Raw genomic sequence first — 72,089 nt, forward strand, 5'->3', positions numbered from 1 at the left:
CACGATATATGACTAATTTGTGATCTGGTCCAGTGGAATAATTGTGAACAGATTATCATCAAGCTTACTGACCCCTTCACACCCTCAGGGGTAAATGTCATTAGTGGACTCATATATTTGTCACTAACAGCAAGGTTGGTGACACTGGTGGGCACGCATCACGATAGATGACTAATCATTTGTGATCTGGTCCAGGGAAAATTGTGAACAGACTATCATCAAGCTTACTGACCCCTTCACACCCTCAGGTAAATGTAATTAATGGACTCATATAATTTATCACTAACAGCAAGGTTGGTGACACTGGTGGGCCGCATCACGATAGATGACTAATCTGGTGATCTGGTCCAGGGGAAAATTGTGAACAGATTATCATCAAGCATACTGACCCCTTCACATCCTCAGGGTAAATTGTCATTAGTGGACTCATATATTTATCACTAACAGAAAGGTTGGTGACACTGGTGGGCAGCATCACGATATATGACTAATTTGTGATCTGGTCCAGGGAAAAATTGTGAACAGATTATCATCAAGCTTACTGACCCTTCACACCCCTCAGGGTAAATGTAAATTAATGGACTCATATATTTTAATCACTAACAGCAATGGTTGGTGACACTGGTGGGCAGCATCACGATTAGATGACTAATCTGTGATCTGGTCCAGGGAAAAATTGTGAACAGATTATCATCAAGCTTACTGACCCCTTCACATCCTCAGGGTAAATGTCATTAGTGGACTCATATATTTATCACTAACAGAAAGGTTGGTGACACTGGTGGGCAGCATCACGATATAGAACTAAATTTGTGATACCTGGTTCCAGGGAACATTGTGAAACAGATTATCATCAAGTTACTGACCCCTTCACACCCTCAGGGTAAATGTAATAATGGATCATATATTTATACTAAAGGCAAGGTTGGTGACACTGGTGGGCAGCAATCACGATAGATTGACATTAATCTGTGATCTGGTCCAGGGGAAAATTGTGAACAGATTATCATCAAGCTTACTGACCCCTTCACATCCTCAGGGTAAATGGCAGTAGTGGTCTCAGATATTTCACACTTATTCAATATCTATTTTGACAAAGATATTTTTCATTTATTTTTCTTACAATTCACTTAGAAGATTAATACTACTTGCCTGATACCTGAATTTTGTAGCATAAAAGTTACATTTTTTATCATATGTGTTTAAATCGGAACCTCATAAGTGTCTTATATCGATTGTACAAAGCAAAAATGTGTATATAATGTATGTATATGTTTAAATCACAATCACTATAAATATACATTTTTATTTTTTTCTTTTTTGATCTCGGGAAGAAGGCAAACTTAAACATCAGCGTCGGAAATAAAACACACTTAAACCTGAGGTGGTCATACACGTGCAAAACCTACGAAGTTGTGCTATCCGCCGCGGATAACTGCTAGAAATTAACTTATAATTAATAGATTTTTCCCATGTCGATCATTTAGCTCTCACATACTTTGATTAATCTACTATTTAAATTAAAATAAACCTTAAGTTAAATTAATTTACAATTTATATTGGTTTTTAACACATAAAATTACATATTTAAAATAAATATATAAAACGTACTCATATAACATTGGTTGATGATAATTGATGTCTGTTATAATTTTACATATATAGAATATAAAACAAATTGTTATCAAAATTGATTTTCTGTATATATGCAGACTCACACTTTACATAATAAAATATTTCCTGTTGCAAATATATTCGAATCACTAATTTAAAAACTTTGACCAACAGAGCGTAATATTGAATCGGAGTAAAAAGACTCTCGCGATATTGGTGTCAAAAGTATTCGCTCTCAGCCAAATTGAAAAAAAGTCTCGCTCGCTGCACATGTTTAACTATCGAAACCAACGTTTGCTCGTCTTTAGACACCACACCTACTTCAGTCTTGAAAGCGGGCTTTCTTTACGCTTATTATTCACTTTAATTAATAAATAAAGGTAATCTAATTAAGCTATCACAATCCAACACACTCTATTTCCTGATTCAATTTATTTCTGATTCACTTTAGTCACTTTTCTTTAATTGAATTAGGTACAAAAATAAAGGATGAGTACTGAATCACCATTGAATTGCAGAAACACTTTTGTTAGCATGACAAAAAATGCAGAATATAATATACTTACATTTTTTTAAGTGAATATTATATTAGTTTTACTACTAAATAAAACAAGATGCAAAACGCACACTTATTACAATAATAACCATGTGATTATTTACAACTGAATACATCTGTTCATATAAGAATTTAAAAGTAGAATTAAAGTAAATTTAATAGTTATTTTAATATTATGCAATATTTCACTATATTATTCCAAAATAGTTTACTGTGTGATGTAACGTTGAAAAATTAATAGGTATCGTTTTATCCTTTTAATCCTTGATTAATAATTGATTGAAATTTTTTGACTAAACTGACTTTGTCCATATTAGAGGTTTATGTATTCTTCAACAAGAGCTCTAATATAACTGAATAATTCCGGAGTACATTTTTCATACGATAGAATAATAGTCCTAAAGGACAACAGTGTTACGTCAAGAATTTAAAAAAAAACTAAACGAAAGTATCGATCAAACCCAATGCATAGATGGAATAGAAACCGCACCGGAAATTGAGATTGTATACCGGATGCTTTTGGGAGAGGCAATAACAGGAATAACGATTTGAGACTTCATAGATGGGACACCGAGGACAAATTGTCACCGGAAGTGTAATTTTAATATCCAGGCTGGTAAAACTGAAATAAACCAGTATCTTGAAACTGCGGAACCTATTACGTACCATTTTTGTATTACAATTGATACATTGATATAATCAATATCGTCACTCATGGAATTTCCCTCCTTTCCCTTAAAAGGGAAGTGTGAAAGCAAACAAAAACATGTACTTTTTATGCCCTGTAAATAAAAATAGATAATAACATGTGTATCTCTAGTCGATAATGGCAGCTAAAAGATAAAAAAAGGCAAAGATATGCATATAAAATATCTTATTACAAATTTTGGTAGTTAATTTATGCAAATAGACCGGTGCATATTAGATCGTTTAATATTAATGAAATCAATGCACCACCTATATGAACGTATAAAATCAGATTTAAGCATATTGTGTTTGTTTATTAAATGATTAACTGAATATATCACTGCAAAGCGAGGTCATTAAATAATTTAAATTTGTGTAAATTAGTGTCTCGTCACGTTGCGAACCAAACAGTTTTTTATGACAGTCAAGACACCATCCCGTAAGCTTCAGAATAAACACAATCAGACTTTTATATTTTTAAACAATAATGAAGTTTTCACTTAACTAACCCAAATAGCGGCCACTAATTTATGCATCAAACTTGGAATAGCCGGGAGTGGAACCATTATAATCGCAGGCTGATGATTGATAGCCTCCATTTTGAAACTACGACAGCTGGCCGCATTGATGTTAATGTGGTTTGATCCAATCAAACTTCTGTTTGTCAGTGTACCTATCTTTCAAAATTAAAAATTTCCATGCGTTGCGTAAAAACATTGGTAGGCTCAACTTGGAAAAGTTAATTATCATAAAACAAACATAAATGACAATAGGCTGTAAAAGTACATGTAATACAACACATATTGTATGTATAAATAATAATCACATTCCGTCACTATCTGTCTATTTAATTAAACAAAGCCATAAAATATGATTGTTCCAAAATAAAACTTACATGAGCATAATTGTGTCTAGAGATATTTTAAACCGCAATAAATGTGTACCACACTATCATAAAACGATAAAATCAGGTCAAAGTATTGTTTTAATTTATGTTTCTGAATTAAAAATCAAACTAATTTATTTATCTCTGTATGCAGGTTATCCATGCAACTGCTGTGAGAACAGTGTACTTTCTTTGAAAATAACTTTTTCAGTAAACATACAAAAAAATATGTTTCTTGGCTTTAAATTATTTATGATTACAATGGAAAATATGAGAGCTTTTCATTATAATTAGCGTTATATAAAGTTACCTTCTGATCTTGTTAATCAAAGCCTGATTTTTTTATATGCGTTAAGCTTTAAACATACCATCTACGTACTGAGAGATGTGTAAATTAATCGTAAAAAGATTGTCTTAGTAACTCAAGTAATAGACAACAATATCAAAGTTTATGGCTCGTAATATCTCTGTTACTATTACTCTGTATAAGTAATATTTTATAACTTCAGATCTGTCGACAATTTAATGGCAAGATAAACAATGGAGATATTAAACGGAGCTCATTTCTATATTGGCTATATTGGATAATTGTCCTCTTCATAGTTATACAGAACGTCCCCGATACAATTCCCTCCTCCATTGTTCACATATAAGATACAAAGCCTATTGCATATAAACCACCTATAGATTGTTTCCCACTTTCAATTTATTTAATATAAAATATTTGATTGAAAATTAAACTTACAAATTAATAATGTCACTTTTCTACGATCTGTTTCCAGAATTCACATACGACCCGCTTTTATTAGAAAACTTTGCAATGCACATTTCGTTTTGGTGACAGGCTATGAAAAATTATAGGGTGCAGGGTAGAGGCTGCCTCTTGACGAGATTACAATACAAGGATGGCGAGTACTATATATTGTATGTGACCCTATAGCTTATTATACATTTTCAGCCAAGGCGGAAAAATAATCCCTCACATTAAGACTGGAAACAGCCCTTAACACTAAGAGACTCCATCCAGCTCTTACTGATTTCCTCCATACTAAAGTAGACTATCAATCAACATTTTACTCCATATATCCTCCTATAATTGAAGATATTCATAAATGTGATAATGTTTCCATTTAAATTATTACAAGCATACAAATTACAAATAAATTCCATTTAATGAAGTACTAGATTCAAATTGCTAACAAAACTAAAGTTTAATACATTTACGTTTTTATGTCATAAACCTTCAATTAACACAAAACATGGAAAGATGACCAATAATAGAAAATTACAAACATTAAAATAGTAATTATCTAAGTTAAGTTTCTTATTCTGTTATAACGAACAAATAATATAAAAATTGAAAGTTGCAAACGATATAATCTCTTAACGCAAAGCGAGGATATTATGGTAGGACCAATCTTTGACTAACACTCAACTATTTGATCCACTCGACTCTTACACGTGAGTGAGATGGGCGGAATAACCTAATACGTCTTTACAGTCGTGTTGAACCACCGCAATTAGTCAACAGTTAGTTTGTATTGGGACGCTTTTCTGTCATCAAGGACAGTTAACTATAAAATAAGATCTAAATAATCACATGGGACTTCAATGTGCAGTGTCAATACTGTTGTCATACATAATGTTCTAGACTAAACTCATAGTGTTTACTTGTCATATTCTTTCTACCGTTATGACCAATACCTATTGGAAAACAGCTTGTTTTTCTATGTTTGGACAATTCAACACACGGTATAAAAATTGAGAGCTTAATACTTTTTCAGTGCATAATAATTAGAATTACTTATAGTTTTTTAGTTGATATTCTAGCACTATTATAATATACATTATTCTGTAGAAACGTCAAGATTAAGATTTGGATATAATTCCTTAACTATTCACGCAATTCTAATGCAATGCGGATTTGATAAAGGCAACAGTTTTTTATGAGGTTCTAGTTGACCTGGCAAACGTTGGATTGTTTGCCATATAAATTACTATTAGTATGTGCAAATTGTGGTGTGAATGGAAGAAGCATGGAGCGCTGTAAACGATGAATGGAATAAAGAAATTACAAATCATTAAACATTCCAAAATTTCTCATTTTAATATATCTTATTCTGTATAGATAAAACTTTCATATAGATTATGAGTAATACTAATTACACATCAATCTCTTAAGCAATTGATATTCTACAATATTTTTGTGGCCAATCTTTAACTAACCACAAACAAATGTTGCTTTGCCAACTCGAGAGCATGCCACATATAATTACCCGTGTGAAAAGCAATACCTCTACACGGATGTGTGGACTGTATTTCTGGAACCACAGGACACTTTATATTAAACACAAATAACATCTTAACTTTAGGCCTTCAAATAGTGTTTGGCTATATAATAAAACGAAACTATTTCGTATGTTCAGTTCCAATACGCAGGCGCTTTGATCATAACTGTGATCATTTAAATGTAATTGGATACCACTGAAACACACGGGGTATAAAAAATCCCAGATAGTAGCACGATGGTCTCAGACGTACTGAATATGCATATTAAGTAACATTTGACCTTCAGAGAGTTATGCTATTGTTCAATTTTGAATTATCGCTATATACACGTCAAATACGTTACTGTCCTATCATTAATGCTAGGCAGGAAAGTTTGGACTCTCGCAATATTAAGGACATCTTTCAATTTCTAGGCTAGATAGTGGATGAATAATAAAATATTTACTATAAAGTCGTATTTTATGTTGGCTGAAGTGACTTTTCTTGGAAATAGAATTTCTTTTAGATCTGAGAAGTCAAAAAGTTGTACGATATTCTTTATCTATAAACTGCTATAGCTATTTATGAACTCGAAAGACTAATCATTAGATTATTTTGGCAAACACTGTTGACTAAAGGTTATCTGCCACAACTGTTTACCACCAGTTTTATATCCGCCGGACGTATTGTAGCTCTACAAGGAGTCCAAGGAGACTTCTATAGTTACAAATCTGTTATTGCAAAGTTGACTAGATGGAAAATCTTTACAGGGCCTTTACGGTGCGGTGAAACTTTCTTATCAAGGTATCTGTTTATGTTTTACATATGAGAATTAAGACGCAGTAATCCAACATTTTCCTGTCTTAATCATACCCACTTTTTCCATTAATATTAATTTTAACTTTCTTGAAAAACTAAACTAATTTTTCCCAATGGTTGCACAATGGTCCCAATCAAAGGATTATAACAACAAAGTATTTACCTTTTGAAATCGACGGAAATATAACATTTTAAAAACAAACTTGTAAATAGCTTTTAAAATATTTTAAGACAAATGTAGAACGACAGCTGTAATAAAAATTCGTTAAATTTTATTGTCTAATAATAATTTTTATAGATTATTTTCTGAATTTTCCGTCAGTAACAATAAAAAGTTGACTCTTTTACTTATCTAGTAAGTCTACTGGATTTCAATTATTTCCCTTAAATACTTTTTCCTCTACTACGTATATTTAGTCAATGGTTAAAAATATTTCCTATGGCTATACTATTATTCAAAATAGTGGCAAACATTAGCTAAAAGTGATCAATAACTGTTTACCACAGCTCTCGTAATCCGCCAAACTCCAACCCCTCTCATTGCGACTTAAGGCGCTTAGTCAAAACTTTAATTTGTGTCAAGTTCATAATTTAAAACAGCACAAAATAAATTAAACATAAGTATCTGTATTTTACACGAATATTTAGTGATATTATTTCATTGTTTAAACCAAAACTGTAAACACTCTCTTTGAAAGAAGAGCTCTTGTTATTAAACACTTTTTGAGAATCGCTAAGTTGTTGAATAATTTTTAATTTGTTGCACAAAAGGCCTTTTTACATCCAAAATTTTCACCGTTACGTGCGTACCGAACTTTTACTTTGAAACAGTATAAATAATAATTTACAATTTAAACACAATATCAGCTGAATATAGTTTTTAAGAAAATGGTGTAGAGTTAAAAAGAGGAATATATATATTAATATTACAACTAGTATTCATTTTGGTTGTATAGTTGAATTAATGCTCAAATATAAACATTAAGTAGACTGATTGCACAAATTTCCTTTAATAGACTTCGTATCTGCCGTCTTCAATACAGGATTTATAAACATAATAAAATAATAAAGGCTAACAAACAATAAACATAAATTGAAATATAAATAAAATAAATAATCATAAAGGTTTTAACATGTGATGAACAAACTAAAGCAAATAAACTATCATGAAAGAGAAAGACTTTCAAATTAGTAAATAGAATTTTAGACAAAATTTCAATACTTAATGAATATAATTTATCAAATGATCTTTTGGGAGTTCTAACATTAGGTGGTTCTCGTGCAGCCTAAAGGGCAAAGAGCCTGTGAAAAATCAAACATATTTCATAAAGATAAAAATTATGCCAATGAATAAGTGGAAATGGACGAAAAAACAAATTGAAACATTTGATTCTCAAAACACAAACACACCACTTACACAATACTTGAATAGAATATATTATATTTAAAAATAAATCACGTGACACTATTATGAAAATAAATTATAGAAATTATGATAATGTGCTTCAATTCTTAGTAACATTAAGGTAATGAATTTTACCTTCCAGTGAGTTATATTTGAATGCAAATGAACAGAATGTAATATTCCAAACTGAAAGAGACTCCTCAGGAAGGAAGGCCGTCAAAAGCTCCACCGCAGCCAAATTGAAAGGTTTCCTCAGCCCATTTCAATATCAGAACCGATATTGAATGTCTACTGATATGTTCCTGTATTCAACTAGGTACTGATATTAAATCATTTTTATTTTGTCAGTAGGAAATTCTAGGACATCAAATGATTACTTGAAACATATTTGAGTTATATTACTTTATAATTTTTATAATTTTATTTTTCTAGGTTAGCTGCGTTTCACTGCAACGGTCTGGTACAAATAGATAATGTTATATAATTCTTTTAATTCCTTTTACATTTCAACTTACATAGGAATGTTCTGTATTAAATTTGAACTGATGAAAAGTTTTTGTTTATACGAATAAAATTTTTTGTAAAATTTTAATTCTCGAGAGCGAATATTTCTCGAAATTGAAATAATCGCAGTTGGCTGGCGTCAAAAGCATTTGGTCTCAGCCACATGGGAGTCCCAATTCATTTTATATAAAGAAACCCACATTTTCTCGTATTTTATACGTATTCAAATACCAAAACCACACTTTAGTAAGATAGAGAAACTTTTCACGCTTTTTACTTATTAATTAGACGTCGAGTTTATGATACATTACTAGAATTACAACTCTACTAACAGCGTTGAATTCAGAATGTCACAAAAAGATATATGACCTATATGAACTTATATGTTAGGTTTAACTTAAGTAATCTAACCTAAATTAGTATTCTTATATTATCTAAGTATATATATATATATATATATATATATATATATACCAGTTACACCCTGTATATATATAGATTTATATTGATCGAGAAAGAGGCAAAAACCATCATACAGGTGCAAAACCTACGAAAATTGCGTGCGATGCGAAGCCACGGGTAATTGCGAGTTAATCTTATTATTAATATATTTTTCTCGTTAGACATCTTTTTCGCTCTCAGATACTTTGTTTAATCTGCTATCAACTGAAATAACTCTTGAAATAATTTACAATCTATTGATATTTATATAAGCAGATAAAATTATTTATCATTTCTAAAGAAATACTATAGAACGTAGTCGTAATATATTTGTATCATCACTATTGTCTGAAATTCATATGCAATATATGGAATATAGTCTCAAGACTATTTTTTATCATCATCATTGTCTGTATTAATATACATAATACAGAATATAAGTCCTAAAATATTTGTTATCATCATTATTTTTTATAATATATACAGACACTTTACATTATAAAAATTTCCTGTTGCAAATAAACGAATCAGTAATTTAAAACTTAACCAACAGAGCGTAATATTCTCGGAGTAAAAGACTCTCGCGATATCGGTTCAAAACCATTCGCACTCAGACCCAAATTGAAGTCTCGCCATTCGCTGTTGAGTTAAATGTCTTAACCAACGTTTGCTCGTCTTTAACAACACCTACTTCAGTCTGAAAAGCGGACTTCAAAATCAATCAATCAATTTTTATTTACCGGAAATTCTATAAATGCATGGCAAAAGTCACTTTTTACTTGCTAGAATTTTGTCATACACCCCACAATAGATCTCATTCAGACATACAATATTACTAATTTTACATACATCCATCCAATTGCCAAAGATTCCCAATTCCAGCGACGGGTTCAGTCAAGTCTTTTTTATATTGGTGGTCTCCCAAAATGCCAAAAAATCGTCTACATTATAATAGTGCTTGTGACACTAAAAGCGTTTCAAAACGAGTTTTTAACACCTTGGGCGTTGGAGCGTTTTTATTGAATTTGGTAATTTGTTGACGAAATGAACACCCGCCTCAGTGAAGGCAAGCGTTCATAAACTACCGTTCTGTGTCTACCGTTCGGTAGTTATCTCTGCCTCTAATCCATAACGAGTATTGTCTCGGCCATTCGTCATTACATTTAGACATACAAAACATAGTTGCTTCCAAGATGTAGAACTGGGCAGCGTCACAGTTGTAATTTTGATAAGGCTTCCAGTACTTTTGACATACGACTCTCTAATTCTATACAATTTCAACAGCGATAATGCGGATCGCTTGTTTTTGCAGCTTGAACCACTCTCATAAATTGATTGTTTGCACAATTAAAACACCAACCCGTAAGTGAGATGGGGTTTAAATCAAGCCATAATACGCCAATCATTAGAACCTGAATAGGGCAGTAACTTATTTGGCTAGAGACCTCAAAACATAAATGCTGAGCCAATTTTGAAGCAAAACGTGATCGATGTGATTATTCCAAGTCAACCCTCGATCTAGGTAGTACTTCCCAGGAATTTCGAGCAGTAGACTCTTCCAAGCATTGTTGGTCAGCCAACATAACAGCTGGCTTCGTATGGCCTGTCTACTGAATCGCAAAGCAAAATTTAGAAAATTAGACTTTGCAGAATTTTGGTCTATAAGATTGAGGCTGTTGAAACGTTGACGCAGTTGTTGATCTCAACAAAGTTCCAGAATCCAATTTTGATTGCTAGTGAAACAGAGAGTCGTGTATCAGCATACTGCACAAGTTTTCCGTGCAGAAGTGATGAACCAACGTCATTGACTAGATCAGGAATAGAATTGGACTGAGAATTAGCCCTGTGGGACATACCATAGCTCATTAATTGGTTCAGATATGATATTGTTTGCGATCTGGGACAATTTGGGTTCTGTGCTTAAAAATGACCTGAGCCACTGGAGAGGCACGCTCCTCGAATGCCATGAGTTTCAAGTTTGTCAAGCATTGTAACTGGTCAACGCAGTCGAATGCTTTCGATAAGTCTAGGAAACACACTTAATGTGGGATCCGACGTTTCTAAGCCCCTCTACAACCCTATCGACTAGACCGTACAACTGCGTCTATTGTCGACTTCCCTTCCTGAAGCCATAACTGATCTTCTGATAGCTGTTGTTGTGCTTATTTAAAATTGAAGCATTCTATACCAAGAAAAGTTTTTTCGAATATTTTGCTCAAATACTGGCAAAATTGAGACAGGCCGGTAATTGTAAATTGTGTAAATCTATCTTTCTTAAAAATCGGGCTCATTTTCGCGGTTTTAGGAGTCGAGGGGAAAACTCCTTGTTCAAAAGAGAAATTTACTAATTTGGGTTAAAGGTTTTCACAATATGCTTTGAACATGGTTTTTATATACATCGACATTAAATTTAATAATCATTTGATTTTTTTGGCTGGGAGCTGCTGAATTATTTTTTCAAGCTCTTCTCAACGACAGGTGCCAGTGCCATGGAGGCTACTGGGACACTGTCCTCCGTCTTGGGATTCCTTGTGGCGGTGATGGGCAAGGGCCTTGCTCACAAGCAACAGATCCAAAGAATCTGTTAAGCCTATTCGCAACCTCAACCGCATCTCCACAAGTCTGTCAACCATTTTTTAATTATATTTGATTGTTTGCATGATTTGTTTTTATGTTGATGATGTACCAAGCAGTTTTAGAAATATTTTTTGAAAATATAATTGATTTAGTAAACATCATATGCCTTTGCCGCCTGGATCATTCTGTAAATTAGTTTGTAATTTCGAAAAAAAAACCGTTTGAATCTTCATGTGTAGTTTTTCTGAAATTTCTGAGAAAAACTTTAGTTTTTCCCATTCTAGAAATTAGATTCCTATGTAATCCATTTGTTGTTTACGTTTTGGAACAACTTTGTATGGTTTTGAGAGGACAGTACATGTTAACATGAAAGTTTAGGTATCACAAAACATTTTTAAAATGCTGTTCTACCGAAAATTTGCTATGGAATTTCCAATCTTCTTTAAAGGGATGTTTGAGGAGAGCGATGTTTCCTTGGCCTTTAGTCTCTTATTGTTGTTTATGATTTTGGGACTCATTCGATTTTTACTCCACTAATAATCAGCCTCTTGGCCGTAGTGGTCCCGAGATTGCTGTATTGACCACGGACACTGCGACACTTGGGAGATTAGATATGATATTGTCGATTGTAGACTGTGTAGACTGGTCACACGCGTTGGCGTTTTGACCAACAACTCCAAGTCGAATGATCTTAACAAGTCGACAAATCCGTTTGGTGGAAGGTGATTAGTGTCCATCGCATTGATTTTAAAATCGCCCATTAGGATAACCCTGTTCATGGTTAGTTAAATCCATCAGTAGGGCTTCAAAAATTTGTAAAGAAATTGTTCCTCATTGCCATTGGGAACTGTAGATTTTCCGATGACGGTAATTTGATCTGTTCGAATTGAATTTTATCCCAACTGCTTCAAAGTCTTTTTCTATAGTTTTAACAATGAAAAGGGAGAAAATGAGTATAATTTTGTTTGACAAAAAATGGCGTACTCCTCCTCCTTTGGAAAGTTGTCGGCAATAATGAATTAGCCAATGTGAAATTTGGAATTTGCATAGGTCGATGTTCTTAGTCATTAAAACCGTTTCAGTTACAACAAGTACATCTGTTTTCGTGCACATCAATTGAATTTCGGTCAAGCTTGTTAGTGGCAATTGGCATTTGGTGAAGCAGTCGGATTTGAACCTGATTGAGAAATTTGGAATTCCGTCTGTATTTGTTGGGTAGCGTCAGTCAATTTTGTCGCTACTTTCTTTACGCTATTCCCCCTTTAATTAATAAATAAAGGTAATTTAATTAGGTTTTCACAATCTAAACACTTTTATTTCAGATCCTATTCAGTTATCATTTAATTGATTTAGATAAAAGAAAGAGAAATGAGTACTAAGCACAATTTCATTTAAATAAAATATTTTGTGGACATGCAAAAAATATATCAAATAGGGCTTACTAAAATTTGTTCAGTAACTATTAATATTATTCTTCAATACATAAAACAAGATTCAAAAACATACTTTATTACATTAGTAACCAATATGATTATCGATAACTGAATATAATTGCATATAAAATATTTAATCGTAGCATTAAAAATACATGTAATAATTATTTTAATATTACACAATAATATTTCCTTTTCACCAGGATAATTATTGCATTAAATTACTTTAAAATTTGAAGTCGGATACAGTACTCAATTTCTACATCGTAATACTGGTATTAAAGAATTAATAGTATCCACCTGTCACCCTTTACACAACAACTGGAGGATTCAAACAGGAAATAATTACGGATTAGCCAATATAGGCTTTTCAGAGAGCACACAATGTGTATTTATTACTAAAGACATGTTTTAAATACACAGGAATAACAAACTGGAAGAAACCCAACATCTTGAAAATTCAGTTTTATCCTACGAGAAAATGTTGTGTTACTGTAAATAAACTATTATCCTTACACCAGAACTAAGAGAGCCTAACTAGCTTTATTGTCAATGTAGGATGTTATACATATATGTTATACTATATTCTTAACCACAACATCAGTACCAACAGAACTATGAATCCATTAGTGTGCTCCAAATAATATATACAATAATAATAATAAAACTGAAGTGAACAATACCTGAAAACCTGTTCTGAACGGAAATTTAAAAACTAAGATAGTTATGATTAAAATACCACCAGATTTTTAAAATTTAATCTTCGCATTTGAAGTGGGGATTAGGAAAACACAATCTTTTGACTAATACAACCTTATCAATATAGGTTTATATATTCTTCAACAGAGCTCAAATATCAACTTAATTAATGATTCCAGAGTGTATTTTTCATACCCTAGAATACTAGTCCTAGAATAACCGGAGTTACGGCAAAGATTTCAAAAATAAACGAAATTATCCATTAGACTCAATATATAGATGGGATGGCGACCTCTCCGGAAATTGAGAATTTTACACCGGATGTGGGAGAGACAAACAGGAATAACAATTTTATACTCAGGTAGAGGGGACACCAAGAAGAAGTGTACGATGTCACCGGAAGTTTAATTTTAATATTCAAGCTGCTAAACTTGAATAAATCAATATCGTAAAGTTTTGTATCACAATTGATATATTGATCATAAGGTAATACCGTCAATTGGAATTTTCACTCTTTTCCTTAAACCGGAAGTGGAAAATCAAAACAGGAAACAAGTAGATTTTGACTAATGTAGACATTGTAGACATGTGAACGTGCAATAGTCTTTCTCATGGTACTAGATAAACTGAACTATGACAAAGAAAGTAAGTTTTAAATATCCAGGAATATAGAAACGAGAGTGACCCATACCTAAAAAAAGATGTATATAGTACTGCGTAGTAACTTTGCAATGTAGTAAGAGTGGTTATGGGAGGAAGAAAGTCGGTAATTGTAATATTTAAATGTATTCCACAAATCGGAAGTCGGGTGCAAAATTTTGAAATAGTCAATACAGTATTTGACTAATTTAGATCTGTAGGCTCACATACTTTTATTCTTGACCTTGAAACTACGATGTATTGAATCATGATTGTTTTGACCAGTCATGACTGTGTCATGATGACATGACCAGTCATGTGTTTTTATACATTCAGGAATGCTAAACCGGAAGTAAGCTATATACAGTATAATATATTGCAAGTACCTCAATTCTGAAGGTTAAACCAATTTTTTGGGTAAGACAAATACATTTTTTTACTGCACTTATGTTTAGTTAGATTTGTGGTTACAAATAATGACAGTGGTATATTTGGACACAAGAGGAGATAAGTTTGTAAAACCTGATTGTTAACGAAGACTATTAAGTAAAATAAAGAATAGATACAACATGTGCAGCTAGACGATAATGACCGCTAAAAGATAAAAAAGGTAATGATGGACAATTTTAATAATTAATGAAAATCATAAATTATTCATTTTATATATTTCATCGCTGATTACCTTGTAAACCACCCTTAATCGTTTCTGTCCTTGATTCTCCCAACACTATATTTAAACTCATAGTTATAATTTTCCTAAGATCTGATTCCCCTTTAGCGTTTTTCACCATGACTTCCACTTATTTCCGTTACTACCGACGTTTCTTTGTTCCTAACTCTATCACCTTTCTTATCATAGTGTCCCCTCCCACTGGCTCTGTTCAAAATTTATTTTCTTTCTGCTGATACGTCGCAATTTCCTCTTCTCCTTATAAATCCCCTTTACTCGTCCACAGTTCCCAAGCAACTGGCGTTTTCCTCATTCTCCTTGCGTCGTGTCCTAGTTACATCTGTCACTCTCATCCTGAAATATGCCCTGACCAGAGAAAACAGGGTTTACCTGAGCCACCGTGATGGTCAGCTTTTCACGGTACTTGCTGATCCACGCGTCCTTCAGCTTCCTGCTCTGGAACTGCACGACTAGGGATGGCTCGCGTTTACTGTAGTACGATGGAACTATGTGTTCTGTTTCAATATGGTTGCCAACACCTCCACTTCCAACGCCTTAGCCACGTCCTTCATCAAGCTCATCACGTCTTCTTGGGTCGTTACTGGTGCACCGGCGATCTCGATGATGCTACGCCGAGTGTACTACCCCAGAGTGCGGACCCTCTCCCGCAGCTCGATTACTGTGTTCCTCATCTCACCTTGTTCAGCATTTTCTCATTTTTACTTTTACAAATAGGCTAGTTCTCTACTTGCAGTTTCAATTAATTCATTACTCGGATCCATCTTGTCAGATATAAACTGTAATGAATCGGTCAAGCTCTCCATTTCATCGCGAACACTTTTATGTCTGCAAACACTTCTTTTTTGAAGTCGTACAACATTTTTTTGAGGTATTCTTAGGTTATATTCGTAACTATGATCATATAAGCATCGGACACTGGATGCTTCATTTTTGCAATCCTTGCATTTCTAGTCTCGGGAGGATCTAGATTTTCTACCTTCTTCTTTTGCACACTCAAAATGGAAATCATTTTCACACACATTGCACTTCACACTTTCGGATTTTTCTTCACAGGTTAAGTTGTAGACACCACAAAGAAGGACAGACATTATTATAAAAATATCATCACACACAGACACAATCCGGTTTACTTAATCCGAAGAAAGATCTTATCAGTTCGTCTCAGTGAACTGAAATGATAATATTATTAAAATAATAATAATAATAATGGTTTGAGTATTAATAATATATTATTATGGTAATAAGATCCACACACAGGCGATTAGCCTGGGAGGACGGGGAAATTAGGGCTTAAAACCGTCATGTCGGACTGTCCTTACAAAATACACAAATAATATACCCCAATAATACAGTGCAATGCTATAATGATAACTGATTTATCGAGGTCTAACAAACAGCACTGGTTATCTCTATTCTATTTATTCTGAGAAGTTTATCAGAGGAGAGATTAAGTACGTAACATTGTGTATCTCTACCAGCTGATAAAATAGAAGCCATATGTTTCAAGTGGTTGTTGTTGTAGTCAAACTTTGTCAGTTACAATAATGTCATCCGCGAGTGTGGAATTTTGGAAGCTGGGAAAGAAGATAGTCGGAGCTGGTCTCAATTACAAGTGAGTGCTTTTACAGTAACCATGTTATTTAAAATTGCATTGGAGAATATATTATATATAGTAGATTTTACCCATAATTTTGGTATTGATAATTGTGTCAAATATAGGGCATATTTAGAATAACCTAAAAAGTTTCAATATTATGTTGATAGAATATCATGCGTGATCAAAAAAGTTTGTATAGCATGTTGAACCATAAGCTGCATTTAGTATTTCCAAGTTTTAAAAAATCCATTCTAGCAAAAACATAAATACGTGTACTATTAAACTTTGATAATCATTTCTTCAAATATTGTTGTTAAAAATATTACAAATTTGTTCGTATAAGCAAAATTTCGTTAAGTGAACAAACAAAGAATTAGGAACAGATACTTAAATAATATTTCACATTGAATAAATATTTAGTGAGTCTACTTTTAAGCCCCTGTTGGTCGTTATTTGTATTTTATAAATGTAGGAATATTTCGAACTTACTTTAGGATTATAAGAGTATAACTATACTTTTGTTATGTATAGTGATCATATCCACTATCACTTAAATGACTTAATTAAAATTTAATACTGAAAGGTATTTAAATTTTAAAGCCAACACTCCAAGTAGGGTATGAAATTAAGTTTGCAGTTTTCGTAGTAAATCTAATAAAGAATTTTGCATTATTCAGGCTAAAAATAACTTATGTTCAAAATTTAAAATTTACATGAGTACTTACTTATTGTAGATGATTTTAGTGTTTGATCTTAATATTCGACCCTATTTTTAATTGAAGAATGCCATTAACCCCTATTGTTTCAACACATACGCTTTCAAATTAATGCTTCATTTAAATTAAGATTTTGATCCGCCTAAGTCCTACAGCCGCTTTAATAATATAAATCTTATTAGCAAGTAAAAAATATACAAATACTTTTATCGAACACTTTCTACGAGCTACTAGATAATACAACACAGTTTTAACGATACATATTTACTTGATTCCTTTGAGAGACAAACATTATGTCTTCTAAGAAGTTTATAAATCGTCAAAGCTTTCAAATATTGAAGGTTTTTATTAATATCCTGGTAGGTAGTTGTTATTCTTGGGGTTTGACTATTGAATGTTCAAGGCTTAGTAAGTTCCAAAGGTAAACTACGTTATAATCTTAAGTGTGATACCGACCTTTGAGAAACTTCTGATTGTTACTAGAATTTTATTATTTAAAACCTTTTAATAATCGTAATATCTTCGTCTGTTATAATAGGTTTAGTTCTCAAGAAATAGTTTTACCATTACCCGTTACCCAGAAATTACGTTATTCATGAACAATGAACAATATTTTAATATGAATGGTTTTAGTAATATCTTTTAAATGTTTGTCGTTTAGCGCAATCCCTTGTTGGAGCATCTTCGTGAAATTTGTAGCTAACCTTTAAAATAGGTCCTCTTTGGCTCCATACCATTTAAATTTTATTCAATGATATGACATTATTCGCTAAGCAAATAGTGTGATGATCATTGATGCATCATAGTCCCTCCAAGTATTCTATAGAAAGAAATCGCCCGTCCTAATATGGGCCAAATCCCTGAAGCGAGGAGATCCTTTGCTTAGATTTTATTGATACGCCCTGGAAATTGTGAAGAACTAGTAACATGAAATCTTTTTTGTGGACCATGGAACCATTTTGTTAATACCTTATTATAGAAGGTGTACGTATGTAAGTTAACGCAGAAGTCTTATCCTAGGGTAGGTTATTTGCGAGACCGTTACTTAAGGTTCTATTTTATCAATCAGCGAAAATATAGATAAAAAATAACGATTAAAAATGCAGTCACAGGGGACTCTACCATCCATCAAATGCCTCTCCTGAAATTCCACTCACACCTAGTCCCGTTTTAAATGCTTTAATGTGACCACTTTTTTGTCATATCAAAGGAATGGCCGCTAGGAGCCAGAAGAAAATCTTAAATTAGAGGACAGGTTGAGTAGTAGATCATATTAAAGGCATCTATTAGTAGAATATAACGCCGCAAATCCGACCTTAAAAGGTTGACTCTTTAAAAAAACTACGCTGATTTGAAGTTTGAAACATTTAAAATGTAGATCCTGTAGTAAGGGGTTTAATATTCTTGTCTTTGCTCAAGTTGTGAAAGTTTAACTTAGTAAATGAATACTGGACTTAAGAAATAATTTCTAAGTTTATTAATATTAAGTTTATTGACTCTTCCTTCAAATATTGTTAATTTAAATTAATGTACTTCTTGGGCTATGCTTACGGTAAAATTTTTTTACCGAACTCCTTGTAGACCATTCTTCATTGGATGATGTGAAGATTCAATAACTACCTTAAAAGTGTTTCTGAAGTCCAGTATTCATTTACTACGTCAAACTTTCACTACGTGAGTCAAGACAAGAATATTCAACCATCTAGAACAGGACTATATTGTAAATGTTTCAAACTTTAGATAAGCGTAGTTTACTACACTACATATGCTCTAATTTGTGATTTCCTTCTGACTACTTGCGGGCAATCCCCCTGACATGACGAAAACATTTTAGTTACTGAAAAAGTAGATTTATATGTGCATTAATTATGTACCGAGTTTTATTGTTTTTCCTTTAATCGTTCGGTTATTATCAAGGCCCGTGCTTGATTTATGTTCCAATAACCCTCAAACCAATGTCAATGGTCTCTAAAAGGAGAATGCTTTACAAGGACAAGATTGGAAGTGGTTTTCCGGCTAAGGAAAACCAACTTTTAATTTACTCAATTCTATTACCTTCCAATACTTGTTAAGCTCATTAGATACACCATGCCATGTAGGTTTCCTAAGGTTTCTGCTCATGTGTCTATCAGAAATTTGGAAATTGCTACTGGCCTCCAGAGAGTGAGAATACTAATAAAGTAAATAGCATAAAAAAACTAGCTTTATTCTTATGTAAGATGTTTTAATATATTTGTGTATATAAATATTAAACCTCATGTTTACCATTGTATTCTCAAACTACCAAAGTAATATAAAACGTTAATTAAGATGGATTAATAATTTAGATAGATATTAAAACAACAGAAAAAATTATGCATTTCCAATTGCAGTGCTTGTAAATTAACTGAAAGAATTATTGTACTTAGGTTTATAATAATTTCTAGATATAACTCTTGATTTCGACTTTTCTTCATATATTGAAACTCGAATACTTATTATTTCAGATTACATTGTATAGTTTAATTGATGATGTTAATCTTTAATACTTACTAGTTTTATGCCTCGAGTACGTAGTTATTGTTGGCTATATAGTTTGCCCATTGTAATAAAGATTTTTTAAACGTACAGTACGTGTTCTTCCATCACCTTAAATTTGTTTCAGAGCTCTATGTGCTGACAGAAATATTCCACTTCCAACAAAACCAGTCATTTTTATGAAACCTACAACTGCTTATATTACTCAAGGACAAAATATTCAGGTATTCATTTTTTTTTTTTTTTTCAAAAATTATTATCATCACCAAGGTGTGTTGAATAAAATCTAACAAAATAAGTCTCAATGAAAAAAATTTTTTAAACATTGGGTACATCTGGCGGAGCATTTTTAAGTTCCCAAACGACTATATTACTTGCACGTTACACACTACATTATTCGCATTCATTGGTAGCCAAAAGGGTGGTGGGTACCGGAAGAACGCGTAGTCATAAATGTTAGACATAATCTACGTCAAGCCAGACTGCCTAACCTAACTGTTAGCTCCCATCTACGAGCTAGTCAATTTACATTTGTTACATATAATTAATGAAATATCCGTAATTTTAAAATAACCCATCTTACCAAAGGCTTTTTTCTAATTACCAACTTTAAAGCAGTTTCCTGTGAGAAAAGCATACTTAGAAGGGTAACAGCTGTGAAAGATCTATTTATTGTTAAAATTAATATAATGTATTTATTCTGTCAGGTTATATACATGAATAAATACTCACATATAAACATGAAAATGTCTTCTTCAAATTACAGATATAAAACTTTGAATTTAGGTTATGTGAAATAAAAAAAGAAATTATAATTTTGTGATTTTTTTTAATTTTGTGCCTGTTCTAATTATTTAAAGCCAAATAAAAATACACCGTATGGTTATAACAAGTTTACAGGACACCTACTATTTGTAGATATTTAAACAAATTCCAGTCTTTCTTTTTTCGACAAAACCGTCAACACATTAGCGAGCACGAAAACCTTATAGGTCTGCTTGCACAAGGCGGGAGCAACAAACATTTTGTCAGCTGTTTTGTTGTTACCGGCTTTTGCAAACGAAACTTTTAAGTGGTCATGCTCGTTTAGGCGTTGACGGACGTGGGGTTTCACAGCACCTAATGTCACAGTAACTAAAGAGGTATTTTTGTCATATCACCTAAAATTCAACCGTCTAATAAGGTCGATTCTCATAGCACCTAATGTCATAGTACCTAATCTCACAGCACCCAAAAGGAAGTGGTGGGGCTCGCTGTATTTTAGCATAGTTATCCAACAAAAATGTCTTATACTTCAATCTATTTTAGTGTTGAGTACAAGAAAATCTTGAGCTCAAACGTAAAATCTAAGTAATATTTTAATTCTACTAATTTATTAAATTTAAAAATAAATCTTTTAATAATGAATTCGAACGCCTCCAGAGAATATTTGTTTTTTTCCGAAATTTGACTTCACAAAAAACATCGTATTTCAGCTCGAGGACTGGCGAGAACAATCAAAGACGTAAACTAGATCACTAAAGCACACCGAGTTACTTCTGAATACTTCCGATTCCTGTTATTAAAACCTCAATTGGTAACTTTCTTGTTACACCCTAATATAACAGTCAATATATCTGAGTCTAAATTTAAAACATGCCACACCTTCTTAATATTATCAGTTAGTTCTTTCTAAATTAAAACATGAGAATCTTGTTTCCTTGATTACTTCAAGCATATCTTCATTTATTGCTCATTAGATTATAGATTTTTAAATGTACGTGTATGTGTTTTAAAATATTAAACAAAATACTTCATTTTCAATCCTTTTTACTGTTTAGATACCAAAGGAGCTTGAAGTAAAAGAAGACGTCGAGCTGGGAGTTCTAATTGGAAAAAAGTGCAAGAACGTAAAGCCTTCAGAAGGGCTAGAATATGTTACGGGATACTGCCTTGCTCTAGACCTCACTGCGACCAACTTTCTGGTGAGATTGAAGCTTCTGCTCCTTTTGTATGCTTTATGTGAATGACCGTTGTGTCCATTTAAGATAGTTATAATAGTCATGGACCTCTTGTTTAAACTCACCAATATACACTTCAGAGCTTTTAATTATTATCTTGCACTATTGCCTAGTACTATAACTTGTATTTAATACCATGTAGGCACAATCAAACTAATTTTGGAGTTAAGTAAATACTTACACAAGAGTTATAAATTTTTTATGAATAATTTCAAGCATGACAACGTTTACAATGATTCCAGAACGAAGCGAAAAAGAAAGGTCTGCCCTGGGATCTCTGGAAAGGGTTTGACACCGCGTGCCCTGTGAGCAGCTTCATCCCCAAGCAGAAGATCCCGGACCCCAGTAACGTGCGGTTGTGGTGTCGCCTAAATGGGGAGATGAAGACTGACGCTAACACCTCGGACATGATATTCTCTGTGGGGGAGTTGATCAGCTATATCTCCCAGTACATGACCTTGGAGCCCTACGACCTTATCCTGACAGGATCCTCCCGCGGCAACTGCCAGATACACCCCGGGGATGTCCTGGAGGGTGGACTGGAGGAACTTGTCACTTTCAAGTTTTCTGTCGCGGCCGCTAGCTGAACATCACAAATATTTAAAACCTATATTCTGGAAAAGTTATATGATTTTCGATGTGTTTTGAAACATCTTTAACTTGAATATAAACAAACTAGTTTCATAAATTTATAATCTTATCGTGTTTCTTATTACGACTTGGTGAAGATCTAATTCTGTAGGCCTATTTTTATCTAAAATACAAAAGTAAATTATATAGTTTATAGTCTAAATAAGATGGGTTTTTTCGATAATGTAAGAGGTCTTCAGGACTCCAAAATTAAAAATTTATTTAAAACAATAAATGAACATTTTTCTTAAACATTTATCGAAGCATCTCCCACCAGCATCTTGATAATTAAAGAAATCAAATTTCTTCTTTATGATCACAAAACAATTGTCGTATGAGTTGGCCTAAAGGGTTTGAAGTTGTAAAACAAAACTTTCTAAGATGTTAAAAAATACATCGATATTGAAAATAATAAACATTGTTTCATTAGCAGTCTGCGTGAATGTTTAAAAAGTTACTTTGTAAATTGGTCTTACGTGTAATCATATTGCCAATGAGAAAACACAGAATAAACCAATTAATTGTAGATAAACCGCTCGCAAATAAACCTGCGCAGAAGCACATTTCTGGGCAGCCACGCGCAGGAGGGGCCCCCTCCAGTGGTGGTAGGTGGGACAAACATCTCCTCGTCTCTGTTTCATCAGCTGTGTGGGTCGTGTCTCGTTCGCGCCATAATGTTTACACTGCAGCTACTTACCTATTCTATAATTATATTGCATCTTTTTGTGTAGGCCTATACAAGCGTAAAATATTAATTGAACAGACTAATGTAGCCATAGATGTATCCAAGGAGCGTGCGTTTGGTGTGAGGTTAGCTGTTAAGTGGAAGTGGCCAGGTCAGGGGATAGAGCAAGCGGGCGAGTGCCGAGCAGTGGTGGGGATACTGGGAGAGGGCGTAATAATTTATTAGTAAAGCGTTAAGACGTAAGAGGAAGTACCAAATATGTCCATAGAGGAAGTTATAAAAATTAAATTTCTGGTCATACGTTTATATTTACAAGTGTTGTAGTAGTATAAGATATCACTTCTAATGCTCTACAAACTTTGGTCCTAACTTAACTACAATATGTTTCTCGTGTAAGCATATTTTATATTCACTTGTAGCATAGGTTATACAGACTCAAAATACAATTGACTGAAATAGTATATTAATATTAGAAATGCTATTTTTATGCTTAAAACTCTTAAATACTATTACAATAAGTTTAAAAACAAGTTAAACTTATTTTTTTTATTTTCAAAGACGCACAAAACGCAGTACAATAAATTTAAAGTACGGGACGATGGATGATTGTTTTCACAATGCGTTATGTTACCTTTACAAATGTTTAGAAGTGCCACATTTGAGTTTTTTATCTTGACATTTTGTATATCAAAATACTGTTCTCAATTGTTGATTTTGATCGAAAACGATTCAATTCTATAATCATGATATTGTTTTATATTCTATTATTCTCTCACAATCCTTTTCAAACACCAAAAATATCTTCTGTTTCTTATCACGTGATCTGCAATAAATACTTCAAAATTAAAACCCAATAATGTATTGTATTATTTATATTTATTACTACGTTTTACTTTCTGAAAAATATTACTTACTTTAGATTCGAGATATCGTGACAAAATATGGGGGAAAACAATAATGTACTGAGGGTAAAAATCTGAACTCTTTATAGTGGTATTGACTCTTATATTGAAATACCCTCAATTCAATCTCAGTACTACTTTAATAACCTAAGATACCCCTCACTTCTGTTATAATATTGTGTTGGTTTATTGATATATCAATATGATAATATAAAATAATTAAATCTAAATATAAGGCATTCTTATACGATGATCACGACAGACCCCATAGTGAGCGCTGCTTGTTGAGACTAGAGTAGATCACCGGGCCATAGTCAATTTACAACATCAAAATTTTCGTTCAAAATAAAATTTAAATGATTTTTATAAATCACATCAACTAGGAACTCGTACTAATTTTGCAAAAAAACAATACATGCTGGAGTATATTTTAGTGTTTATAAAAATATTGATGTTTTCTAAAATGATTATTCCTGAGTGTAAAATTTTTTTCTTTTTATTTTTTTCAGGTTAGTGATTTAGCAGTTTATTATAGTATATATGAAGCAAATGCGTTGCGGTTACAAACTTGCGAGAGTCAGGGTTCAACGTAACGCCAATCAGAAATAGCCAAATCTTACTAACAAGTTAGAAGTACAAACATATCTTACACTGTCAGGTGCACAGTTCTAAAATGGCCAAACTTAAATTCAGTTTCAGAAACCGTCTATTCAACCTTATCTCCTGTGGCTATGAAACTCTGATCAAGGAACTCTAATCTAGATTGGATGTGTTCCATGAAACATCCCCCTCTTAGAAGTCTACTTAGCGATTCTCGAAGACTCGTCATTACATCTTTATTATTAGCAGCAAGCTTTAAACGACATTCAATGTTAAGCAAGTCAACGATATATCACGCCATATATAGGTACATTTTTAATTAATAAAGGAACAATTGCATTAAAGTTTAAACGTGTAAGACTTCCTTATTAAGTTTAATTCTCAGTTCTTCTTAACTTTTATTGTCCTATAAGTGAAATTGTCTTTACCATTATTATTTTTAAGCGGAAAAATATAATGTAAGTATGTAGTAACACAATGCATCTGTTTTCTTGCAGCCGAACTAATGAAGTCATATATAGATTGGGATAACGGGAGGAGAGGTTGAAATTTACTGAAACACTCAAAACCGTTATTTGAATGATTTAACAAACAATGAATGGAAATTTTACGTAAAAACTGAGTATGCGTTGATTTTACTACAACAAATAAGTCTTGCGCTGTATTTCTTGCTTTGTTGAGGTAATTTCTTCCTACCACCCAAGTAAACATAAATAGTATTACGAGAATTAAAATTAGTAATTATAATTTTATGATCCTAATAGTTTATCATATGATACAAGAGAGCTGAACAATTGATATTAGTGTTTTTTCAATTGCTGATTTTTCCTCATTTCTGGTAAAAAAAATTATATACATACACACCTATGACAACCCCTATTTTGTAAATAGACAAATAAGTTTAACAACAGTGTTTACATGTTATGTAAATGTCAGACTACAATATCTCTTATATTTGCACTTATAGATGTTACCGGCTCCTTTGCACGCAGTTTAGTAGGCGTTACACGTTTATGACCACTACTGGTTTGAGTGAATTTTATTTCCGACTCCAATGTTGAGTGTGCCTTGTTGCCACGATCAAGAAAATACGTTAAAACTTTATATTTATGGCTATTCTAATTTATTTTGTTAGTTTGTAACGTTATCTTTTATATCTAATATTTTATATTTGATTAAAATGCATAAAAATGCACACCTAAAAGTATGTTAACAATGACACTACGCATTTGTTTCCTTTTAAACTGAAAAACATTGTTAATATTATAGAACATTTAGAGCTGAAATTAATACATTAGTTCAAAAGCACAGTCCAGCGAATTTTCATGTAGCACAGTTCTTGCCAACTGCTTCAAAGGGCGCCTTCGGTATAAAATTCTGACCTTCTTATGTTTTGAGATATTTTGTAAAAGAGATAAGTACTTGCATAATCGCTGAAATCTAAAACCATGTTAAAACATTATCAGTCACTGTAAATGTAATCAAAGTTAATATAATAAGCGACGTTTGCACAAAACAGCTGATAACATTAGAAACGCTATTTTGCTTAATATTTCAGAACTTTAGAGGGGTTATGTTGCTACTTTAAAGACCATTAGGGCTTAGCGCAGAGGGATGTTAGAAATAAGAATATGCTTATATTCATCCCAGGGACCTTAAGAATCTTCTTGTCAAATTTCAGCGCAGTCGTTTGAATAGTTTATGGTTGAATAAAAAAATCAAGTTAGTTTTACAGACACACAATAATTCTAGTAACGTTTCATAAAGAACTAAAATTACTTAAAGATGGTAATTACTGCTTATATTTAAAAATTGAGTGATTTAAATTTGATTAATATTTTATAATTAATTTATTATTATTATTATTGTTTAAAATTTTAAGAGCTTTCAATTGATTCGTAGGCTGAGGTGTCCTCTCAAAAACAACGAACTTAAAAAGACGCAAGGTATACGTACATGTACTTTATTATAAAGTGGTCTAAAATTCAACCTTGAAATTTAACCACAGATAATTTATATTAAAAACAAATAAACACCTTAACTTAGCGCCTTCAAATAGTGTTTGCCTATATAAAAACGTAACTGTCTCGTATGTGCAGTTTCCAATAAGCAGGCGCTTTAAAAACTGTGATCTTCTAAATTTAATTGGTGAACCACCCTGAACACACGGGGTATAATAAATAGATAGTATCCGATTCTCAGCCGTACTGAATATGCATATACGAGTAAAATTTGGTAAAAATAAATAAAGCCGTTTCGGAGGAGTAAGGTAACTAACATTGAGACACGAGAGTTTTATATATGAGATTAGAATAATTATTTGAAATATATGATTTTCTTTCCTACTTAGATAACTTATGTATACATTTTATGTAATGCTTTTTCTGCAAATTAAAACAAGCATGCCTTAATTAATTTATACAGTCACATCAATAATGCAATATTATATATAAATTTAAAATTGGCTCATACTATGTCCACGCTAAACAATATTTCTCAGTTTATCGTTAAAATTATTCAAATAATAACATTCGTGTATTTAAATAACGCTCACACAAAATCTTCTTTCCTTGTATTTTACTCATTGAGTTTCTATACATTTTAGTATTCAGTGACACATTTTGTTTTGTTTATTGTGATTATTTGTTTTATTTTCAACTCAGGTTAAAATGTATGAGAAAATAACAATTAAATATATTTTTATTATTTTGAACACTATAATGACACTTTTAACATACGAAAAAACTGCAAAAAAAACTCATATTAAGTTTTCACGAAACAAGTTTCTTTTATTCGGAGCTATAAATAATAAAATACATAGTTGTGCTTTTTTCAGAAGACGAATATTTATCTGTTTTCTAGAATATTACTTGATTTACCTACAGCTACACTTGCAATCAATTTACTCAAAAGCTTTGCTCACACATGTAACAGTAACTAATAATCACATAAATAGCAAATATGTACCTAAGAACCACTGCCTCATGGAAATATAGCTTCTCATTAATTTTGCGTTCCACAAGGGTAATGTGTATTAAATAAAAGTTATGTTTTCAGACCATATTTATCGATTTTTATTTATTTTTCATATTTAGAACAAATAAAAACTTATGTTTAGAACAAAATTGTCTCGGACGTCAATGCAGTGGCGGCTGCTTGACGTTGTATGTTTCTAGGCTGGGTCGGCGCGGTGGCGTGTTGCTGCGGTTGCCGGACAATTAACTGCAGAGTTCAACTATTATACAAACATTATAATAAACCTGGCAATGAAATTCGGTTGTTACAATCAATACACAAAAATTGAATTTACCTTCCTTGTAGAGAGATAGAGAGGAGTAGAGCAGTATGTGGAAGGAAGCCATTATTCTCTTATTAATATAGTATAAACCACGACAGACTCCTGATGTCAATATAGACATTAATAACGCGTACTGCTGTTGCTTATGATGTATTATTTTAGGCAATAGCAGCTCAATATCAATATACTGTAGAGCGTCTTGGTTAACCGACTCGAAATAGCGTTATCTCACTAACATTATAGTTTAAATCTTGTGACTTTGAAAACATTTTAAATTTAGTATTGCTTTAAATACAAACTTATAAATTTAAAAATGAAAGATTTTAATAGGTTTTTCCAGGTCCAAAGAATTCCTCATGTATCTCAGGTAAATATTTGATATCATCTATGTAAGTTGTCAAGGATATTTAGAACAGCAGTAATAGCTTAAACTTTTACAATAACCTAGCCTTATTTCGGAGTCAAAAATTAAATCGTCCTATATAGACGTTTTTAGTTTTAGGGTTTTTTACAGGTCAAATATCTTATATGTGGGAAGAAATCTAATACAGGACAAGATTTTCCCCTATAATTAACCAACCAATTAAATTTTAAACATTTATTTTTATTTGATGGATAGAGGAGAGAGATTTAGAATATCTAAGTGTAGGAATTTTTCCTGCAAATATTGTAGAAATGTATGTCAAATCTAATAGAAGGTTATTATACGAAACTATATGCCATGCAATAAAGAACGATTGATATTTTACTGTATGTTTTATGATTCTCTGAGATTTATTGTCTCAGACCTCAGCCGTTATACCAGCCGCAGTCGATATTGTGTCTCTGCTGGGCAGTTTACTGTACAGTACTCTTGGATTTGGCCGTCAGAGAGTTATGCTGTTGTTATATTTATAAGTATAGGCTCGAATATACACTACAAATACGTTACTGTCCTATTTCTTAATGCTCAGGCATGAAAGTTTGGACTCTCGCAATATTAAGGACTTCTTTTCAATTCTAGGCTAGATAGTGGATGAATCATAATAAATATTACTATAAAGTCGTATTCTGTTGGCTGAAGTGAATTTTCTTGGAAATAAAATTCTTTCAGATCTGAGACATTCATAAGTTGTACGAGATTCTGTATCGATAAACTGCGAAGCTATTCTTGAACTCGGAAGACTAATCATTAGATTATTTTCCAAACTGTTGACTGTTTAGCTGCCACAATTTTAAGTTCTATATCTCTGAGTCGGACGTATGTAGCTTCTGCAAGGAGTCCAAGGAGACTTATGCAAAGGGATTGACTAGATGGAAAAATCTTTACAGGCCCTTTTCTTATACCTGCTGCGGTGGAACTTTCATCTCCTAGGTTGAACACGTACCTCAAGGTAATCTGTTATGTTGACATTTGAGAGTTAAGACGCAGTAGATCCAAATTTTCCTGTCCTAATCATACTTACTTTTCCTTCAATTTTAATTTTACTCTCTGGAAAAACTAACTGATTTCCAAATGGTTGCACAATGGTCTCAATCAAAGAAATTATAACAACAAAGTATTTTCCTTTTGAAATTTACAGAAATATAACATTTAAACAGCCTTGTAAATAACTTTAAAATATTTTACTGACAGATTATAAAGACAACTGTAAAAAAAATATTTAAATTTTATTTGCCAATAATTTTTAAAGATTATGTTTCTGAATTTTCCGTCAGTAACAATAAGAGTTGACTCTTTTACTTATCTAGTAAGTCTACTAAGATTTAAATTACTTCCCTTAATTTTCCTCTACTACGTATATTTATTCAATGGTAAAAATATATTCCTATGGCTTTAAACTATTATTTAAAATAATAGCAAACATTAGCTAAAAGCGATCAAAGCTGTTTACCACCAGCTCTCGTAATCCGCCAACTCCAACCCCTCTTCCTTGCGACTTAAGGCGCTTAGTTCACTTTAATTTGTGTCAAGTTCATAATGTAAACAGCACAAAATAAATTAAACATAAATATCTGTATTTTACGAATATTTAGTGATATTATTATTGTTAAACCATAACTTAAACATTTCTTTGAAGAAGGAGCTGTTGTACATGGAACACCTTTTTGAGAATCGTAAAGTTGTTGAATAATTTTTAATTTGTTACACAAGGCCTTTTACATCCAAAACTCCACCTTTACGTCTGAACTTTTCATTTGAAACAGTATAAATAATTTTAAAATTTAAACACAATTATAAGCTGAATATAGTCTTCAAAAACATTTGTAGAGTTAAAAAGAGGAATATATATATATATATATATATATATATATATATATATATAAATATTACAACTAATATTCATTTGGGTTTTATAATTGGATTAATGCTCAAATATAAACATTAAGTAGACTTGTTAGCACAAATTAAATGTCCTATAATATTTCGTCATCTACCGTCTTCAAAAAGGATTTATAAACAATAATAAAATAATACAGCAAACAAACAAAATAACATAAATAGAAATTTACATAAATAAACAACATAAATTAATGTATTAACATGTGATGAACAACTAAGGCAAATAGCTATCATTAACAGAGATAGATTTTTAAATTATGTAAATAGAATTTAGAAAAATATTAATACATAATGAATATAATTTATCAAATGATCTTTTATTCAGACAAAAGGGTACTTTTGATTTTAATATTAACTGATGAGCCTGTAAATGTTCTAAATAAATTATGTTTCCATATTAAGGTACTTTTCAAATACCTTTCAGTGAATAACATTGTTAAAAACTTTGTTCATGGCCTAATGAGTGTTAAGAAACCAATTTTTCATTCTGTTTTTTAGAAGAACAACGATGATTATCCAGTGAACCCAACATAATCCATTGCGCAATTATTACATGTTAGGTGATCAGTTACAGTTGGTATATGTATAAAGCTTTGGGTCAGAAAGAGTTGAGTTATACTTTAAAGGAATTAAGAATCTGTCAAAATAACATTGATTAATATTATTGAAACCGCATTTACCATACAACCAAATTCCACGCTTGTAGTAATGTACCAGCACTATAATATAAGAGGGTCACTGTACGATAAGAGGGTTCTAACATTAGGTGGTTCTCTTGCAGCCTAAAGGGCAAAGAGGCTGTGAAAAATCAAACATATTTAATAAAAATAAAAAATATACCAATGAATAAGTGGAAATGGACGAAAAACAAATTGAAACATTTGATTCGTACACAAACACACCACTTACACAATACTTAAATACAATATATTAAATTTAAAAATAAATCCCGTGACACTATTATGAAAATAAATTATAGAAATTATGATAATGTGCTTCAATTCTTAGTAACGTGAATTTTACCTTCCGGTGAGTTATATTTGAATTTAAATGAACAGAATGTAATATTCCAAACTGAAAGAGACTCCTCAGGAAGGAAGGCGTCAAAAGTTCCACCTCAGCCAAATTGAAAGGTTCCTCAGCCCATTTCAATATCAGAACTGACATTGAGTCGTCTACTGATATGTCCTTTATTCAACTACTGAATTAATTCATTTTTATTTTCAGTAGGAAATTCTAGATATCAAATGATACTTGAAACATATTTGAGTTACATTACTTTTTATTTTTATTTTATTTTTCTAGGTTAGCTGCATTTCACTCCAAAGTCTGGTACATATAGATAGTGTTATATAAATCTTTTAATTCCTTTATACATTTCAACTTACATAGGAATATTCTGTATTAAATTTGAACTGATTAAAAAGTATTGTTTAGATCCAACTGTTGAATAAAACTTAATCTTTAATCTTAAAAATATTAAATTCAAGTAGATTTTGAGCTTTTAAATTATATTATGCCTTGATTTTAATTACATTGATAAACATAAAACAAAAACTAATAAATACCAAGGAACTTTATTATTGAAATTATAAAAAAATATTATTGAACAAATCAAATATAAGATAAAACTATAAGTAACAAGAATATTGGCACAGTAATAGTGTTAACTTGTTGAATGCCATCCTTGAAATTTTTAGCTTTCCAAACACTCATTTATAATAGGATATTATACTAGGATATATGTTTGATATATTATTCTTATTAATACACCAACATCGGAATAGCTGGAGTTAAACCATTCTAACGACAGGATGTTGATCGATTGGCTCCATTTCAACTTCAACATCTTGCTTTAACTGTCATCTTGATGCGTTAATGTCAGGTTTACCTCATAGTTTTAACATTGAATTACATTAATTCGATATACACAAAATCCGCTAACACAATAATTGTATCATGAGATAATAACATATTAAGACGCACTACCTGATGAAATTTACCAAGCCAACGGTTATATGTTAAATTATTACCAACATGTGTCTATTTTCTATAATAGAATATGCTGTAAGATTTTGAATCAAATACTTCTTCGATATTGAGATGACCACTGTGAAAAATGCTTTATTGTGAATACCAAAACAATATTTTGGTAATCATCGCTCGTAAACCTTCCAAGAAATTTATTTTAATTTGCATTTAATGGTTAAATTTTTATACATTTATTCCTTAAAATATACCTTAATCTAAAAATCTACCACGTATTCTTGATACAAAAGAAATACATAGAGGTTCCAAATAATGTGTACTATCTGGGAAGTACACCTTAATCATTTTATTACGTGTGATAAATAAATCTACGTAAATTATGAATAGCTATAACTGATTGGAAATGTTAAGTAGAAAAATGTAATTGTCTCAACAAGCTCAATATTTTTCAAGATATCAATATTAGCCAAAATTCTCCATGTGAAATTCTACGAAGTATAATATTTAGCAGCATTTTAAAGAATTGTATTTTTGAGGGTATTCTTACCATCAAAAGGAAGAAACAATATTTATATAAAAAAAGTAAGGAATGGCATATAAGAATAACTTAAAATCCATACAAATAGCAAGAAACTTTGTGTTTGAGTCGCTTAAGCTGCATTTTATTTCTAAATGAGAATGATCTCAATTACATTCCTCTTACTTTATATGTGTAACGAAGTGTTCAGACATATCTCCATTGTAAGTAAATATTATTTTTAAAGAAATGACTCAATTTATCTTTCATACAATTATTATCTATGTGTATACAATATATATATTTCTTCTTTCTATGATGACCCTTATCTATAGAAGGTTAAACTCGTAGTGTTTAACACATTAGTTAGAGAGCGCTATGTTCTCGAAGTGAAAAAATCGCGTGGCTGGCATCAAAAAGATTTGCTCTCAGCCAAATTGGAGTCCCACTTCTATTTTAATACAAAGACCAACATTTTCTCGTATTTTATACGTATTCAATACCAAAACCACCACAGTAACATAGAGAAACTTTTCACGCTTTTACTTATTAACTTAGATGTCGAGTTTATGATACTATTAGATTATTTAAAAAAACTAATTATAGACTGAGTGTTGGCCTTTTTCTGGCGAAAAAATCATATTCCTGTATGTTCAAATAAGGTAACATAGAGATTGAACCGTGCATAAGTCTAAGCTGGAAATATAGATTAACCTATACTTTAAATTTAAAGACTGCTTTGAAACCTACATTAGTTATCTTATATTATCTACATATATATTTTATTGATCGGGAAAGAGGCAAAACCATCATAGAGGTGCAAAACCTACGAAATTGCGTGCGAAGCCACGGGACTGCTAGTTAATTTAAAATTAATATATTTTTCTCAGATCAATCTTTTTCGCTCTCAGATACTTTATTTAATCTGCCATCAACTGAAATAACTCTTGAAACAACTTGAAATAATTTACAATCTATTGATATTTATTTAACAGGTAAATTTATTTCTATTTCTAAAGAAATACTATAGAACGTAGTCGTAAAATATTTGTATCATCATTATTGTCTTTAATTAATATGCATATATAGAATAAAGTCATAGACTATTTGTTATCATCATCATTATCTGTAATTAATATACATATAAAGAATATAGTCATACAATATTTGTTATCATAATTATTTGTTGTAATATATACAGACACTTTACATTTTAAAATATTTCCTGTTGCAAATAAACGAATCTCTAATTTAAAACTCTAACCAAGAGAGTGTAATATTCTCGGAGTAAAAGACTCTCGCGATATCGGTGTCAAAAGCATTCGCTCTCAGCCAAATTGAAGTCTCGCTCGCTGCCGTGTTAATATCTAAACCAACGATTGCTCGTCTTTAACACCACACCTACTTCAGTCTGAAAGCGGACTTTCTTTACGCTTATTCCCTTTAATTAATAATTGAAGGTAATTTAATTAAGCTATCACAATCCAAACACTCTATTTCAGTTTCACTTTATTTACTTATTAATTAATTGATATAGGTACAAAAATAAAGATGAGTACTGAGCACAATTGAAATGTAGAACACATTCTGTTAACATGCTAAAAATACAGAATGTAATATACTTACATTTTTAAGTGAATATTATATTAGTTTTGACAAGATAAAAAACACACACTTATTACATTAATAACCAATGTGATTTTATCTATGACTGAATATAATTCATATAAAATTTGTATCGTTGCATTAAAATGCATGTAATAATTGTTTTAATATTATACAATATACTAATCATAATATTTCCAAAATAGTATATTGTGCGATGTAATGATGAAAAATTATAGGTATAATATTATCTTTTCAATCCTTGATTATACATTGATCGACACATTTATATGTATTCATACATACATACTCCGTGAAGCAATCCTTATTAAAGGTCTGTAATGCTGAACTTTAATCTGGAACCAAGCCTTTTACTTTTAGATTAGCAAAAAGGTTTTAGATTCTCAAAAATTTGTTTCGATGACACAATGGGGGGGGGGTCGAAACATCCCAGATCACCAGAAGGAATGCATTCGAATAATTTCTAACTGTTCGAATGTTAGTTAAATAATAGTCTTGGAAATATAAAAAATAAAACATTTTGAAGACCGGTATTTGGATAGACTTTGTAAAATTGTACATCGGAAAATCACTATGCTAAGCGTTAGTGAATCTATTACATGGGTGCTGGAAAAGTACACCATGGGGGGGGGGCCTTTTTCCTTTCACTAGGATAATTATTGAATTAAATTACTTTGAGATTTGAAGTCGGGTACGGTACTCAATCTCTACATCGTAATACTGGTATTAAGAATTAATACTAGCCACCTGTCACCCTTTACGCAACAACTGGAGGATTCAAACAGGAAATAACTACGGATTAGCCAATATAGGCTTTTCAGAGAGCACACAATGTGTACCTAGTACTAAGGACATGTTTTAAATACACAGGAATACCAAACTGGCAGAAACCCAATATCTTGAAAATTCAGTTTTATCTTGCTAGAAAATGTTGTGTTATTGTAAATAAACTACTATCCTTACATCAGAACTAAGACAGCCTAACTAGCTTTATTGTCAATGTAGGATGTTATACCTATATGTTATACTATATTCTTAACCACAACATCAGTACCAACAGAACTATGAATCCATTAGTGTGCTCCAAATAATATATACAATAATAATAATAAAACTGAAGTGAACAATACCTGAAAACCTGTTCTGAACGGAAATTTAAAAACTAAGATAGTTATGATTAAAATACCACCAGATTTTTAAAATTTAATGATCACATTTGAAGTGGGGGGGAGTGAGGAAAACACAATCTTTTGACTAATACAACCTTATCAATATAGGTTTATATTCTTCAACAGAGCTCAAATATCAACTTAATTAATGATTCCAGAGTGTATTTTTCATACCCTAGAATACTAGTCCTAGAATAACCGGTGTTACGACAAAGATTTAAAAAATAAACGAAATTATCCGTTAGACTCAATGTATACATGGGATGGCGATCTCTCCGGAAATTGAGAATTTTACACCGGATGTGGGAGAGACAAACAGGAATAACAATTTTATACTCAGGTAGAGGGGACACCAAGAGGAAGTGTACGATGTCACCGGAAGTTTAATTTTAATATTGAAGCTGCTAAACTGGAATAAATAAATATCGTAACATTCTGTATCACAATTGATATATTTATTATAAGGCAATACCGTCAATTGGAATTTTCACTTTGTTCCTTAAACCAGAAGTGGAAAATCAAAACAGGAAACAAGTAGTTTTTGACTAATGTAGACATTGTAGACCCACATGTGAACATACAATAGTCTTGCTCATGGTAACTAGATAAACTGAACTATGAAAAAGAAAGTAGTTTCAAATATACAGGAATATTGAAACGAGAATGACCCATACCTAAAAAAGATGTATATATATATATATATATATATATATATATATATATATATATATTAGTAAAATTTTTATAAATGGCAATAGCCTTATTTAAATTTTCAATAAAAATCGAATCACAAAAAGTACTTGCTTCGCCGGGACTCGAACCCGGATCTCCCACTTGATATACATAGTACTGCGTAGAAACTTTGCAATGCAGTAAGAGTGGTTATGGGTGAAAGAAAATCGGTAATTGTAATATTTAAATGTATTCCACAAATCGAAAGTCGGGTGCAAAAATTTGAAATAGTGAATACAGTATTTGATTAATATAGATCTTTAGGCTCACATACTTTTTTATTCTTGACCTTGAAACTAAGATGCATTGAATCATGTGTTTTTAATCATCCATAAATGCTAAACTGGAAGTAACCAATGTATAATATACCGCAAGTACCACAATTCTGGAGGTTAAACCAATTTTTTGGATAAGAAAAATTTAAAATATTTACTGCATTTATGTTTAGTTAGATTTGTGGTTACAAATAATGACAGTGGTACATTTGGACACAACAGGAGACTAGTTTGTAAAACCTGATTGTTAACGAATACTATTGAGCGAATGCTGTAAAATAAAGAATAGATACAACATGTGCAGCTAGACGATAATGACCGCTAAAAGATAAAAAAAGGTAATGATGGACAATTTTAATAATTAATGATAATCATAACTTATTCATTTTATATATTTCATCGCTGATTACCTTGTAACCACCCTTAATCGTTTCTGTCCTTGATTACTCCAACACTCTATTTAAACTCATAATAATAATTTTCCTAAGCTCTGATTCCCCTTTAGCGTTTTTCACCATGACTTCCACTTATTTCCGTTACTACCGACGTTTCTTTGTTCCTACTTTATCATCTTTCTTATCATAGTGTCCCCTCCCACTGGCTCTACAAAATTCATTTTCTTTCTGCTGATACGTCGCAATTTCCTCTTCTCCTTATAAATCTCCTTCTACTCGCCCACAGTTCCCAAGCAACCGGCGTTTTCCTCATTCTCCTTGCATCGTGTCCTAGTTCCATCTGTCACTCTCATCCTGAAAATTTGCCCTAACCAGAGAAACAAGGTTTAACTGAGCCGCTGTGATGGTCTTCTTTTCACAGTACTAGCTGATCCACGCGTCCTTCAGCTTCCTGCTCTGGAACTGCACTACTAGTGATGGCTCGCGTTTACTGTTGTAGGATGGAACTCTGTGGGCTGCTTCAATGTGGTTGTCCAACACCTCCACTTCCAACGCCTCCCCACGTCCTTCATCAAGCTCATCACGTCTTCTTGGGTCGTTACTGGTGCACCGGTGATCTCGATGTTGTTACGCCGACTGTACTGCCCCAGAGTCTGGACCCTCTCCCGCAGCTCGATTACAGAGTTGCTCATCTCTCCGTGTTAAGCATTTTTTTGTTTTCCTTTTTCAAAGAGACTGGTTTTCTACTTGCTGTACATTTCCAATGAATTCATTACTCTGATCCATCTTATCAGATATAAACTGTAATGAATCGGTCAAGCTCCCCATTTCATCGCGGACACAAAATTCTGCAAATACTTCTTTTTTGAAGTCGCACAAAACTTTTTTTGAGGTATTCTTAGGTTATATTCGTATCTATGATCGTAGATGCTTCACTTCTGCAATCCTTGCGTTTCCAGTCTCGGGAGGATCTAGATTTTCTACCTTCTTCTTTTACGCTTTCAAAATTGAATTCTTCTATAATTATAACTGATTTATCGAGGTCTAACAAACAGCACTGGTTATCTCTATTCTATTTATTCATAGAAGTTTAACAGAGGAGAGATTACGTACGTAACATTGTGTATCTCTACCAGCTGATAAAATAGAAGCCATATGTTTCAAGTGGTTGTTGTTGTAGTCAAACTTTGTCAGTTACAATAATGTCATCCGCGAGTGTGGAATTTTGGAAGCTGGGAAAGAAGATAGTCGGAGCTGGTTTCAATTACAAGTGAGTGCTTTTACAGTAACCGTATTATTTATAATTGCAGTGGAGAATACATTATATGTAGTAGATTTTACCCATGATTGTGGTATTGATAACTGTGTCAAATATAGGACATACGTAGAATAACCTAAAACATTTCAAAATTACTTTTATATAATATCATGCATGAATACAAAAGTTTGAGTAGAGTTTTGATTCATAATACGCAGTTAGTATTTCTAATTTTTAAAATGCAGGAACTTTGAAGTTTGATAATAATTGCTTCAATGATTGTTATTAAATACATTACAGATTCATTCGAACAAATAACATTTCGTTACGTAAACAAACAGAGAATTAAGAACAAGTACTTAAATAATATTTCACATTTAATAAATATTTATTAGCTAGTGAGTCTACATTCTTAAACCACTTGTGGTCGTTATTTGTATTCTATAAATGCAGGAATATTTTAAACTTAACGACTATACGAGTATTACTATAGTTTTTTTATAATATGGTTCATGACTATAACCACCACTTAAATGACTTCATCGGAATTTAATATTGAAATGTATTTAATTTTTATAGTTTACGCTCAAAGTAGGCTATACAATTAAGTTTAAATTTTTCATAGTAATTCTGAAAATAAATTTTGGACAATATTCAGCCCCAAAATAAGTTATGTTCCAAATTTAAATTTACATGATTACTTACTTATTCGTAGATGATTTTAGTGTTTAATTATAATATTCGACCCTATTTTTTAACTGAAGTATGTTATTAACACCTATTGCTTTAACACATAACCTTTTAAATCAATGCTTGATTTGAACTTAATATTTTGATCCTACAGCCGGTATTGTAATATAAATCTTAAATAAGCAAAAATAACTTAATTGATTTTATGTAAAAATATCTACGAGCTACTAGAAAACAAAACAAAGTTTTAACGATACATATTTACTTGATTCCTGGGGGAGACAAACAAGGTACTTTGGGATTATACCAACCACACCCAGACATGAATCGTTATTTGACATTTTGCTTCTACTGATTACTAAATTAGCGTAGAACTATCTTTCGTCAATATAAAACAGGAATTGTCTTTTCGCAAACCCCTCCCCATCCTCAGACAGAGGTCAAAGTCGAGCGGTCTAGTAGATAACGTGATTGCAGAGTCTCGCCGCCCGTTCGGCAGGTCTGTCGCTTTGTTGTACTTTCGTGTTTTCCTGTGTGTGTAATAGATTAGTGATAAGTGACACTATGAGAATTATGGATTTACCCAGGAGCAAAGAGGGGGCCATTCGTTTTTTACAAGATCATGACTTATTGCCTAAATCTAAAATATGCGTGGCGGTCGGCAGTTGCGGCTGAAGGCGGAAATCCACTACACTCACTCATTCTTGATATTGCTGTATTCTGGGCGTCACAGGAAAACCATTAACAAATTGATAACCGTTGTAAATTTTAATTTTGTAATTAAAGAGTTTTTTTTTTCGTTGTATAATGTTTGTTTCTATAAATTTATATTTTTGTGTTCTTCATACTGGTGTGGTCGGTATAATCCCTCGTCAAAACTTTCAAAAAGTCAAAGCTGTTATTAATATCCTGGTAGTTAGTTGTTATTCCCGCAGTTTGATTATTGAGTTTTCAAGGCTTAGTAAGTTCCAAAGGTAAACTACGTTATAATCTTAAGTTTGATACCGATCTTAGAGAAACTTCTGATTGTTAGTGGAATTTCATTATTTAAACCTTTTAATAATCGAAACATGTTCGTCTGTTATAATAGGTTTAGTTCTCAAGAAATAGTATTACCATTACCCATTACCTTGTATCACGTTATTCATGACCAATGAACAGTATTTTAATATTAATGGTTTTAGTAATATCTTTTAAGTATTGGTCGTTTAGCGCAATTCTTTGTTGGAGCATCTTCGTGAAATTTGTAGCTACCCTTTAAAATAGGTCCTCTTTGGCTCCATATCATTGAAATGTTATTCAATGATATGACATTATTCACTAAGCCGCCAATAGTGTGATGATTATTTGCATATAGTCTCTCCAAGTATTCTATAGAAAGAAATCGCCCGTCCTAATTTGGGCCAAATCCCTGAAGTGAGGAGATCTTTTGCCTAGATTTTATTGATACGCCCTGGATATTGTGAAGAACTACTGACATGAAATCTTTTTTTGTGGACCATGGAACCATCTTGTTAATACCTTATTATAGAAGGGGTACGTATGTAAGTTGACGCAGAAGTCTAATCCGAGGGTACGTTATTTGCGAGACAGTTACTTAAGGTTCTATTTTATCAATCAGCAAAAATATAGATAAGAAATAACGATTAAAAATGCAGTCACAGGGGACTCTACCATCCATGCCTTTCCTGAAATTCCACTCACACCTAGTCCCGTTTTAAATGCTTTAATGTGACCACTTTTTTGTCATGTCAAAGGAATGGCCGCTAGGAGCCAGAAGAAAATCTTAAATTAGAGGACAGGTTGAGTAGTAGATCATTTTAAAGGCCTTTATTAGTACGAGGGTCAGTCAAATATAAACAAGACTTTTAACTTATACGTTTATTAAAGCTAAACAATACAATGATTACATGTTTACTGCTTTTCTACATAGTCTCCCTCAACTCTCACACACTTTTCCCAGCGTGAGGATATCTTATGGATCCCTTCTTCTTAAAAGATTTGAGGTTGTGTCTTGAACCAATTGCACACAAATTCCTGTACTTCTTCATCGCTTTCAAAACAGTTTCCACCAAGTGCTTGTTTGAGAGGACCAAAGAGGTGAAAGTCACATGGAGACGAATCTGGGCTGTAGGGAGGATGTTCCAATGTTTCCCCAATGAATTTGGCGTAATTTCTCTTGGGTCAAGGCAGCTGTGTGAGGCCTAGCATTGTCATGAAGCAAAAAGACATCTCTGATTGGCTGATTACGCCTTTTGTTCCGAAAGGCTGTGTTTGCTTGCTCAAGAAGTTGACAGTAATAAGCAGCGTTCACAGTACGACGTTCGTGTAAAAAGTCAATAAGAAAAACGCCTTTGCAGTCAAAAAAGATGGTGGCAAGAACTTTCCCAGCAGACAACCGTGTTTTGGCTTTCACAGGGCGAGTTTCGTCTTTCCTTCGCCACTCCATTGACGCCATTTTGGATTCAGGAGTGTAGTGATGGACCCACGTTTCATCACAGGTTATTATGCGATTTAAAAAAACCATTCCCCTCTCTCTCAAGCCGATTCAAAAGCCTTTTGGCAAATGTCTCTCCGGGTTTGTTTTTGATCGAGAGTCAGAAGCCGAGGGACCCATCTTGCACAAATTTTCCGAAAACCCAGAATGCACACTACCATGACTAATTTCCACTTCACTGGCAATTTCATCTATCGTTAAGCGTCGATCATTTTCAAGAAGTTCACGAACAGCACAAATGTTCTCATTAGTCAAACTGGTCCTTGGACGCCTATTGTGACTTTCATTTTCAACTGTTTCACGTCCGCCTTTGAACTTTTTAACCCAATCGTACACTTGAGAACGTGATCCCCAAACTGAGTTGTCAGTCTAACAAAAATTTCACTTGGTTTAACACCTTCGTTTGTCAAGAACTTAATAATAATTCGTTGCGCAACTGCAGGTACAACCTCTTGTTCAGACATGGCTACAATGACAAACAAAACAGCACTGAGAACGCATTGTTGCAGCTTTCCCCCTCCCCCAGGCTGCCCCCTACCACTACTGCAACATGGCTACCTGCTACAACCTGGACGTTGGGTATAGTAATAAAAGTCCTGTTTATATTTGACTGACCCTCTTAGAATATAACGCCGCAAATCCGACCTTAAAAGGTTGACTCTTTAAAAAACTACGCTGATTTGAAGTTTGAAACATTTACAATGTAGATCCTGTAGTAAGAGGTCTAATATTCTTGTCTTTGCTCAAGTTGTGAACGTTTAACTTAGTAAATGAATACTCGACTTAAGAAATAATTTTTAAGTTTATTAATAATTGACTCTTCACTTCAAATATTGTTCATTTAAATTGATTTCCTTCTTGGGCAGTACTTACGGTAAAATGTTTTACCGAACTCCTTGTAGACCATCTTACATTAGATGATGTGAAGATTCAATAACTACCTTGAAACTGTTTCTGAAGTCCAGTATTAATTTACTACGTTAAACTTTCACTACGTGAGTCAAGACAAGAATATTAAACGATCTAGAACCTACATTGTAAATGTTTCAAACTTTAGATAAGCGTAATTTACTACACTGTATATGCTCTAATTTATGATTTCCTTCTGACTCCTTGCGGGCAATCCCCCTGACATGACGGAAACATTTTAGTACCTGCAAAAAGTAGATTTATATGTGCAGTAATTATGTACCGAGTTTTATTGCTTTACCTGTAATCGTTCGGTTATTATGAAGCCCGTGTGTGATTTATGTTCCAGTAACCCTCAAACCAATGTAAATGGTCTGAGAGGAGAAGGCTTTACAAGGACCAGATTGGAAGTGATTTTGCGGCTAAAGACAACCAAAGTTTGATTTACTTAATTCGATTACCTTCCAATACTTGTTAAGCTCATTAGAATACACCTTGCTATTTAGGGTTACTAAGTTTTCTGCTCATGTGTCTGTCAGAAATTTGGAAATTGTTACTGGCCTCCAGAGAGCGAGAATACTAATGAAGTAAATAGCATAATACCTAACTTGCTAATGTATTCTTATGTAAGATTTTTTAATATATTTGTGTGTATAAATATTAAGCCTCATTTTACCACTGTAATCTCAATCAAACAAAGTAATATGAAACTTAAATAATACTTTAGATAGAGATTAAAACAACAGAATGAAACTTGAATGAATTTCCAATTACAATTTTGGGATATCTAAAAATATCTTAAATTACCAAAATTTAAAATCTGGATCCAAAGATAGTGTGAATTAGTGTGAATGAGTGAAATGTAAGTCTGACTGTGTGTGAGTGTGTAGAGTATTTGCTGTTTGAATGTATGACGACTGCTATAAAATGATATATATTGTCTAAAAGCAATAAAGAAATGATTTGATTTGATTTGATTTGACAATGTTTGTAAATGTACTGAAAGAACTATTATACTTAGGTTTATAATAATTTCTAGATATAACTCTCGATTCTGAAATTACTTGATATATTGAATCTCTTGTCCTAAACTCTAATTCTTATTATTTCAGATTAAACTGTATAGTTTGATTGATGATGTTAATCTTTAATACTTACTAGTTTGATGCCTCGAGTACGTAGTTATTGTAGGCTACATAGTTTGCCCTTTGTAATAAAGATTTTTTTAACTTACAGTACATGTTCTTCCATAACCTTACATTTGTTTCAGACTTATATGTGCTGACAGAAACATTCCACTTCCAACAAAACCAGTAATTTTTATGAAACCTACAACTGCTTATATTACTCAAGGACAAAATATTCAGGTATTCATTTTTTCAAAAATTATCATCACCAACGTGTGTTGAATGACATCTAACAAAATAAGTCTCACTTAAGAAAATGTTTTAAACATTGGGTACATCTGGCGGAGCGTTTTTAAGTTCCTAAACGACTATATTACTTGCACGTTACACTTTACAATATTCTCATTCATTAGTAGCCAAAAGGGTGGTGGGTACCGGAAGAACGCGTGGTCATAAATGTTAGACGTAATCTACGTCAAGCCAGACCACCTAACCTAACTGTTAGCTGCCATCTACGAGCTAGTAAATTTACATTTGTTACATATAATTAATGAAACTTCCGTAATTTTAAAATAACCCAACTTACCAAAGGTTTTTTGCTAATTAACAACTTTCAAGCAGTTTCCTGTGAGAAAAGCATACTTAAAAGGGTAACAGCTGTGAAAGATCTGTTTATTGTTAATGAAAATACAATGTATTTATTCTGTCAGATTGTGTAAATGAATAAATTCTCACATATAAACATGAAAATGTGTTCTTCAAATTGCAGATATCGAACTTTGTACTTAAGTTATATGAAATAAAAATACCAACAAATTATAATTTGTGATTTTCTTTAATTGTGTGCCTGTTCAAATTATTTAAAGCCGAATAAAAAAACACCGTATAGTTATAAAATGTTTGCAGGACACCTACTATTTGTAGATTTTTAAAACAAATTCCAACCTTACTTTTTTAGACGAAATCTGTCAACACATTAGCGAGCACGAAAACCTTATAGGTCTGCTTGCACAAGGCGGGAGCAACAAACATTTTGTTAGCTTTTTTGTTGTTACCGGCTTTTGCAAACGCACCTTTTAAGTGGTCATGCTCGTTTAGGCGTTGACGGACGTGGGGGTTTCACAGCACCTAATGTCACATTAACTAAAGACGTATTTGTGTCATATCACCTAAAATTCAACCGTTTAATAAGGTCGATTCTCATAGCACCTAATGTCATAGTACCTAATCTCACAACACCGAAATAAATACCCGACAGTCGCACGGCCTCTACAAAATTGTGCCGGGGTTTTATTGCACCTAATCTCACACCACCTAAAAGGAAGTGGTGGGGCTCTCTGGAGGGGTAGGCTGCCATCGCTGTCAGTGGCCAGTGGGCGACCGTCAGTCGCATGACTAATAAATGACTGTATATCCATTGGGATTTATAGTTGATAATTACAGCTAGTCCTGTATTTTGTTTTAAAAGTGCTTACATTGCTAAGAACTTTATAATAATAGTTCTGTCATAAATCGGACATACATTATTTTACTTCTTTAATTTAAACTTAAAAATTAAGAACAGAAGGACTTCATAAACAAATCTTTGGTTTGCGCTAAAATTTTTAGTAACTCTTCTCAATAGAATATTGCAAAAGTGCAAGATGGTTTAATTTATACAATTTTTACAATGACCCCATGTTTGAGAAATACTCCCTGTAAATATTAAATACAAGAGAAAATGTATCCTATTGACCTAAATGTTTCTCCAATGGCGTGGATATTTTGGTCACCCAGTAGGTTAAATTATGTATAGAAAATGTGATTAAGATCTGATTAAGTATGAATTAAGTCAATATGAATTTTAATACCTTAAAAAATAGTTTGACCTAATATATACTGAAACAATTAATAAAACCAATACTTGTTATAATAGACGATTTTTAATTTAATTTTCATCAAATAACAGTTTGATAGATATGATTGTATACATTTGAATCAGAACAACAATTTTATGATCTAGGTATGAGAGTAATACAACTATTCCTAATAATAATGGACGTACGTCTGAGGGTTTCTCAAGAACGCCTAAACTATTCAATTTTATTATGTATAATTAGTTGAATGAATGAATGAATTGATTGATTTATTTCCCAAATATATGTACAATATTACAATCCAAACTGTACAACTAACTTCTAAAAAATTTGTATTACATTACCGAACGGAGTTTGAAATGAGAACAAAGAATACATATCATAAGAAATAATCATCATAAAATAAACATCATAAAAATAACATCATGTAGAAAACATTGTCCTCGGGAAATGAGCCTGCATGGGCTATGATGCCTGTGCGCAGACTCGAGTTGCTCACGCCTGAAGAAATAACGAACTGGATATACATAAACAAAATTAATATAATATATAATACAAAATAATACACTATTATATACCACATACATACGTGAATATGAATTGAATATATTAAAAGGTAAAAACTGTTTAATTTTAATATGTACCTGTTTTAAAGAATTGAATATTATTAATTTTAAAAACATTCACATATTAGCAACAAGGGTAAATAAGCAGGGTCACTGCAGATTATAATGGGGTAGTAATGATGGGATAGGAGTGGTGGCTGTTCACATGTCAAACTGTCCGCCCGTAGTTCGTAGACAACACTGCCTCGGCCTCCTCAATAGACAATGATAATATCCACTAGTTAACTTTCCTTTTAAAGATAATTGTAGAAATTTCATTGAAAAAACTAAAATTAGGAAACTGTTTACTTATATTAATAAAAAGCACGTGAGCTAGATAGTATGAGTTGGTGTTTGAATAAGATTTAGTTAATTGCAGTGGTAGAATTCCTGTTGATCTAGAATAACGTGTGTTATGGGTGTGTTGAGTTCTTTCAAATAAATCATATACATTTTTATACATGGGTATTAAAAGAAATTTTATAAAAAGTTGTCTTATTGTAAAAATTTTAGTTTCTTGAAATAAAATGGATGTTGAAAATCTATGACATTTTTTAAAAGCTACTTTCAAAATTGATTTCTGAACCGTAAACAAAGGATCAAGATTTGATTTAAAAGCTGCCCCCCAAGAAATTATCCCAAATGCAAAAAGAGAGTTATTATTAATAGTAGTACGATTAATTTCTCATTGTAAGAATGCTCTTATAAAGTGTTTCCTAGAATTCTGGTAGTTTTTTAGGAATCTTTGCATATCTAAACCTAAACGTATGTAAGATGTACAAAAATTGCAAAAGGTAGTTTATGAGACAGAAAAGTTGGTCTTTTATAAGGCTATTCAAGTGAAAAGTTTAAAATTAAATTAAACAGCGGAATGTACTTAAGAGAGGTCCGGTAAAAACTCATTGAACAATTTGCCATAGCAGTTATCACTTGCAAAATTGTAATAATCCTAAAATATGATAAATATATTTAAAATTTAGAATAATATTTAGCTGCACTGTCAGTCTGAAGAAGATACTCTCAGTATGCATCAGCAGTTAATTATATTCTGAATGTAAGTGTTCAGGTTACCTACATAATTTTATTTATTGAAATATTTTGTACTAAGTTTGCAAACCACATTTTAGAAACACTTGTTGAATATTTAACACACACACACACGCACGCACGCACGCACGCACACAACAAACACACTGTTAATGACTGCGTGAGTGAATGTGTAGTTAGGATATATTTTATGATGCATTTGACTATTGCAATACAATGTTACATATTGTCAAACACGCAATAAAGAGATTATGAATTATGAATTATGTACCACCTATGTAAGTTAATACAACATATGAATTTTAAGTTTAGCTCAGTCCAGTTCATTGTTCTTAGCTGAACCCTTCCCAACATGGCTACGTTGTGTATTTTAGCATAGTTATCCAACAAAAATGTCTTATACTTCAATCTATTTTAATGTTGAGTACAAGAAAATTTTTAGCTCAAACGTAAAATCTCAGTAATATTTAAATTCTGCTAATTTATTACATTGAAAAATAAATCTTTTAATAATGTATTCGAACGCATCCGTAGAATATGTGTTTATCCGAAATTTGACTTAACAAAAACATCGTATTTCAGCTCGAGGACTGGCGAGAGAACAATCAAAGACGCAAATTAGATCACTAAAACACACTGAGTTACTATTGAATACTTCCGATTCCTGTTATACAACCTCGATTGGTAACTTTCTTGTTACACAATAATATAACAGCCCATATATCTGAGTCTAAATTTCAAACATGCTACACCTTCTTAATATTATCACTTAGCACTTTCTAAATTAAAACATGAGAATCTTGTTTCCTTGATTACTTCAAGCATACCTTCATTTATTGCTCATTAGATTATAGATTTTTAAATGTAATTTTTAGGTTATAAATTTTTAAATGTATTTTTAAATGTAGATTTTTAGATGTTTTAAAATATTAAACAAAATACTTCATTATCAATCCTTTTCACTGTTTAGATACCTAAGGAGCTTGAAGTAAACGAAGACGTCGAGCTGGGTGTTGTAATTGGGAAAAATTGCAAGAACGTAAAGCCTTCAGAAGGGCTAGAATATGTTACGGGATACTGCCTTGCTCTAGACCTCACTGCGACCAACTTTATGGTGAGATTGAAGCTTCTGCTCCTTTTGGATGCTTTATGTGAATGACCGTTGTTTCCATTAAGGATAGTTATAATAGTCATGGATCTCTTGTCGAAATTCACCAATATACACGTCAGAGCTTTTAATTATTATCTTGCATTATTACCCAGTACTAGAACTTGTATTTAATACCATGTAGGCACAATCAAATTAATTTTGGAGTTAAGTAAATACTTATATCTAAATTTTTTTTTTTTTCAATTTATTATATTTTGTTTTTGAGATTTTGATTCAATAATTCCAAGATATATATATACTTACATAAAACTTAAACAAGAGTTATAAGTTTTTAATGAATAATATCATACAGTAACAAATTTCACAATGATTCCAGAACGAAGCGAGAAAGAAAGGTCTGCCCTGGGACCTCTGTAAAGGGTTTGACACCGCATGCCCTGTGGGCAGCTTCATCCCCAAGCAGAAGATCCCGGACCCCAGTAACGTGCGGTTGTGGTGTCGCCTAAATGGGGAGATGAAGACTGACGCCAACACCTCGGACATGATATTCTCTGTGGGGGAGTTGATCAGCTATATCTCCCAGTACATGACCTTGGAGCCCTACGACCTTATCCTGACAGGATCCTCCCGCGGCAACTGCCAGATACACCCCGGGGATGTCCTGGAGGGTGGACTGGAGGAACTTGTCACTTTCAAGTTTTCTGTCGCGGCCGCCAGCTGAACATCACAAAATATCTAAAACCTATATTCTGTGAAAAGTTATATGATTTTCGATGTGTTTTAAACATCTTTAACTCGAATATAAACAAACTAGTTTCATAAATTTATAATCTTATCGTGTTTCTTATTACGATGTGGTGAAAATATAATTCTGTTGGCCTAGTGTTATCTAAAATACAATAGTAAATGCTTTAGTTTGCAGTCTGAATACGATGGTTTATTTCGATAATTTAAGAGATCTTCAGGACTCTAAATTTAAAAATGTATTTAAAACAATAAATTAATATTTTTATTAAGCATTTATCAAAGCATCTCCCACCAGCAACTTATCATTAAAGAAATCATATTTCTTCTTTATGATCACAAGACAATTGCCGTATAAGTTGGCCTACAGAGTTTGAAGTTGTAATACAAAACTTTCTATGATGTTAAAAAATACATCGATATTGAAAATAATAAACATTGTTTCATTAGCAGTCTGCGTGAATGTTTAAAAAGTTACTTTGTAAATTGGTATTATGTGTAATTATATTGCCAATGAGAAAACACAGAATAAACCAATCAATTGTAGATAAACCGCTCGCAAATAAACCTGCGCAGAAGCACATTTCTGAGCAGCCACGCGCAGGAGGGGCTCCCTCCAGTGGTAGGGAGTGGGACAAGCATCTCCTCGTCTCTGTTTTATCAGTTGTGTGGGTGTGTCTCGTTCGCGCCCTAATGTTTAACTGTAACTATTTACCTATTGTATAATTATCTTGTATCTTTGTGTGTAGGCATATACAAGCGTAAAATATTAATAGAACAGACTATTATAGCCATAGATTTATCCAGGGAGCTTGCATTTGGTGTGAGGTTAGCAGCTAAGTAACAGTGGCAGTTCAGGGGATGGAACAGCGGGCGAGTGCCGAGCAGTGGTGGGGATACTGGGAGAGAGCAGAATCACAGTGGCGGAGTGGTATTTACCCCACCCTGCGTGAACTGAAATCGCCCAGTGTCTTTTTGTAAGCGGTTTACATATAGTAAACAGTGTAAATGATGAAGGATCTTTTGTATTTTCAAGTAACTTGTCAAAACCTGTTATGATTTTACTTTGATGGGTAGTTGGTTTTAAACGAAGGTCGAATATTTAAACAAATATCTACAGTGTCGACTTCACAGCAAAAATTAAAAGGCATATTTTACTGTGTTTTTTTTTTTTGACTGGAATTGCTGATGGCAAATAAAATGACCGGAGCACTTAAACTCGTGTGTGGTAGTTATATTACCTCACTTTCTCGCCTGTACGTTATTGTTAATTTAATGTTATCTTGCGAAGACGTAGTGTACTGAAATTTGGAACATAGCTCAGAATAATTGGAAGACAGTCTCCGTAAAATGTTATTTCCTAATTTACGAATATATGTGTAATATATACACATATGAGAGTGCACATATCTATAGGTTAGAGTCCTTTAAACAGAGGAAACGCCTGCCACTTTAAAATCAATCCACATGTGTTGCTGGATAATGTAGTTTTTATAGGTTTGCAGACGCAAATGTACTCGGACTGTGCCTAATTTTGTACAAAAGATTCGCAAGGAAATATTCCAACAAATTTATCGGTTGCAAAATCTTCCTCTTAAAAGCATTCATATTATAAGAAGATTCTTTTTTATCGCAGAAATTATTGTTTTATGTTATATATTTTTGCATAGGACACAAAAAAGCAAACTATAACTATGGAACTTGAAAAGTCTGAGACAGAAAGGAATTGAAAGAGTCCAAATTTTTCTAAAGGTTTTCACTGGTACGTACATATTACCTTGTTTAGGGAAAAAGGCAAACTCAACCGTGGTACTGGAAATACCTTAGACAGAAAGTGAACTTAAACAGTTTTAAGCTGACACGTATTACCAAATCCAGTTTTACAGACTTTTATGTATAAATTTTCTTATAAAAAAGTCTTAAATACTGAAATAATATTTACCTGATATGTCCACTTCTTTTTGAAAAATATCATATTACATCTTAAATGCTTTCACCAAGAATTCTAAAGCGTTTGATTTTTAAAAATCGCGTGTAAAGCCGTGGGTAACTGCTAGTTATTTAATAGAAACATGTAGTACTGTAGTTACTCCCTTTATGTATCCTTTGTAAACAAAATGAATAGTATATCTGTATGCATCTGATGACGTACAACACTTGTGGGTATTGACACTAACAGCAAGCAGTCTACAACAGAACTATCAGAGGATTATCGTATCAGGCATGAGACACAAATAACAGTGATTAAAGCATTTGAACGAGCTTGCAGCATGTAGTTGTAGTGCACTGTTGACTTACAGCGTGATTGGAAATTGCTGTAGATGACAGCAAACAACGGCAGTTTGCTCTGCTCTTATCACAGGAAACGTTCACTGCACAAGCCTACGTATGTGCACAGCTACTTCTACTTTTCAATTCATGACAACCTTGACATTAACAATGAAATTGTATAACAAACATTCCGTTATTTTAAAAGCCAATAGTTACAGCTTTTATTTATATATGAGTTTATTATTTGAATAGTGTAAATACCTGAAGAATAAATTACTATTACACTCAATATTTTCAATAATTATGTCTTTGTATTTTGATTTATATATTAACTTGTGTAATAGATTGTGCAGTGTACAATATATAAAAATATGTCTGTTTCTTGAATCCTTCAGTTCATATGCAGTCCTATGGTGGTATTTTAAACATGGTTACAGATGAATACAATTCACCACACTAAGATACTATAGACCTGTTTGCTGGTGTTGTAGGTCCTTTTAAAAAGGTTGGCAGGATTGGTTACGCGAATTGACTTTGATACACAGGTTGAGATGTTGATCGTGTATCATATTTTAAATCTTATTTACGTTGACTATGATTGCGAAGGGTTGTCAGAATCTCCAGATATATAAATCAGCTTAAAATATCGAGCCTTTTCAATATTATGATTAATGGGACTGAGCATGTCCCGAAATCAGTAAAAGAAGGCTCTGTTTGGAACTTGATATTAAACCAGTGTTACTGGAGAGATTGTAACCACCATTTCCAAACGTTTCACCAGGACGGTTCACTTCTGACTGGTATATCCAGTTGAACCTACACTGTGTACCAAAACTTACGTATCATTTAAATCTAGGCCACTGTACGGATGTGCAAGAGCAGCACATCACTAACCGCCAATGTCAATATATTCGGGTGCAAGGGTAAATCGTTAGGTCTACTGCAGAGATGGCTTTTGGAGTTGGTGGGGCTCCCTAAGTGTTAAGCGCTGCCGCTAGCCTAAACATGAGGACATCCAAGCCCCTGCCCGCTTTGACTGGAGAGACTGTTCTAGAGCTGGCCTACCCTCCTTCCGGGGGACATGATTGAGATTAATAACCAAAATCCTTACTCATGGATCTCGACAGGAGGCGGCCCATACCCCCAACTTTAACAATACAGCATATCTTGTCACTCCAGAAGCAGCAAAAAAGGTGCTTTTAAAACTAAGTGCAATTTCAAAACCTCTTGTTCAAAGAGAACAATGTAATTTTCAAACGTTTCGTCACATGAAAGGTTAGCTTATTAAATCTAACCTCAACCATTTTCAGCCAAAGATACTTATGAATGAAATCTTACCCATATTTAAGTTATATTGCAAATTTTTTTGTACGTACCTTCAAAATTCATCTGGTAAATCTGATAATTTCTTTTTCTACCAATATAAAGTGTAGCTTTCTATCTAAGCCGTGGTTATACTCATAAGGGTATAAAGATGCCTTCATACTTAACGGATTCACTTAGTTAATGACAAAACAAACACTTAGTTTGTGACAGAAAATCATACGCAAAAGAAAATTTACAACCCTCCGGCAGGAAAAAGATAAATTTGAAAAAGCTACAGCGTAATAGGGTTCAACTTTGCATAGCCAAATATTTTTTATTGACTTGAACAATTCTTTGTATATAACACGCAAAACAAAATGTACTGATGAAATGTACCTCAAGATACGCCACATAATACATACTACTTTTATTGATTGAGTTAGGTATGTTTAATAGCACTGTTTAAATAATAAAAGTCACCATGTGATGGTGTTATTTTATTAGCGTGGTTTGGACACTATGTCACTTGTTAAAATTGCATATGAATATACTCCTTGTATAAGAGTTGATTTACTCTTCAATTTTCTAGTAACTTACATGGTTACTCAGAAGTCAAATGTTCAAATGTTTGCTAAGGTCATGGAAGTAACACAACTGGGTTAAGTAATCTTTGCCAGAGTTATTTAGACTTGGGCATCAGTAATTTTTTTGCATACTTGACCCCTCGAGAGTGGTTTTAGAGTCATTGGGCAGGAGAGAGCCTAAAACACAATACGTATTTGGATATTACACCGAATATACATATATTTAATAAAATACTATAAGTGTATGTAATATCAAAAATGTAAGTATTGACATTCATGTGTTCAAGGGAGAAGGCACAATGATATCTAAAACAAAAACTAGAGCGGTAGTAAAACAGTCATGTGGAACTTTGCTCAGTTTATGATCCGGAGAACGTTGCAGACTGCTACTTTGTAGATAGAGACGATGTTATCTACTAGCTGTTCAACTAACATATAACCTAACAAAAGTCGTCATGTTGTATTACTAAACATTTACATAGAAATACAAGGTAATAAAAATATAAAGAGTATATATGTAAACAAAATAATCAACTCCATTGCATCATTTTGTAGCTGTATATTATTACTATTTTTATTTACAGAATTTTCACATAACAGATTTCATGTTTTTTATGTGCAGAACATTGAAACAACTATACATGCGTTTAAATATATATTTTTAACATATTTCCCTTCACGATATATTTAAAAAACAAATGTTATAACTCCTGGAACTTTGTTTCACAGACAATATAAAATAGAATAACCAGCGGTAATATATTAAAACTCTGTAAGACATTGCAATAAGGATAGATTTGATTTCGGTAATATTAAATTTAAAATTCATAAATTAATAGTTTTTAAGATTAATTTCTAATGCATTTATAGTATTCTGACTCTGTTATTTGTTGGCAATCTCATTCATATTAAAATTACATAAGTATTATTATAAATAAACGTTTTTAAAAGTTCTATTTTTCCATGTTTTATAACTTGAAATAGAATATATCATTGTTTTATTCATCATTTAGGATCATTAAAATAATCAATAAGTAATAATAATAAATAATGTATACGGTGATATAAACAGAAGCTTTTCACTGAATGTATTGATTTTAGGCATCTTAATATTGGTCTGATTAGTTAAAATATATTTGAAAACTTATTAAGAACGCGTTCTGGTTGATGTGATATTATAGTACACTTCTCAAAACTGATCGTGGATCCTACGAGGTTCCAAAAATATTCTACAAAAAATGCAATGTGAATGGCTTCAGGAACATAAAACCCATTTATTCCTGTAACGAAAAAAACTAGAATATACCTATTCACTCTCAATACAGCGCCTGCAACCTTTAAACCTAGTGTGGTAGTATCAAGTTTTCTCACAATTATCTAAAACCTTTCCAAAATTGGTGTCATAATTCAATTGGGTAGGTAGTATTCTTGTACAGAGAGGAAGAGCTGCCATCTTCAAATTATTGTTGATGGAGCTGGCTAAAGGATTTACCCACGACAAGAAATAGTTTATTTGTTCCCATTTTTTTTAATAAGTTTGCGATATATTTATAAAAAATCTTTCAGATATTATCTGCGTTGATTGTACTTTAGAAACTTAAACTATAGTCTCAAATCATGCCTGACATATTTCTATAGTAATAGTTAATATTAATTGCAAATTGAAATGTATTTCGTATATTAAAAAATATGTACTAATGGGTTTCGCGGATTAAACGTAAGGTAAAGTATCATATCCCCTTCTTTTTACAATTATAATTAATTATAAAAACAGTAAAATGTTTAATAAATTACATAACGTTCATTCTTTTGCCATCATCTCAGCTTTCTTCTCACAATAATAAGTTTTAACTGAAATAGTTTGAAACTGCTCAAACAAATTATCTTCCAATATAAAACTTAAGTGCAAAAAACGATATTTATAGAGGTATAAATATATCAAACACAGTTGAAACCTCATGTTAAGACCATTTTTAGCTGCACATTTTTCATTTTATACAGCTCCTTGGTAAAAGGCAATTTATACAGTGCCAAATTCATAATTGGACATTGCAGGATGTCTCACCGAACTATATACGAGTCACGTTATTTCTTTAATTACTTTAAAATATTTCGATACTTACTATAAAAGCTTTTATGTTGAATGTTCAGAGTTCTGAAGTGAGAGGCCTCAGCTGTCTCTTACTGCGAAATCTTAAGATAGAAAGAATGTCTCTGCAAAACCCTGAGCATTTCTTATATCCTTATCATATTACAGTGGTGAGTATATATATATATATATATATATATATATATATATATATATATATATATATATATATATATATATATACGAAATGCCGCAATTGTGAGGACTAAAGTTGAAGACCATTGGCGTTCCTTATTCTTGGTGAACAATTTAAATTGGCTAGAAGAAAATAGTTCAGGGTGACGATAATTTTAGAGAATCTTAATGAATAAATATATGTAATGGAAAAGCATATGTAAATCAAAGGATGATTAATGACGGCATTGTTCACAGTATTCTACCAATACTTGGACAAACTGATGTATTAACCAGATGGACCCGCTGCTGCCTTTGGCAGAACGTAGATTCAAAGTGTTCATTAACTAAATTGTCCGTTTTACACACGATTGCGTGACCTGTTTATTACACTGGAATAGCTGATAGCAGCTCGATATAAAGTGATAAAACACAACTACAAATTGTTTCCTTTACAAATTCTAATCGTGTTTCACTTCAAAATTAATAATGTTCCATCTAGGCAATCTCAATATGTGCTTTCATATTTTCTTAAAGCTATGTCTTTTGCCATGTCCCGCTCATTATTGGCCAAACATCAGCGGTTCTTATCACTCAAGGGCGGGAAACATGTCATGACATCTGTCCACATGATATTTATAGAACAATCTCAGTTATAGAGTTGAAATTCTGCTTTAAGCTTAAATTCTATAAAAGCAATATCGAATTTGTTTATGGTGAAATTCACCAAATGTGATTCAGCTGAGAGTTGGTGAATATTGTTTTTCAATTGGTCTTATGCTCTACAAGAAAATTGCAAAATAAATAACTTTACAAACAAACTGAGTTAATCATATAACGTTTTTACTGTAACCGCCGCAGTAATTTATTAAATACGTCATAGAAAAATGACATAGCCTATTGAAACAAGCTGTAGACTTGAAGTTTTGTACGCAACCTCAGTGAAGCCTCTTACGTGAAACGTGATATGGAGAAGTTCTATCTTGTAAAATAAACTGTATTAAAGTACAATGTAATTATTTAGGTTATTAAAACACTATTCAAATGGGTTTCTTACTTTTATTTGCTTTAATTTGCCATGATATACTAGAACTTTGTACTGTAGCAAAAAAAAAAAAAAAAAAAAAAAAAAAAAACAAGAAAAACGTCAACACTGATCCTGGAATAACTTGCAATTTTTACTCAGCCCTCAAACACCCAAAGAATATTTATAAAGATTACGAGAACGTTTTGATTATGAATCAAAGAGCATGATTTGTAGAAAAGTAAGGCTGCCGCCTATGGTTTAGGTTCTTAAAGGACAAAAAGTGACCAAAATTTCATGGCAAATCAGGTGACCTCTCCGACAAGAACGTGATTGTTAATACATTGTATGTCATAATCGACATGTCTAAGCATTATTACCTAGTGAATTCTTGAAACTCATTAAACAACAACAACTAAGCCTTTTCCCTAATATTGATTTAGTTTTAAGAACTTGTTATCCATGATGCCAACACATATCTTTGGTGAGATGAAATACCGTGTTTTAAAAAGTGTTAAAAACTACCTCCGTAATTTTACTCACAGATGCCAGGTTGTCAAGTCTAACTAGTTTCAATTGAAATCCAGAAATGCTACATGCAGTCAAACTTTGATGAATTTATTTGTTCATATTCCTAAAATATCTTAACCAGTGACTAGGCCTAACATACGCCCGACTTCTCTCTGTGGTTAGGTTCCTTCCGCTGTGGAAAGAGGATCCTAAGACACCATTATTGACACGTTTTGATACCTGTTATGAACCATCAAGTAATGCTGTCCAGAGTGTTTTAATCACAATCAAATTGTACATGTAGGGTATGATGGTATGCCTGTCAAAAATCAGAACACCTGCACGATACATGTTGTATTGCTGTCCAGTTATCAGATATATTTACATTAAGCAGTGATGTTAACAGATTATACAGTTTGTTTATATGTATAATTTCTCTTAATATTTAATAGATATTTTTTAAATATTTTTAATTCAAATTTAAAAAAAATCGTGAGCATTTTACTTTATCACGCCTGCAACTTTCTAAAACTAAGCTATTTATAGTTTAAAATGCATCTTTTCAAGGAGAAACTTAAGTTGTAAATTTGAGCTCCACTCAAAAGAATTGATGTACGAGAAATCTCAAAAGTATCGTCAAACCATTCCCACACAGCTCCGTCAGCAAACTGGTCAGTGAAACTGGGACTTTATCGCCGTCCCTTAGTGTTGCAGAGGGAGTAACCCGTCAAGAGTTTGATAGTCACGTGGTCAAACACACCAACAATAAAACACTGGATAGGGTAAGTAATCTGAGGTAGTTTACACCTCTATAGATAAAATTATCTTGATATGTAAATTTTATCTTCTGTAGTTGAAAGATATTTAGGTGTTTCCAGAATTGTTGTACACTTAATCTTTTGCTTAATGAAACAATTAAATAATTTTGTAATTTTTCCATAAAATTTTTTTATCCAGTACACAACTGATTATTAGCATAATTACTTCATACATCCTAAATTAAAGCAAAAATATAATGAAACTATTAGTTTTTAACTATAGCATAATTTCGGCCATTGACTACGGAGTAAGGTAATTTTGTGTCTTCGGTAAATAAACCAGAACTTTAAAGATATTGAATAGATTTAAAGAGATTGGAGTGTATAGTAGTCCCGATGAGCGAGTACAGTTAAGTTAGAGTATATTCTGCAGTTCAAGTTTGGTCCTTTTGGAGACCTCAAATAACCTTTGTGAGAATACATTAAATATTCATTTCATATTGGTATGAGAGACTTTGTGGAGTTTATAGGAGCTCAGAAACAAAGAACATTGCTGATATTGGATTCACCACAAAGTAACATAACATCTCATTGACGGCAGGAGCATCTCTGTTTATCTCAGTGTTCCAGATATTATCTTTTGAAGGCCCTTGGAAATTTTCATAGTGCAACGAGGTTGCAGAGGGTTTCATCATATTCCTACGATTACATATTGGCATAAAAATCGTTTCACTGATCATGCTTTCAATAGTTCATTTCAAACCACCCCCCCCCCCCACAATGAAGATAGAATAAACATGGAATGATACGGTTTCTAACAACAATCCTTCAAAATCATGGGGGGGGGGGGGGGGGGGGGGGGGGGGGGGGGCAGCATCAAAAAGTGACAGAACTCTTCGTAATGGATTTATAATAAATCAAATAAATGTTTTGTATTGGTCAAAGTTTAATTTGGAATTATTTAATTACTAAATAATGTTTGTATACATTTTTGAAATACATACAAAGCTCAATTTTATGTTAATTGTAACATTCATTGAAGCAAGTTGCTTATTTAAATATATATATATATATATATATATATATATATATATATATATTCAATAGTGATATTTCTTATTATATTTATATATTAGTGGTTCTATTCAAGCAAATGGACATAAAATGCAGTGATAATTTAAACTAATTATAACATGTCCTCCAATTATAAAAACTTATTTTTTTCCTTAAGCGATTGTTTACTATTAATCCCCACGTAAATTGTCTGTTTAAAAAATTAACCATTACAATTAGGCTACTGATTTATATAGATATATATTTAAAGTGTCATATAAAAGGTGTAACTATATCATAGCTTTTATTCAACGTAAACAAATAAATAGGAAGTGGATAAGTAAATAAATCCTTAAAATCTCTGTTTACGTAATTACCCTATATAGGACCATCCCTTAGGGGTTATAAAACCACGAGTGCCCTAACTTCCTCTCTCCACAGACACATTCCAGCACCAGTGTTTATGAACTGACTTGCTATCTCTTTACTGTACAACATAGATTGTCTTGTTTCCTTTGTATTATAGCTCACAAGGACAAGTTGCATAAGGTAATGGTATAACTCTACATCCCTTTTTTGTTAAAATAATGTAATATTTATACACCATACATGATATATATTATGTTACGATGTAGACTAGACCTTACCAAGTAATTTCAGGCCAAAATTAATAGTTCTTAATTTAGTATTTTCGCTTAGCTACTGTTAATACAGCAAGTTTAAAAAAATAATAAATTTAGTTCAACCTCAATCTTCTGATACTCAATGTAAAATTGAGCATCGATTACATTCTTTGTTTAAAGTGTTATTGACAGTGAATGATTTGAAACGATAATAAGATTTTGATCATTTGTTACAGTATAGTTATATGTTATAGAAATAGAACATGACGTTGGAGAATTAAGAACTGTCCCTTACGTCAAGTGTCAAATTTCTTAAGTCATTAAGTTAGGCATGCACGCAAATAAAATTTACTTCAATGTAACAATTAATTTACAGGAATTATGTATGATAACTGAAATATTTTACTTAAGTTTATTTAATTAACAAGTTTATTTATTTAAGCAAACAACTGAGAGGAAAACTGGACACTGTACCATTGAGTAACAATGACAAACAACCTACTGAGTGCACTGATTGCCACAGCCACTAGCGCTGATAACCACCAGCGAACACAGAATTAAAGAAAAATGTATAGAAGCACTTCCTGTGGCAGAGCGTGAGGTCATTTGACACAAAACCGAGTCAGGATAGCGATGGTTGGGGAAAGGGGAAGACAATCAGCTGCTATTTGGCCTATGACAAATAAGATTGCCTTGATATTTTTCACGAAACAACAATTTTTTAGCCGTAAAGTTTTCTCATTTAAAAGATGCAATTAATAGGTAACCAAACGCTTTTCATTTTTTCAATATTTTTTAGGCTGTTTAGAAAAATTAAAAATTTGTTATCCTTCATTGTTTAAACATTCAAAAAGTATATACTTTACAACAACAACAAAACTAAGGAGTTTCTGTATGCATATTACGTATATCCTTAAAATTAGACAACTCCCATTACGCCACGATCACGAATAAACGTGACTTTTCACATTTTTCTTAAAGGAAAAACTCAAGATCATTTTACTACAGCAGTTTTTTTTTTAGTTAAAACTGAGAATATTATTATTTGTTCTAAAACTGCCAAGTGAGATACAGTACACATTTAATGTTATTTTCAATCATACACTAACTATTCAAGTTTTTATGTCACATAAACATTTAGTTTAATTTAGTTTCACATCGTATATGTTGAATATAAAAGAAAAACAGTTTGAGGAAAGTGTAAATCGCGTCTATAACACGGCCTGGTTGTTGTTCAGCTTCATTAAAAGCCGTGGTTTATAGCACGTACTTGAACCGTTTTAATCTGCAGACAAAATTAACCTCATTAAACATCAGTACTTCTGATTATACGGTGATGCAGGTGGTTTTTATACAAGATTTACTTGTTTCTATAGTTGGGCCTACATACTGATGCTACGTTAATATGTGTTTACGTAGACGAATATACTGATTATTCACTTTTTTTGAAACATCCTGTGTAACGCTTTTGTTAGTCAAAACACGTTGTGATAAACAATGTAGATTATGTGTCCATAAAATTCATAGATACAGGGATCTATATACTAATTTAAATATATTCCTGATATGTCACAGTAATAAATATATTTACAGTTTTTCAGGTCATCTAAGCGGATTTTAAAGTTTACCTTTATACAAGATTACATTATGTTTGACTACATGACGGGTACAAGGTTCTGTTGAAGTTGTATGCAAATGTTCCAGTATATAACTTATTTCATTTTTTAAACATCAACCTGAGTTACAAGGTTCTCTAACACACAAACAAGTACCAATACTTTACAAAATATTAATTACCCTACCAACAGGAGTCGAATTAGGAGACAACAAATTTACTCAACTTGTTTTACTCACTTCTTTTATTCATTCGCTTGATTTCTAAAACATTAAATCATAGCAAGTGATGTCTCGAATAAAATTCTTTCTTCCAAAAACGTTTCCAAAACTGTGTGGTATATCATTAACAATAAATCCAAAACTTCCAAACAAATCAAAGTGAAAATTGGAGATAGATTGGTGCAGGACGAAGCCGAGGTTGCCCATGAGTTTAACGGGTTTTTTGCATCTGTTGCTTGTGGGCTGGATACTCGGCCGTCTGAGCCCCAAGTTACCCAAACGCGAAGAAAGTGCCCTGCAGCATCTATGATGTTGGCGCCAGTTCTTGAGAAAGAGCTAACCGAAATTATCCAACAATTCCCAGCTAAAAAATCAACCGATCTTAATTTAATGTCCATGTGGCTCATAAAAAAGTGTTCCCAACACATTCTGAGCCCCCTGACTCAACTAGTGAATTTTTCTTTCCAAACAGGAGTTTTTCCCTCACTCCTGAAAATGGCTAAAGTAACTCCTATTTTCAAAAAGGATGACCCATATTCCTTCAATAACTATCGGCCTGTCTCCATTTTGCCAGTTCTGAGCGAAATGTTTGAAAAACTCTTTTTGGTAAGAATGCTTGGATTTCTTAATAGTCACAACCAGCTCTCTGATGACCAATGGGGTTTCAGAAAGGGCAAATCGACGGTAGATGCAGTAGTGAGTCTAGTCGAAAGAGTTGTAGAGGGATTAGAAAGTCGAAACCCCACCTTAAGTGTGTTTCTAGACTTATCCAAAGCATTTGACTGTGTTAACCATAATATACTGCTTGACAAGCTGGAATCGCATGGCATTCGAGGAGTGCCTCTTTCGTGGCTCAGTTCATTCACAAGCCACAGAACCCAAGTGGTTCAAATATCAAACCAACTTCCAACACCAATAGAAATGAAGTATGGGGTTCCTCAGGGCTCCATACTCAGTCCAATTCTTTTCCTGGTATATATCAATGATATAGAGTCATCACTACTACACGGGAGACTCGTGCAGTATGCTGATGATGACACGACTCTCTGTTTCAATGGAAAATCAAAGGAAGTGTTGGAACAACAGGCTTTTGTTGACCTTAATAATTGCGTCCAACACTTCCAAAGTCTCAATCTCACAACAAACGCCTCAAAATCCAATTTTTTTAACTTCTCTTTGCGAAGTGGAGATTCTGGGTGTGGGCCTGCCATAATATTGGCAGACTCCGTTCTAGAAGAAACAGAATCCACTAAATTCCTTGAAACACACCTTGATCAAGGGTTGACATGGAATGCTCACATCGACTCAATTTGTACCAAATTAGCCTCAGGCATTTATTTTATGAGGTCTTTAGCCAAATACTGTCCGAGTCAAGTACTGATGACGGCATAGTATGGTCTGATTTACCCACATATTACCTACGGATTGGTGTTTTGGGGCTCTAGTGCAAACAATCAATTTTTTAGAGCCTTCAAACTTCAAAAGAAAGCGATTCGAATAATTGCAAAATTGAGTTTTAGAGAGTTGTGCCGACCAGCCTTCAAACACTTGCAACTGTTGACTCTGCCCTGTCTGTACATCCTGGAAACAGTTTCATTCTGTATGTCCAAATGTACCCTGATAAGGGGCCGTGACGTGCATGGATATGAGACAAGAGGCAGAGACAACTAACGTTCTGGAAAACATAGAAGGGTGGTTTATGAACACCTGACTTCGCAAGCAGGTATCCATTTTATCAACAGATTGCCAGCTTCCATTAAAAATGCACCAACGCCTAAGGCGTTAAAAACCCGTCTTAAGCGCTTTTTAGCGTCAATGGCATTTTATAATGTCGGCGAGTTTTTGGCATGTAATTGGGAGCCCACCCATTTTGAAAATAGACCCTGGCGTTGAAAATGGTGAAAATTGACGGGTGACTGGAATTAATGAATGCAAAATATGTATGTATGAATGTGACACTGTAGTATGTTTGCAAAATTTTAGACTAAATGGCTGAATTTTACCATATAATGTAGGCCTATATTGTTTACGGTAATAAAAGGTTTGAATTTGAATTTGAAAAAAAAAATTGAATTTGAATTTGAATTTGCAAACTGATATTCTAGCCACTGAAAAATAAAGGTAACTGAAAGGTCTAAAGTAACTGAAAAATATTTATTTCAAGTACTGTTTCCTTTAGTGGGTCACATTTATTATAATACTTTGAAAGAGCCAATATTAGGTGGCTTTCCAATTTTTTTTATTTCTGAAAATTGTTCTTTATCTCTCCTTTATCTCTAAAAGTTGCAGCTTGTTGAATTTTCTGGATAGTGGAAGATTTTTTTTCTGGTAATTTAAAGTCTCTAAGGCGTCTCATTGTGTAAAATTGTCTACTCTCTCCAACTTTCCTGGCACCGAAATCTTCCCACTACTTGAAGCTCTCTACTTCCGTAAGTTCCTAATCAATGAGGATCTCAAGCTTAAACCTCCACGAATACAAGAGCCTCAGCTTCTCGTATCTCTAGGCTTCATAGAGTAATTAATTTACGAGATCTACCGGTTTGTGATTTTTACTTTTAGGTCCTCCTGGAATCAAGGGGTCACATTTATTTAGAAATTTCTAGGAGTTTTCGGTTGCTGGGAATTCCCAAATTTGAGATCATTACCTCAGTATGTATTGAAATCTGGACTATAAACTAATTTTTAACAGATTAATCTACACCACGAACGTATAAAACAGTTACATTTACTACATACACATGCATGCGTTATGAATCTTAAAACACAGAAACCGTCCAGTGCTTTCTCGTACAGAACTGAAGAATAATTTATGAAATAATCATTGTACCTCAAGCAAAGCAGTTTCAGACTACATGAATGAATGTTGAGCAGGGTTATCGCTTGGATCTATTCAGCTCCAGTGACCTACATGACGGCCGGCTCTAATCCACCAGAGACTCAGACGACAATAAACCGCTAGTCTCATTACGCGGGCGCTGTTGTCCGTTTTATTGACAATCTGATCAAGTTTGACATGCAGACTATGCTTTTAGACAGTTCTAGGTTATTTTTAATTTTATAAATATATATGAGACAAAGAAATATAATCAAAATAATAGAGAAAGGCATGTGTAATTCAAAAATCTGATAGAAATTAATATATATTTATCTAACTCTTTGTTGATAGATATTCACCTGCTTAATTGTAAGTTAGGATTTCTAGGATTGCATATTATGCACTGATGAAAGACGCTTTTCAATAAAACAATTACTTTTCTGAGGAAACTATTTGGGAACATTCCACAATCGCTAAGGTGGAGCCCTGTATAAGAACAATATAACTGCAGCAAATGTAACTGCTTCAATTATATGGTACATTTGAATTTATTATTATCTACCTCCTCATGGTAGTAATTTACTTGTACTCATGTTGGAACATTTATACTTACTAGTGCGAAAAACTCCCTCCCCAATTACCATACGTTATAAATATTCTTAAAAATATGGTATGCATATAACATTTCTTTATATTAAATATTTACTTAGAAACTATAAGGAATTCAATTTTATTGTCAGAAATTTGGACACATGAAATTGGTTCATATTTTTGACATCAACAGTTGTTAAAAAAATACAGAACACAGAATAAATAGCATTTGATTGTTTACAGCCACCACTACTGCACTATATAATAGTATTGGGCAATAATACGTCTTAATAGTTACAAAAATATGTGAAAATTCGCAAAAGCACGCCACAGTTTCCGAAATGCAATATAGATTATTGGCTTGCCTGGGTGAAGCCCAACACAAGTGGGGTTGAAAAAATTGAAATTTTTGTATATCGGACGATAAAATCTAAAACGAACTGACCAATGGTTAAAAATGTTTATTTAGTTTAATTTATTTATCAGCAACACTGAGATACGTAATGATGTTGTATCTCAGCACATCGGTTTGGGTGAGCGGTAGCTAATATTTTTTATTCCCCCTATAGGTATATATGATGGCAACTAGAAAAAGCTGAATAAATAAATTCGTAACGAACTAAATCTAATCTTCTGAGATCTCAACATGCGACTTTTATTCATAGAGTAAAAAGAAAAAGAGTAGAATGTGAATGTTAAAACTCGATGATAGGATTTCATTTCAGCACGGTCTTGCGCTGTAGTAGCCTCCTTAGCTCACCGGAACGTCTATTAGTTGAACAATACTTTGAAACATAATTAAATGAAAAAACTGATTAGCGTTATATTGTAAGATAATATATCGAGAAATATTTCATTGGTTGACCGAAATGTTTTTTTATGATTGTGCATGTCCAACCATAGAATTTAGCTGACGTCATTAAAAGCTAAGGCTCAGTAGGCTAACACAGTTCGTCCTTTTCCTGCCGAAGTTGATGTAAATATCCTTTACAGTTGTCCGTCTTTCTATCTTTCCACAAAACGTATCGTAATAAAATGAGCCATAGATCCTAAAATATTCATGCAACCATAGGTAAACTTGTTTATATATAGTACCGGTACGCATTTTATATTTCCAGTTCAAGAGCCAACTGATTTTCCCTCTTCTTAGCATAGTTCTTATGATAAATAAAATAAAAATATATAATAATATTAATAATACAGAAATAACATGATAGTAATGAAATATAATAACAAAAGTTACTACATGTAATATGATAGTTCAGTACTATGACATTTTACGTTATCATACATGTAACCTGGAAGCCACACAGTGAGCCAATAAAACGGACAACAGCGTCAGCATAATGAAACTGGCGGTTTATTGTCGTCTGGGTCTCTGATGGACAGAGTTGGCCGTCATGTAGGTCACTGGAGGTGAATAAATCTATCCGGTATCCGTGTACGACAGGAACTGGCTATTACACGAATTGGAATGATTTATTTTTTAATCAAGAAACTGCTTCTGTGGCTCAGTACAGTCATTACTATCGGACATAACTCTTTAGTTCAGTATGATACCACACCCGACAGTGTTCGTACGCTATGAGATGAATGGTATCTTGACAATGTGACTTTCCATGAAGGTAAAGCTTAACTGAATTCCAGAAAGGAACAATCTCAGGTATATCTCAGGTTCAAGAATATAAAGGGAACCGCAGTGAAACGTGCATCCCATGTAAGTAAGAGTATTGGTCAGGTTAAACGTTAACAAGTACATAAATAATTGTAAACAACAATATTTCAATACTTCATTATAAAGTAAAATATGTTGTACACAGTAATATAGTGGCTATTAAATCTTTATCTATCAGGATACTATAAAAACAATAATTACATAATCAATTACGGAATTAACGATGGCTCTACGAAAGCGTTCTTACTTGGACAGTTCCTCAATAAACACGAATCAAATCGTGCAATCCACTGCTTACATACGTCTTCCTACAGGATAATATACAGGAGTTGATAACACTGAGGAAAATGTATTGCCTGTTCATATGTTCTACATTAGGTCTCAGTCCGACCTGAAAATTTGATTGCTTGCACATGTAAATCACCGTTAAATACGTGTTTACAAGCAATTAAAGACACCGATAAGGTTTCATGGAAGTACTTGTGTGCGGGTATGTTAAATCAATTGGATAATGATGAATATGTTTTGGACGATAACATCTTTTCTGACGAGTCAAATTTTCACTTAAGAGAAAAGATTAGCACGCATAACTGTAGGATTTGGGTCAGTGAAAATCCAAATAAATCAATCCAATATGCTCGTGATAGCACTAAACTTAACGTGTTTTGTGCGTTGAGTGAGAAAAAAAATACACGGCCCCTCTTCTTGCAAGATCCCTCTTGTACCATCAACTGGATAGTGTACATGGATATATTGCCACAATTATTGATATCACATATTGATGAGGATTGCCGAGAACGAAATGCTTACGTCATGCAATATGGAGCTCTACCACACTATCTGAGTGACGTCCGGGAATATCTCTATGCCCGCTTTCGAGGTGACTGGATTGGCCGTAATGCACCAATTTCATGGCCCCGAGTTATTCAGACCTGACACCACCAGACTTTTCCTTCTAGAGCTACATCAAATATATGTTGTATGTACCTTTTTTGTCTGCCCCTCTACCGGAACTTAGAGGAGATTGTACGCTGCCAGTGAGAAAGTTACACCTAAAAGACTAGTTGAATTAAGGAAGAATTCGACTACCGATAGAAAGTCAAAAATGAAATAATTTAATTGATGATATGACTAATTGATCTTTATTTAGGGCCTCTTAAAGTTCAGCAAAAACCATAATTTTTTCTTGGGAAAGTTATATTACGGTAACGTTACAAATTAATGATGTGCCTTGCCACAGTTTTCGCCGGCTTGGATGCAAACCCGCGGAGTAATGAGCGGACAACACGCGATAGTCATTATCTTGTGTTGAGGTAGTCGACGGCTTTAGCTCTATACATTCTTATAAAATGAATTGGCATCATTTTATAAACTAGCTTACATAGTACCATATCGACTTATATAACACGGGGAACCTAAAAGCCATAAATTGTATATAATTTTGTCAAGTTTCCAGGTAAGAATGAAGATAAGAATTCGTTAGTTAACAGTTGGCTGTTACATAGTTATAGGTGAAAAATGACGAAAATTCGAAATATCAGGCAATGGCAGAATACTAGAAAATGCTTGAAGAACTGAGGAGACGGATAATATGATATTGCACCTTATGGAACAAAGATTAGGAAAGGAAACAGGTAACTTAAATTGAAAGTTTTCTAGAGAATAGTTTTTGCCTTCCATGAAATAGGCTAGGAAATGTTTGGGTACGAAGGGAAGAAAACTTTACAAGTCAATTTATTATTTTCTGTATTTCGTGGGAAAATAAACTGACTCACTTAGAATAATTAGTAATTACCAGTGAAAATATGTACTTTATGTAATTTAATCTCTCCGTGGTCTTCAATTAAATAGTTTCATATAATCTAAGGATAACTAAGGATATCAAATATTTAATGCTAATGAATAAAACCTAAAATGACCACTGTCTCAATATTGATGCGTTAAAATCAATTTTCATTGTAGTTCGGTATATAAATCTAATAAATACCTTGTTTATAAATTTCACTGCGCTGATTATGTCTGATTCTAAGGACTTATACATCCTACAGAAGATAAATAAACAATGCACAGTAACAAAACTCCACAGAGTGTCTATATTCATTGAGACTATTAATTGAGGGGCTGGAAACATTTTATTTGTATATTTATGTCCGTCCGCGTGATATTTGTTACGAACAAATTACCTAGAGACTTAAAATTAAGCTTCATTTCTATATAAGCAACATTGAGTTTGATGATCGAACATGTGAATGTGTGAGGGCAACCTGGTAAATAAATTTGTAAGAAAACTGCGTAAAATCATGGGTGATTTTAACAAGTGACAAGTAACACATGTAGCCTAATAGAACGAGTTCTAGGCTTGAAATTTCGCGTGTGAAGCCTAATACAGGACACCCAGTGTACAGTACTCCTACTTGCACTACATATAATTCACTTGTTATTTGTTCATGACAACCTATATTAACTTATAAAGTAAAAGATTAATTCCATTATTGAAATACTATTTTTGAAAGAAGATAACGGCGAATTGTATAGTAAGGGAGAGTATTGAGTGCTTATATTCCGCCCCAAACAGGTTTTGAAGGCATAAAGGGACGACGCTGTCAAAAGCTCCCACTCTCTAGTGACTTGAGACGTCTCTCCTTGCTTTTCTGAGCCTCTTATCTTCTGGCCTGATAAAAATTTTACCAGTATATCAATGTTTTTGTCTAATATCAGGATAAATATATAAACAAAAAAGATTATATGAACATTATTGATTGATTTTATGACATTGCGTTACATGTCTTACTACCCTAAAAAATGTTCTTTTTTGTAGCGTGAAAATAATATTTTTATGTTAAAGGTCAACCTTAGTAAAACATACTTTATTGGCTGAGATGAATATTCTGTATGCAGGTTATCGTTTTCCGAAGAATTGTTTCTTCGATCTTCTCTCTAGAACATAATTAAGGAATTTTCTTTCCTATAAAACAAAAATAAATTCAACTATCATTGAAAAAAATATGTAGCAACGATTTCATAAACAATAACGTATTTCATCATGCAACTACTTTTGAACTTTTTGCACAGGGAGTAGTAGGAACTTCTATTAAAATAAAAAAAATATTAAAGATTAAATAAAAGTAAGCCGTCGATTTGTAATAAATTGGCTATTTTTTACTAAACCAGTAGATAAATTAGTAATGTAGACACCTGATCCAAACTTTTCTAACAAGAAGTTACAGGTCTAACCTCTTTTATCGACGTCCCACGATTTGGCCAATTGTAATGGGTAATATACTCCACAATGTAAAACCAGACCGGCGTCAATAAAACCGCTTCAAAGTTGTAGTGGGTTTTATTTGTGAATCACAGTTAAAACATAAATTATATAGCGACGAATATATTTAGGGTAACACTATAAAACTAAGGATTAACTGATTTTCTCTTATGTTTAGTGGAATAATCTTTTTTGGTAATCGGTTCGAAAATTCTACGTAATTGTGAAGAATATTTGTAAGTTATTGTTATGAGGCTAGGATGGGCTAGCTCTGATCAAAGGAAATTTGTAAATATATTATTATAGCAGTCCAACAATGCAATATTTATATTAGCTTATTAGATCAGTCAAATTAAAACAGATGATCATAATAGGTAAATCAAAACAAAATTGGTTTTGTTATGTGCCAACTATTCGTTTATATTTAAAAATTCAATAAACTAGTTATTCTATACAACGTTGTACGTTTATCGTCTTAAAACTTTCTTTTAAATGACATTTTTGTGCGATCCTGGAAAAGCAATATCACCACACTATCAGAGAGTTTACTGGAGAGCATGCCAGATACAGCTGGTTGTACGAGAAATACGGGCTGCTTAAATCCATTCCAGCCATTTTTAACGATTGCCCCAAGCTTTACTCACTGTCGTAGTAAATTGAAACTGTTCATCAGAATTAATCATGGATTGTGAAGACTGTTTCACTTTTCGTACATAAATATTTCGCAATAAATATGATATGGTAGGTTTCACCTGTCTCCAACCAATATACCCTCTATGATATTTTGAAGCAAAATTTTAACTTGCAGTATTGTGATATTGAGAATTTTACGAGGAATGAAGTTCAGTAGTAACATTGTTATAGATTCAGCTTTTAAACACAGATGTTCAGGTGAAAGTCCTAAGGGAAGTTTAGATTTTGCATAAATTTTACAAGATAGTGAACGGCGTCTTCTGGTTCTACAATTGAATCAATATTGATACTTCACAGCGGGGAGCTGCCCCAAAGACAGATAATTAATGTACATTGCAGAGTAGATTTTAGATATTAGCATAACAGTTCCTTGAACCAAGACGTGTCTTTTAGAACTCAAATTGTGTACGACTACATATAGGTTTCCTGCTAAGACTCTATTTAGGCCTTGAACAGCCTCTCGATGGGTTTCCGGAACATTTAAAACGCTATGCCCAGCTCTACTTATTTCCTGTAACCTTTGTTTGAAAGTAAGTGTGAGAATCAATAGCTATATAGGACGCTTATAATGTGTACTTTTATGCCAATGTCCAAAATTTAAATTACAACATTAGCTCACAAATAGGATTAACTTCACCGGGGCAAAATCCTTGGGATCATGATAGGCGACGTGGGTCAGTCAGCAACAGGGATGTATGGGTTAACTCGGTGCATAAGATTTTCTCAATCTTCATTATACTATCGTATGCCCACGTGTTGAAGAGACAAGCAGCGCATAAATACTGGCAGGCGGTTTTTTCTAGTATTCTTCTGAGTGTAAGTATATTTCTTCTTAATCTGGGCATCCGGAGATTTTTAAATATGCTCTCGTACCGTCAGAAAATGTTAATTGTGTGACGCTAAGTTTTATTGTAATGGGTATCTAGTAAAGTATCTCCTACTTACTACATTAAACATGCATGAATTATGTAATGACTACCTCAGAAAATCTTTTTTGTCTTCTGATGTGTGCAATAAATAAGTCAGATTCTTTTTATGATGCAGATACATAAATTTAGCAAATATTAATTTGTAATTAGTTATTTTTAAGCGTCGAATGAATTGGAATTTTATAAAAAATTGAAAGCCATGAATGCATTGCATAATTAAACATAAGACGAGATTACGTGCAGAGATTTTATAAATAAATTGTACTGCAGAGAGAAGGGAGATGGGGAGAAAAGGAAGGAGGGGGCTAATCACCAATCAGGGTGGGTTTAAGCCAACCCTAGTCTGTAGCTGCAATGTTCTATTTAGATAAGATCCTTTTACTTCCTGAATCTTGCTTTAAGACTGAACTATGCTTTCAATTAAGAGAATAAATGTAATCTAAAGCTGTACCTTGATAGCTTGATGTTTGTGAGGAACTTTAATCAATGTTCTTCCTTACAACAGAATGCGATCTTCATATTTTAACTTGTTTAAATAATTCAACTCGAATCGCACAGCTCCCGAACTGGTTATAATATGTTACAAAGACAACTTACCTACTGTTAATCCAAGACTTCACATTATTATTTCCATTCAGTAAAACCAAATAGTTTAGCACTTTCTCAGGACAAAAAATATGTAATGATAGATATAAAATAAAAATAAAACATGGGATTAAAAGTTCAGATATATGATCCAATATCAATTTTTATTGCGTAATTCGAAAGAATACCTGATAGTTTGGCCTAATTAAAAACGTACGTTCGATTTTTAGATTTTTACAAAAACATGAAACATTTGAAACAGGTGACTAGCCATTCAG

General features: G+C 32.7%; 2 protein-coding genes across 2 annotated transcripts; both read left to right on the forward strand.

Moving 5' to 3' along the window:
* The first annotated feature begins 16,693 nt into the window (after positions 1-16,693).
* LOC124353212 (acylpyruvase FAHD1, mitochondrial-like) lies at positions 16,694-23,091 on the forward strand. The gene is made up of 4 exons (XM_046803105.1): positions 16,694-16,831; positions 20,177-20,273; positions 21,870-22,013; positions 22,292-23,091. The coding sequence occupies exons 1-4, from the start codon at positions 16,764-16,766 to the stop codon at positions 22,634-22,636; spliced, it is 654 nt and encodes a 217-aa protein (XP_046659061.1). The 5' UTR covers positions 16,694-16,763; the 3' UTR covers positions 22,637-23,091.
* Positions 23,092-37,767: 14,676 nt separating this feature from the next.
* On the forward strand, positions 37,768-49,218 carry LOC124353213 (acylpyruvase FAHD1, mitochondrial-like). The gene is made up of 4 exons (XM_046803107.1): positions 37,768-38,460; positions 43,815-43,911; positions 48,150-48,293; positions 48,667-49,218. The coding sequence occupies exons 1-4, from the start codon at positions 38,393-38,395 to the stop codon at positions 49,009-49,011; spliced, it is 654 nt and encodes a 217-aa protein (XP_046659063.1). The 5' UTR covers positions 37,768-38,392; the 3' UTR covers positions 49,012-49,218.
* Positions 49,219-72,089: the final 22,871 nt, after the last annotated feature.

This window comes from Homalodisca vitripennis, chromosome 1 (assembly GCF_021130785.1).
Source record: "Homalodisca vitripennis isolate AUS2020 chromosome 1, UT_GWSS_2.1, whole genome shotgun sequence".
NCBI lineage: Eukaryota > Metazoa > Arthropoda > Insecta > Hemiptera > Cicadellidae > Homalodisca > Homalodisca vitripennis.

Excerpts from the sequence above, each read along its gene's own strand:
- LOC124353213 (XM_046803107.1), top strand. The coding sequence starts at position 38,393 with ATGTCATCCGCGAGTGTGGAATTTTGGAAGCTGGGAAAGAAGATAGTC. Across the intron at positions 38,461-43,814 it reads GGAGCTGGTTTCAATTACAA|ACTTATATGTGCTGACAGAA; the intron begins GTGAGTGCTTTT and ends CATTTGTTTCAG. Across the intron at positions 43,912-48,149 it reads CTCAAGGACAAAATATTCAG|ATACCTAAGGAGCTTGAAGT; the intron begins GTATTCATTTTT and ends TTCACTGTTTAG.
- LOC124353212 (XM_046803105.1), top strand. The coding sequence starts at position 16,764 with ATGTCATCCGCGAGTGTGGAATTTTGGAAGCTGGGAAAGAAGATAGTC. Across the intron at positions 16,832-20,176 it reads GGAGCTGGTCTCAATTACAA|AGCTCTATGTGCTGACAGAA; the intron begins GTGAGTGCTTTT and ends AATTTGTTTCAG. Across the intron at positions 20,274-21,869 it reads CTCAAGGACAAAATATTCAG|ATACCAAAGGAGCTTGAAGT; the intron begins GTATTCATTTTT and ends TTTACTGTTTAG.